This window comes from Physcomitrium patens, chromosome 15 (assembly GCF_059467195.1).
Source record: "Physcomitrium patens ecotype Gransden chromosome 15, ASM5946719v1, whole genome shotgun sequence".
NCBI lineage: Eukaryota > Viridiplantae > Streptophyta > Bryopsida > Funariales > Funariaceae > Physcomitrium > Physcomitrium patens.
In genome coordinates this window covers 1,479,758-1,550,167 of record NC_143424.1, presented here as the reverse complement: position 1 = coordinate 1,550,167, position 70,410 = coordinate 1,479,758, and the positions used below count along the sequence as shown (strand labels likewise).

The 70,410-nt window shown below is 37.8% G+C and overlaps 4 protein-coding genes, 2 long non-coding RNA genes, 1 other non-coding gene and 1 pseudogene across 22 annotated transcripts; 6 read left to right on the top strand and 2 right to left on the bottom strand.

The window, feature by feature from the left end:
• The first annotated feature begins 1,922 nt into the window (after positions 1 to 1,922).
• On the top strand, positions 1,923 to 2,815 carry LOC112292778 (uncharacterized). The gene is made up of 2 exons (XR_002972836.3): positions 1,923 to 2,245; positions 2,543 to 2,815. It is a non-coding gene; the product is annotated as an uncharacterized LOC112292778 (long non-coding RNA).
• A 6,749-nt stretch (positions 2,816 to 9,564) lies between these two features.
• On the bottom strand, positions 9,565 to 12,303 carry LOC112292222 (uncharacterized). 2 transcript variants are annotated; one of them, XR_002972648.3, is made up of 2 exons: positions 11,738 to 12,303; positions 9,565 to 11,545 (listed from the first exon to the last, which is right to left on the bottom strand). It is a non-coding gene; the product is annotated as an uncharacterized LOC112292222 (long non-coding RNA). The 2 variants fall into 2 exon arrangements; XR_002972647.3 differs by having other exon boundaries at positions 9,565 to 11,503.
• Positions 12,304 to 12,380: 77 nt separating this feature from the next.
• On the top strand, positions 12,381 to 12,454 carry TRNAN-GUU (transfer RNA asparagine (anticodon GUU)). The gene has a single exon. It is a non-coding gene; the product is annotated as a tRNA-Asn (tRNA).
• A 6,518-nt stretch (positions 12,455 to 18,972) lies between these two features.
• LOC112292615 (aldehyde dehydrogenase family 3 member H1-like) lies at positions 18,973 to 23,443 on the top strand (annotated as a pseudogene). The gene is made up of 9 exons (XR_016506826.1): positions 18,973 to 19,053; positions 20,450 to 20,810; positions 20,946 to 21,014; positions 21,242 to 21,338; positions 21,498 to 21,717; positions 21,838 to 22,057; positions 22,172 to 22,344; positions 22,459 to 22,553; positions 22,660 to 23,443. The product of XR_016506826.1 is annotated as an aldehyde dehydrogenase family 3 member H1-like (transcript).
• Positions 23,444 to 23,560: 117 nt separating this feature from the next.
• On the bottom strand, positions 23,561 to 27,665 carry LOC112292384 (E3 ubiquitin-protein ligase SDIR1). 6 transcript variants are annotated; one of them, XM_024540794.3, is made up of 9 exons: positions 27,229 to 27,665; positions 26,139 to 26,614; positions 25,739 to 25,805; positions 25,517 to 25,569; positions 25,043 to 25,277; positions 24,633 to 24,771; positions 24,458 to 24,518; positions 24,096 to 24,209; positions 23,561 to 23,919 (listed from the first exon to the last, which is right to left on the bottom strand). In XM_024540794.3, exons 2-9 carry the CDS (start codon positions 26,214 to 26,216, stop codon positions 23,803 to 23,805), a joined length of 864 nt encoding a protein of 287 aa, XP_024396562.1. In that variant the 5' UTR covers positions 26,217 to 26,614; positions 27,229 to 27,665; the 3' UTR covers positions 23,561 to 23,802. The 6 variants fall into 6 exon arrangements, with proteins under 6 accessions (XP_024396562.1, XP_090112305.1, XP_024396563.1 ...); XM_090256179.1 differs by having other exon boundaries at positions 24,458 to 24,515; positions 25,136 to 25,277; positions 27,229 to 27,656; XM_024540795.3 differs by having other exon boundaries at positions 24,458 to 24,515; positions 27,229 to 27,655.
• A 1,278-nt stretch (positions 27,666 to 28,943) lies between these two features.
• LOC112292682 (U-box domain-containing protein 44) lies at positions 28,944 to 35,328 on the top strand. The gene is made up of 6 exons (XM_024541420.3): positions 28,944 to 30,232; positions 31,099 to 32,311; positions 32,417 to 32,723; positions 32,929 to 33,368; positions 33,504 to 34,364; positions 34,657 to 35,328. Exons 1-6 carry the CDS (start codon positions 30,213 to 30,215, stop codon positions 34,924 to 34,926), a joined length of 3,111 nt encoding a protein of 1,036 aa, XP_024397188.1. The 5' UTR covers positions 28,944 to 30,212; the 3' UTR covers positions 34,927 to 35,328.
• A 3,994-nt stretch (positions 35,329 to 39,322) lies between these two features.
• Positions 39,323 to 44,376, top strand: LOC112292514 (uncharacterized). 7 transcript variants are annotated; one of them, XM_024541075.3, is made up of 10 exons: positions 39,323 to 39,447; positions 39,749 to 39,977; positions 40,102 to 40,218; positions 40,434 to 40,542; positions 41,165 to 41,410; positions 41,781 to 41,896; positions 42,148 to 42,212; positions 42,490 to 42,767; positions 43,143 to 43,610; positions 43,837 to 44,376. In XM_024541075.3, exons 2-10 carry the CDS (start codon positions 39,873 to 39,875, stop codon positions 43,989 to 43,991), a joined length of 1,659 nt encoding a protein of 552 aa, XP_024396843.1. In that variant the 5' UTR covers positions 39,323 to 39,447; positions 39,749 to 39,872; the 3' UTR covers positions 43,992 to 44,376. The 7 variants fall into 7 exon arrangements, with proteins under 7 accessions (XP_024396843.1, XP_090112299.1, XP_090112298.1 ...); XM_090256173.1 differs by having other exon boundaries at positions 39,337 to 39,434; XM_024541074.3 differs by having other exon boundaries at positions 39,374 to 39,507.
• A 1,100-nt stretch (positions 44,377 to 45,476) lies between these two features.
• LOC112292516 (uncharacterized) lies at positions 45,477 to 49,496 on the top strand. 3 transcript variants are annotated; one of them, XM_090256176.1, is made up of 6 exons: positions 45,477 to 45,617; positions 46,943 to 47,081; positions 47,379 to 47,988; positions 48,291 to 48,531; positions 48,698 to 48,762; positions 49,000 to 49,496. In XM_090256176.1, exons 3-6 carry the CDS (start codon positions 47,625 to 47,627, stop codon positions 49,104 to 49,106), a joined length of 777 nt encoding a protein of 258 aa, XP_090112302.1. In that variant the 5' UTR covers positions 45,477 to 45,617; positions 46,943 to 47,081; positions 47,379 to 47,624; the 3' UTR covers positions 49,107 to 49,496. The 3 variants fall into 3 exon arrangements, with proteins under 3 accessions (XP_090112302.1, XP_024396846.1, XP_024396848.1); XM_024541078.3 differs by having other exon boundaries at positions 45,533 to 45,807; XM_024541080.3 differs by lacking the exon at positions 45,477 to 45,617 and having other exon boundaries at positions 46,945 to 47,081; positions 47,528 to 47,988.
• The last annotated feature ends 20,914 nt before the right edge of the window (positions 49,497 to 70,410 follow it).

Here is a 70,410-nt window from a genome sequence, read left to right as displayed (position 1 = left end):
AAAACCAAATCAAACTGAAAAAATTACAACCACTGCTCTTGCAATTTTGTAGTAGTCGTTTATATTTTATCATCAGTATGGATATTGATATCTCTCTATGTATGTTCACATACTCACAGACACATGTGTGACACTTGTTTCTACAATATATTTGTATATACACATATCTATTGTGTGCTGGGCTGTCTGATTGTGTGCCACTCACTACCTTTCCCTCTAATATATATATATATATATATATATATATTTTAATTTTATATGAAAAGATTGTTGTGGAAGCAACTACAGAATGGATGACACACTGTATACATGAAAATATTAGAGTGTTTCTGTGCAGGAGTTCTGCCTAATCTAACATACCTTGTTTAAACTTAGGACTCAAATATCATTGTGAGGGATGGATAGATTAGATGTGATTATTGATTCTACTTCTTGTATATGTGTGTATATATATTATCTATTTTTGAAATTATATAAATATATATATATATATATATATACACAGAGATACTTACATTTAATTTTTCACACATGGTACATGAACAGTGCTGGATATCCCAATTCAACCTACCACAAATCCTTTCAAATCTTTGCAGCAACCCACCATCCCAAAGAGGGTACCACAATTGTTCCTTTCCAACATTGTGGGTTTTTTAATAAATGGAGAAGATTAATGAATCAATTTTCTGCACCTAACAATTTTTTTTTAAAAAACATCTTTCCTCTGTTCTCTTTTTTCTTGACAACATAAGGAAGAAGAAGCAAAAGAAGAAACTAAGTGTACACCCTGGCATCCAAGTCATGGCATTGGACTGTAATGAACTCTCATTCCATTGTGTTTATCAAAACCATGAACTCACTCACTCAAGTTCTCTTGATCCCATTTTTCAGTTTCTGAACATCCAAGCCTTAGGTGTGGTGTACACTCACACTCACACTCACTAAGTACAGGTATGGTAGGCAGGGATAGCAATACTGGCAGGGGCAGGCAAGCAGGTGGGCAGGGTAGTGCCCATACAAAACAGTTAACCAGATGGGGAAAAAAAAAAAAAAAAAAAAAAAGGAAAAAAAAGGGAGGGTAAAAAAAAGGTTTAAAAAAGGTTAAAAAAGTCGCACCCTCCAGCTATTGTGTGATGAAAAATAAAAGTAATAAAAAGGAAATAATAATAATAATAAAAATACAGGGAAGAAGCTAATGAAATGAGGTTGTGGTCCTTTTCTGGGGTGTGCATTTGAGCTGTGGGGGGTGGTGGCATCACAAGTCAGCCTGCAATGAAACAGAAAGGGGCAAGAAAAAGGGCACTACTACTCCAATAATGGACTCCAATGAAGAGGACACCAGAACTCAACACCCATCCACCCATCCACTATTTCACCCACCCAACATCCACTCAGCCATCCATCCACTCAGCCATCCATCCACTCAGCCATCCATCCACTCAGCCATCCATCCACTCAGCCATCCATCCACTCAGCCATCCATCCACTCAGCCATCCATCCACTCAGCCATCCATCCACTCAGCCATCCATCCACTCAGCCATCCATCCACTCAGCCATCCATCCACTCAGCCATCCATCCACTCAGCCATCCATCCACTCAGCCATCCATCCACTCAGCCATCCATCCACTCAGCCATCCATCCACTCAGCCATCCATCCACTCAGCCATCCATCCACTCAGCCATCCATCCACTCAGCCATCCATCCACTCAGCCATCCATCCACTCAGCCATCCATCCACTCAGCCATCCATCCACTCAGCCATCCATCCACTCAGCCATCCATCCACTCAGCCATCTATCCATCCACCTACTCATCCATCCATCCACCTACTCATCCATCCATCCATCCACCTACTCATCCATCCATCTGTGTGTGTGTGTGTTTGATTTTGAATGGACATGGTGCAGTGGCGACATAACATGAGGGAGGGAGTGAGGGAGTGATCCACCCCAGCAATGAGTGAGTGGTAGAAGGAAGGGTGTGGAGTCTCCATCTCCAGACCCCCCCTTCTTGTCTCTTGAGGTACCATGAAGAGTCACACACACACACACACAGAGACACACATAGAGACACACTCTCTCACTCACTCTCACACTCTCTCAGACCATTGAGAGTGTGGGTTGTTGTTGTCTTCCTCTGCTTCCCTTCCCTCCTTCTCCTTCCTCTGTCCCTTCTTTTTCCTTTCTGAAGGGGACATGCTTTTGTTTTTTGCAGTTCCACTGCCATGGGGCGGTGTACAGGTGGCACTAGTAACTATTCCTTCATCACTGCCATTAAGCAGTGGATGATTATCTATCTTTTTATACATCTATGTTTGGTAGCTTCCCTGGAATGTTGTATGAATTGTTGAAGAGGCGAATTTGTAATTAAATGCAGAATATATATATATATATATATGTATATATCAAAGCTATTAATTTTTAAATTTTCCTTCTCCTGATTATTATTCTTTTTTGTTTGAACATGGTGGTGGTTTTTATTACACATTGTTTACTGCTTCATGTGGATGGTTGACATTGTTGGTAATTGGTTGGCAGGTAGTGGTTGCAGTTAGTATATGAAGCATAGGTGTCATAACTTACAAGGTAATTGTGTGGATTGGCAAAACTTGTGTTCTAATGGTATGTGAATCTTGTTAAATAGGGTGGTTATTAGTGTGTATGTCATGAATTTGCAAAACTTGAAGTCATTTAAACTCAAAGATTGAGGCTCCAACATTCTGATTAAGTTTTTGTAAATTTGATGCTTAAATGTAATTAACTCATATGTGTGTGCACAATTAACATCTAATTCAATAATGCACTTTTTTACATGGTTTGACAAACTTGTATGAGTAAAAATACTTGCACAAAAAATGTATTATATATATATATATATATATATAGTATAATGGACCATAGTACTTGTATTGAAAAACTAAAATAATCAAACAATTTTCGAATATAATGTACAATATGGCATCAAAAAACTAATATTATGTATATATAATATGAAGTTACAAACAAAACCAATGAATACCTTCATTGAAATTATGTAACATGATAAAATAGTTACTTCAACATAGAGAAAAAATTAATTTTAATAATTGACTTGATTTTGTGGGAAAATGAACAGTTTTAAATGTCCCCACACAATCTCCACATAAAACTCCAATTGTAGACGTTCAAGGAAACAAACATACGAATTAAAAATTAAAAACTTACTCCATTGACGGTTGTATTTGTTTATCATGATTCATAGATTTAATTTACTAAATAGTTTTGTGATTCATTCATCTATCAAGTGTGTGTGTTTACATGTATATAAAAAAATAAAAAAATATATATACACACACATCTACACACAAATATGCAGTCCTCACACAAACCTGCCCTAACCCAGACTTGTATGAAAGTTTTGGCCTACTGAACCTTCATAACCTAATCTAGGGTAACTGTTTATCTTGTACTTGTGTAAACTTTATAGTTTTAGGAAATTGTCAGACTTCTCTGAGTTTTCAGACATTGAAGCTTAGCTCTAATTTTAATGGAGACAGTTTGAAACTTTGGTTCTAAACCTATATTGTGTAATTATAACATTAGAAAATGTATAATAAATCAATTCTATGCAAAAGGAATCTTTCATTACCATTTTGGATTGAGAATGAACTTGAAGCAATGTATACATTCAATAAATGGCTTATCGCAGTTGGATAGACACTTAAGCCATTAAAATAAGTAAATTATAGTCATTGTTTCAAGTTCTTTATTATACCCAACTGATTTTGCATCAAACTCCAATCAATAATTTAACATAAAAGCTAGATTTGCATAACATCCATTTCAAAGAATTGCCTTGTAAACGGAAGCACAAATTCTTCAGCTGTTGGAATAATGAACATGAATACTGCATTCAATGAGAAAGTGAACATCCATGGCATGCAACATGACCACAATGGGATATTCTCACACAAGTCTCTCAACTCGTTAATCTCAGATGGGATGTTCAAACCTAGACAATCTTTGACAAAGGGTGGAATCACAAACAACAAAGATAATCACACAACGAGTCAAGTAATAATGCCTACAATAAGGTTATTGACCAAACATAGTTAAGCTGAAAAAAAAAATGAAGCAACTCCAGATTGTTGAGCAGGCAGTGTGTTAAGCTCCGATGTCGATCATACGAGCCTTGTGTCTGCATTCCTGAGCTGGATCGCCGCCACAACCACCACTGGCGCAGCATCTAGCTACAGATCACACACTCCTTGAAGCTCAAAGAGTGCTTGGATGGAGGAAAGCCGACGATCGATTAGTTTGCCACTGAAAAAGGCGCCGAAGTGAACTCCAGTAGACGTCCAGTTTCGGTTCCGAGGTTCTGCGCAGGGGCCGTTTGATGGCGTCTTGTGCAACAGAACAAAGTGCTGCGACTTCCAACGGATCTGGACCGTGAAGGAAGAGCTGGTCGGAATCGTAGACCGGGCTTGTAATTTTCATTCTGGGACCTAGGCTGTCTATGTCTCCGATTAAAAGGAGGATCTGTGGTGGTATTCTTGCGCTGAGTCTGAGACTCGACGAAGAAGAACTTGAGTTAAGATGATTACTCGAAAAACTAGCGAGTCCCAGGTTTCAGGATTGAAGAAATACACTCGCTTTCATGCTTGAGACGAACTGAAGATGCCGAGGGTACATGGGTTTGGGCATGGCCGAACAAAACGTTCAAACGTCTTCCATACGTGAATACTTGTTGTGCAATTGACAATGTGCATGAGAAATGCTTCTTAGAGTTGGCGGAATGTCGTATCGATGGAGAGCAGGTTTGAAGTGAGGTCTGTTGCATTTCCATAACATGGTATCATATTTGTTCACAAGGCATTGGAGTGATTCGCAATGACTGCTGTTCCTGGGCGTCTCTGAACAAAAGTTAGACTCCTGTGAGCTTGTTCTAACGCTGGATGGACCCATCAACAACCGAAGCGTGCTGCCAAAGAAGAGAATATAATTAGCAACCATGTAGCAGTCCTACTCATCGTGTCGTCATCGAAATCAATTGTCTTCTGCCTCTTCATTGCAAAACATACCCAAATGTGTTAAGACTGCTTCAATTCAAACCAATGTCTAAGAGTTTTGTCGACAGCTGCAGGTTTCCTAGTTCTAGCTTGTCTGTAAGACACCTTGAAAGCCGAACAATGTAATTGCAGTATTTAATGTGTTATTGGACAGGAACATAAAATAGAAGTGACACAACTCAGGCATAAAGCTGCAAAAAAGCTTTTTCAGATGATACCATGAATGGAGTTTCTCATCTCAATTTATTGGTAACTAGTTAGGAATTCTCTCATTGTCTGAAATGGAATATAATAGTTCGCTAGCTTTTGGGCTGTAAGTAGGTATTTTGAGGTGTAAGGAATTGCGACTGAAATCTCTCACATCGCTTAGTATTGCACTGATCATGTGGAGGTCAGCCTCATTGGAGTTGGATTATGAATCCGAATTATGCAACGTCCTTCTCAAACTGTGAAGCTGTTACGGATGTTTCCGATCTATATCGTTGCAATCAATGCACACCACTCAAGCTACTGTCGAAATAAAGGGGCTGCAACTTCAACTCATATTATCCAACCAGGAAACTGCTAACTGTAGGAGCGACATCGGGTAACTAACCAACCGCAAAGGTCGTGAACTGCAATGTGATCTATTTTTCTACGTTCTTCAGAATGACCATCCAAATTCTCAGAATTTCGTCGAAGTTTTGATGATGATGTGTGTGTGTGTGTGTGAGTATGTTTTTTTGTTTGTTTGTTTTGTTTTGTTTTGTTTTTTTTTCTTTTCTTTTCTTTTCTTCTTCTATAGAATAGCTCTAGGTGATGGATGGCATGTTGCATCCAAGTTTGTAGAATATTAGATTATGTACAAAAATGAAGGTAATCTTTTTTGTTAGAATGAAAGAAACAAGCAGAGAAGGAGCAGATTTCTCGTCAGTTGCTTTAGAACCAAGATTTAGAAAGTATATATAATAATAGCCAATATAGTTCTTTTTTTTTACAATTTTTTTTCTTTGTTTAATTTTCTTTCTTTCAATAATACAAGGATACATTGATTTTTTTGAAATAATATCATGATTAAATAATAATGCTTAACATCTTTTCATATTTTTAAAAAAACTTTTATGCTTTAAGTAGAAGAACCTAGAAAATATGGTCCATGATTTTAAAACAAATTGAAATTAAAATTTGACTTATAAAAGAAAATAAAAGAAAAAAATCTATTTAGAAAAAAATAAAAATATATATGTATATATATATATATATATATATATATATTCTATAAATTCAAAAAAATTAAAAAGAAGAAACAAAAAAGTTCTATTAAGTCAAAAATAAATAATTTAATGCAATATATTTCAAATTCTTATAATATTAATTTTATATTATAAAAATAGATATAGAAAAGAAAAAATATACTAAATTTATATTAAGATTCTTATGTTTTTTGTTTATATAATATCTAAATACCTTTACTACCTTAATAATTTATTCATTTATTTATTCATTCCATAAAGAAATTGATGACTTTAAAATGGTATGTATTTTTGCTTTTTATTTTTTTTTGATGTAAAAAAGAACTTAAAAATTTAAAATTATTATATCTTTTAGAATATTCAAATATGTATAATTTGACTAAACTTTTGACATACATATTGATGTCATTAATTTTATAATAATAGAAGTCTAAATATAGGATGGAACATCATTGGCCTTTAAAAATATAAAACTTAATAGGAGTTGATTGAAGTAGCCAATACATAAATAAAAAACTACATTTAATGATTTATCATTTGAAAATATAGAAACACTATTTTACTTGTAAACAATATTTTATTCAAGTTCTTTTAATTAAAAGTAAGAGCATTTCCAAAAAGTCTAAGATGATATAATGTGCTTGTCTTTATGGATATGAAACTAACTTACAAATTCACAAAAAATAAAAATAAAAATTCTAGATGCACTAAATATTGTTAAGAAAAAATTATACCACATTAATTGAATGATATATTATTCTTAAAAAAATTACATATATATATATATATACATATATTTGAAGAAATAAAGAATGAATATAAAAGAAATAAAGACACTTGTGAAATAAGAGAAACCATTATCCAAAATAAAGAAAAACATTTAAAGAGAAAGATTTTTGATTGTATTTGGTATTATTTTACCAAAGCACTTTAGATGTCACCATGTGATTTTGAACTTGTCAAATATGACAAATTGAGTCACATTAATTTAGTGGAACATACCAAACCACATCCTCATGTTACATGAGTAGCTGGGCAATAAAGTTTCAACCTGTGAATGGCATAATAAGCACAGACACAATGATTTCCGGTGCACAGTTATTATACTTGACAGAAAAAGTTTTGAGTGATTCTATGTGATGCATTTTGGTGCAAAAATTCAGAAAAGAAATAAATTTCTAAAATCACAAAATCGAATGCTTCACAGGCTTTGCAATGCCTTGTGTAACGACTTTGAATTGGATGTGTCATGGATTATTTATTTATTTATTCTATTTTTTAAAAAACAAACGAAGTGTATCTTCATTGCCATGAGGTTAGAAATATAACCAACCCAGCCGCATGCGGCCTGGGTGGAAACATTGACTACTGCTGCGTTTTTTACGACTCTTGACAGATTGTAAAAATCTTCCAAAACCACCTTATGACTACACTGACTTCGAAGGCCGCTGTTATGGGCTTATGCCTCAATTGCGGTATTGGGTCAATCATGGGAGCAGACCAAAATTTTCTATGGAGGTTGGAATATAAAGCCTGCGATGGGACCAGAAAAACCATTAACTATTGATGCGAACAAGTCTTGACTGCACTACCTGTTTTCAAAACGTTGGGCGAGCTTGACACCATAAGCCTCACGACCTTTTTGTATGGCAGACTTTGGACCATTCTAAACGTCCGTAGTCCACGATACCTAGCGAACAGATTGAAGTAGCTTGGTTCGAGACCATATAACGTCATTGAACACAACATCATTGCATTCCTTCCACATTGCCCAGAGGATTATAGTTCTGATCTGGGACCAAATCAAGTTAAAGTGATTAAACTTGCGGGGGATGCGGTCTGAAAATAGACCCTGCCTCCATGAGAGGGGCTGCCACGGCCGATTAGCGTTCACCCCATGCACAAGGAGATTTAATAGATGAATGTCCCACTGCCACGCTTGTTGGGCGGAGGGACATACCCAATTCATCAGCTCTTCGCGGACACATTCAACATTGGATGGCAAAGGGTGTGGTTTATACGCCCCCTCCACATGTTTACGGCAATGGCACGATGCCACAGCAGCCACAGGAGGGCTGCTTCCTTGTAGATTCTAGCTTTCACTCACGAGGTCTTCCAATGCAATCGGTACTCACTCCGGAGAACGCCTGACCACTTCCTTACAATATGGCTAGAAATCTCGTGGCTGTTCCGAAGGAAAGTTCTGCCTAGCTTGGCTGAGTACGGCATGAGGGGAATCGCCTTGGTTGAAGTCACCCATTGAAACCTGTTTGGGTCCCACGTTAAGGTGGCAATCTTCTCATAAAATAGAAAAACCTCTATTCGTTTAGGGCCGCGTGTGATGCGCACTACTCATACACGGTGGTAAGTGCCGCAAACTGTTGTGGGTTCAGTAGTCACCTGACTGTAAACGGTGGGAGGGAGACAACACAGAATATCACAGGGTGGAAAGCTGGAGGATGATTGTGGAGCCAGCCACGTCTCAAATAACGTGGGTACCAAATGGGATTTTTCAGACCACTGTCGGCAGGGTGTCGTTGGTGGCGTTGTAATAGCCTATCCACTCTCCCTCTCTCGCTGGGAATACTGAGCTTGAAAGTAGCAAGCCCCAGTGTCGCTCTAATCCCACCATTGCTGATTCCTATGCAAAGTTTTCACCGAGGTGGAGACCATTTTCTGTTGCAGCTTCCTAGGCCAAGAGAGAGCACCCTCCTCTCCTCGTGTATCTCTCACATATCGGAGTCCTGCCTTATGCAGTCGAGCCGCTCTCCCTTTGGAGAATCTTGCCCCTATTAATGAAAAGGAAGGAGACCACCACAGGGGTTCCCAATTCACTTCTTCTACAGTTTGGGGCTAAACCATACGAAGATCCTTCACCAAGCTTTTCCATGAGGTTCTAGTGTGAGGCTATACTTTGGACTATTTTTTGACTTGAAACTGAGGAAGTGTGAAAAATTCCAAACTGGGTTTCCACCTCCCTTTTGAGTATGGCTGACAATTGCTAAGTCTGAATCTTAGCAAGGAGTGGAGGTTGGACTTGCCCGTTTCGCAGGCTTTCAGGATCCATTTTGCCATTAGTGAGACCAATGCATCTGTGGGATTGATCATATTGATGCCACCACTCTCCTTAGGTTGGCAGCATTGGAGCCATGCTACATTCGTCCGAGCTCGTTGAATGCTACCCGGCCACATGTAGTTTTGAATATGTGATCGAACTTTTGCCACCCCAGCTTTTGTGCCCCCCATATGGCCACAAAGATGAAAATAGAGGAGAGAAGAATGCTATTAGCAATCACTGCAAGCCGCATAGTGTTTACCTTTGTGGTGCTCCAGTATTTAAACTTCTTGTCAATTCTGGCTTTCAAAAAGTCATATCTATTGATCTAGAAGACATGTGGAGGCCAAAAGGGGTGCTAAGCAATTTACTAATGCCTCCACTATCTACCTACAATATTTCTAAGTTGTTTGTCCAAGTTGGTCTAGGGATCTCAGCTTGCCAATATCCACAAGACTTCATTTAATTATGAACTAGTCCAAAGCTAAGACAAAGTTATTTAAAATACAAAACGAGGCTTGGACAAGATTCTCCTTAAAAGAGGTGTCATCCACAAACTGTGCAATGTCTTGTTGCCTATTCTCCACTGGAAGAGTTATCTCTTGAATTGAGCCAGACTCCACTCATGTTTGCACCATGCAGTTGAGTACTTCTGCAACAATGAGGAAGAGGTATGGAGCAAGGGGGCATCCTTGACGTACTCTCCTAACAATTTTGAAGGACGGGGCTTGAGATCCATTAACTTTGTCACATGCTTCTGCATCATAGAATAGCATTTTGGTCATGTCTATATATTCCACTAGAAATCCAAATTTCAGCATAACTTGAAACAAAAAGGACCAATCCACCATATCATAAGCTTTCAAAAAATCTAGTTTAAGAAAGATGAGAGATTGCTTGGAGTGTTTAGCCCAATCCATAGTCTCATGGATGAAGAAGATGTTGTCTAAGATGAATTGCATTGGGAGGAATGCTGATTGATGAAAAGATATCACTTCCATGAGTACTGATTGCATCCGCATTTACAATACTTTGGCAAATAGTTTGTAAACCACATTAAGAAGAGTGATAGGACTCCAGTTTGTCAATTGGATCCTTGCATCATTTTAAAATAACAGAGATATGATGCCACTTGTGACCCCTTTGGGCAGCCTCTTTCCTTGAACAACTTCAGTAATCATAAATAAGTACTCCTCTTTGATGATATCCCAGTAGAGTTTTAAAAACTCAGTTATAACCCCATCTGGTCCTGGAGCCTTTCCGAGAGCCATCTACTTCAGGGCTTGTTCAAACTCAGCCAAAGAGAATGGAGCCCGTAGGAAGGATTGCATTCGCGGGGTCAATCTACTCTCCACATGACCCAAAGCTTGTTCGGCTGCAGCTTAAGATTCCCTCGATAGTGGGGCAGCAGAGTACAAATTCGTATAGAATCTGGAGCAGATTTGCTCGAGTTCCTACGGTTTAGAATACAACACCCCACTGGCGTCTTTCAACGAGGAGATTACGACAGCCTCGGAACGTTCGCGGGTTGCATGAAAAAAATCCTTCAATGAGGAGTCATCCACCCGCATCCATTTGATGTGGCTGCGTACTCTACGGCCTTCTGCTTCTGCTTTCTGCTATTTATAACCCAATAGTTTCTTCGCCGCCTCGCCCGATCCCCCTTGAACTTCTGAGTTGACTCGATCGGAGTGTAGCTCCCCTAAGACATCCCTTAGTTGCTGTCAAAGCCAGACTTCTTCCACATGGTGCTGTTGTGTCTTCTAGAGACATTAGCCTCTGTAGAACTTCACGACTCTTCTCAATTTGCGAAGAAAACCTGCTTTGGGATGAGCGGCCCAGATGAGTGCCACTCTCCTTCAAACCGCGGGGTCCGCTAGGTAGGCTGAACTCATTTTATATGATGAGATTCAACGGGGTGGAGTATCCAACTGCACCACACACTACACCAGCATGTGGTCCTCTACCGCATAGTCCCCTCTGATCACATATTCACGTACTGGATGAAGCCCAACCTCATCTTACTTGAATGTATAGAACCTATTTAGGCGGGCCATAACGCGGGCCTCATCCATCATCATCATCACCACTCCTGCTGCTCCCCGCTGTTCCCGCTGCCCGTGTCGCGTGCAAGCGCCTTCTCTTGCACTTTGCCGAACTCCCACTGCCGCATGCTTTCTAATCGTCAAGGACTAAACTAATACCCCTTTGAGACATGAACAGCGAGCAGGGAAGTTCTCAAATCAGCTTGCAGTTAATGCAGGGAACCGGCATTAAGGGTAGCACACTTGCGAGCACAGAACGGCTCCTCACCAAGCAACGCAGTAGCATAACAAGTAGGAGAGTATCCGGAAGACAACGACGGTGTAGAAGTTGTTCCTTCGATCGTCGAACTTACCAGAAGAGGTATGACGGCAGTTGGGGTTCACGACGTCGCGGGAAAGAACAGTGCAGTTGTCGCAGTAGGAGATGGGCGTGCGCGAGAAGTCCTGAAAAGCTGGTCCGGGCGAGGAGGAGGAGGAGTACCAAGGTGAGCAGTGGCGAAAACGTGGGGGGGGGGGGTGAAGTTGTCCCGAGCATGACCCATCGCGAACTTGCTTGCTTCTGCGCTGGGAGGTGGGGTGAGGTGAGGTGAGGAAGCCAGCAATTACTGGCCCTAGGAATAACCAGAGGCATCTCGGAAGCACATCGAACACACTCACTCCACTCACTCACTCCATGCATGCATGCTGTCACGAGAAAATAACGGATCGGGTGCAGTAAGCGTGCGGATGCGAAGTTTTGTAATGCATTGGATTCAGCGCACCCTGATAGATTCCAGCAGCACGGGGGGACCCAGAAGCGTGCGATACCCAAGAGCTAAGACTCGGAAGGATCGACATTGCCGTTGGGTCTACCTACAAACTGAAGGTTTTGGCTTCATCACGACCCCTCGCTTTCAGCAGGTCGAATCTGCATCTCTCTCACACCGGGATAAGTGTTCCATTATATTTTGAATTTAAAGATGCAACTTTGATGGCAAGTTGCCAGCTAGATATCCAGCTGGAATAGCTCAGTTGGTTAGAGCGTGTGGCTGTTAACCACAAGGTCGGAGGTTAGACCCCTCCTTCTAGCGAATTACAGTCCAGAATGCTCATGAGTTCTCCTGAGGGAGGCGAAGAATTTCAATGAATGGTGGACTTTGGAGATTCAATGGTGTCTATTTCGAACTTGTACACTAACTTTCTGAATCCTGATTTTTTTATAGTAGAGCTGTAATATCTTGACGGGAGAAGAGGATACTGGATTTAGTTATAAAAATTTAGGACTAAAATTACGATTAAAGCAGCAATTCTTATTACGTACACTTCTTGTTCACATGCAATGCTTTAATGTGGTGTACATTGGTTGCTATATTAATGTTGGGGACTCAAAACAATCGCAAATAATTGTAGATTGAAGATTTCACTTGTTTAAGAGTTTAAATGTTGTTGAGTTTTACATATTTGTTCTAAAAAATATCATTTAGTCAACTTGGAAGAAAATAAGAGTGGAGAAGTGAAAAAATCTAATATATATAATTTCTAACTTCAAGTAAAAATAAATATGCAATAAAATGAGAGAGACGGTAATATCTATAGATATTTGTGACCAATGCAACCTTAGAGGCATTTTATACTTAGGAGTCAAGTTGAGAGGCCTTACTTATTTTGACTAGTTGAAATAGAGAGCCCTCTTTAATTTGGTTATATATTTAAAAAAACAAGTCTAAAATCCCAAGAGAAAAAAGTAGTATTGAATGTATTTTTTTTTTTTTTATACATGATATGCGTAGTATTGTCTCTTGGAATTTTTGTTGGGCCTATCTCACAAAAAGTGGATTTTGAAAAAATTAAAGAAGCCATGTTAGAAAATGCTTATTATAAGTATTAAAAAATAAAAATAAAGTTTTTTATACTTTTCATAATTGTTTGAATCAAGATATAATGTAACATATTAAGACTTGTAATATAAGAATGACTTGGACCTATTCTTACTTTATACCAAATACCAAACAAAAGATCTTCATCAGCCTTTTGAATTGTGGCCTTTTAAAGTGGACTTCTAGATATAAAGTGCCTTCTAATATGGTGCATATCTACTTCTAAAAACATTTATAGCACCAAAAAGTCTTCTATATATATGATAAACTTAAGTGATTTAAAATTAATCTTTGTATTTTAACAAGATTGTTTCTATCATAATAAGTTATGAAATAGTGAAGATATGTATACATTTTAATAAACAACCTTCAGTGAATGATAAAGTATCCTAAATTATTCCACATGAATTCCAAATATGTGTTTATTAGTTGTTGAATATTACAAAGATTAGATATAAATAAAATACATAAACATTCAATGTATTAATTGTAAATATGTATTTTAAATGAATTAACTATTAAATATGATATTATATACACACACATTTATTTATATATATATATATACTTCTTGTATTTCAAGCATAATAAATCTTAATAAAAGCTATACAAATATATTGTGTTATTAAAGATTAAAAAATGCTATCATAGATTTTATTTTGCAACTTCCTCCTATCACCCAAGAAAGTCATAATTTGTCTTCTCCAATTGACAAACCAGCCACTAGAATACTTCAAAGTTGTTTTTCCTCTAAACTCCGCTCTGAGTAACAAACTTGTGGATAGAACAATTGACTGCCATCTTACAAAACTACGTGAGCACTATTTTGAACACCAAACTATGGCACTTCACACGGATTCATCGTGTTCCGTGACTTCGTTGTCGGCCAAGCGTGCATCCAAAACCGGTTTACACACACACATACAGACCCACTCGCACACATCCAAGCTGCTGCAAGAAGGAGATGCCACCAGGCCACCATATTTGCTCAAGAATTCGACCAATATGTGCACACACAAAAGGGTACAAATGTGTGCAGTCTTTGTCTATGCAGCATGTGTTTGGGAATATGCTAGGGGTTTCAGTGAAAGCTGATCAGCATTGCATTTTTCACGCAGTAGAACCACCTAGTTTGTGCCTAGTTCTCCTGGTGGAGATTATAGAAATCAATGGAAACTTTACAAAATGTATCCGACCACACAGGTAGGTGGTTTTGTTTGTATTAGCAAATTTATAGGTGATCACATGAGGTAGATACGAGTTACGGTACTTAACAAGATTGTAGAGTGGTAACATGACTGGATCATATTACCGCTCCCAACACTTCTCCTCAAGCCTATTGTTCTTTGATTGTGATACGTTGTGATTGATGATTTTTTTTAACGTTGGCTAGTTTGAACAAATAGCGTTCGGAGTTTAACCACTCACAGATGGTGCTCCTCTTGTATGTGGAAAATCCCCGTAGTCTACTGCTAACCTAGTTGACCAACTGGTTTAGAGCTTTGGCTGACTGCTACGGTGTCTGAGGTCTTCCAACGTTGTGAGTTGTAAGGCATCGCGTATTTCCAGGAAGCGGGGTTTTGGACGTGCTTCAGTGTTGATGTCCGCCAATTAATGCTGCGATCGAACAAACACCAGTTTGATTGGTTCTTCCTTGGCTTGATGTCAAATGAAATGGCATTCTCGATCTAAGTATTTGGTTCAAGCATGTTGGACTGGGTTCTTGGCTATAGCGATGCAGCTCTGGTTGTCACAGTACATGACCACAGGAGTTGTGAGTGGCATACCGATGTCATCAAAGGGATTGCGTAGCCGCAGGGCTTCTTTGGCTGCTTCAGCACACGCGTAGTATTCTATTTCGAAGCTCGATTGTGCTATTTCAACCTGCAGTTTGCTGCGCCAGGACGTGGGTCCACTGCCAATGCTGAAGATGTAGCCCAAATTCGATCTTCGTGCATCGAGTTCACCGTGAAAATCACTATTGGAGTAACCAAATAGAATCACCTTCTCTCCCTTTCAATAGAGAATTGCAAGGTCGGCTGTGCCTTTGAGGTAGGGGAAGACATGAATGGCTGCTTCGAGGTGAGCTTCTCGGGGTGTCTGGGTGAAACGAGTGAGAACTCCGATAGCAAAGATGATGTCAGGGCGGGTGTTGTTCATGTGGAGCAATTTTCTGACAACGACCTAATAGTAGATGGGATCGGGTAGAAAAGGGGAGGCCATGTCGAGAGATAGCTTGACTGTGGGATCCCAAGGAAATACGGTGATCAAGCTGGTGAGTAAGCCGAAGTCGTCAAGGTAGCAATGAATGTAGCGGGAGTGAGACATGAGTATGCCAGTCGATTCGTAGTGAAAAGTAACGCCGAGGTATATAGCCAAGAGCCCAAGCATGGACATCTGAAACTTGGATTGGAGGTGCGTAGCTAGCCACTGGAGCTTGGTGGGGTGACTACCAGTAAATAGAGGGTCGTCAACATAGATGATGAAGAGGACCATGCCGTCGGGGTTGATGCTACACATAGAGGTTAGGATCAGCACATAATTGGGTGGGGCCGAGAGTGTAGAGGAATGTGTCCAGCTGAGCTTTCCAGGCCTGAGGTGATTGTCGATGGCCATACAGGGCCTTTCGAAGTTGGCAAACATAATGCTCGGAGCCGGCATCAGTTTTCAGTTTGTAAATCCACTTAACCGCGATCAACTCAATGTTTGGTGGGGGTGGGACAAGATCCCAAGTGTGGTTGGCGGAGATGGACGTCATTTTGTCGCGCATAGCAGCAAGCCATGCTGGATCCTGAATCGCTTCAGTGTAAGAGCGGGGTTCTGCCATGGATTTGACGCAAGCGAGGGCTTCGGTAACACAAGTGACGGAGGCCACATAATCGTGGAGACGAGTACTAGGGATTGGAATGCGTGAAAAGCGGCGATGAACAGAAGGTAGAGACGGGATCGCAATCGGGGGCTCAACAGGATGGGTAGAGCGTCTATGGTAGGTAATGAGAGATGGTGGAAAGGCGGGAGTGGATTCATTTAGACTCGAGGACTCAGCAGGAGGAATGGGGAGCTATTTGGCCGGAAGGAGGGCCGGTGTGTGAGAGGGAGTGTCTGAAGGGGTAAGGATGGAATCAAAGACCTCGATGACGGCAGAGTGATCTAAGAGGGATTCCAATGCTAAAGAGGGACGAGGGACAGTAGAAGCAAAGGAAGTGTGCCAGAAACGACTTTCAGCAAAGTGAACATCTCGACTAATGTAAATGAGGCGAGTTCCGGGTTCATAGCACTTGTAAGCCTTGATTTCTTTAGAGTAGCCAACAAGAATGCATTTGATTGTTTTGGAATCAAGTTTGGAGCGACGTTCATCTGGCTTGTGTACAAAAACTAAACAACCAACGACATGAAGATGATGGAGGTCAGGTGGTTTCTTGAACAACCTCTGGTATGGAGAGAAGCCAGAGTTGGCATGTGTTGGAGACCAGTTGGTTAGGTAATTAGCCATTCCAACAGCCTCCACCCACAAGTATCGAGGGATACGAGACTCCAAGAACATGGAGTGCGTCTTTTTCAAGAAGGGTGCAATTCTTCCGCTCACTTACGCCGTTCTGGCTTGGGGTGAGAGCCTGAGTGAGCTCCCGGTGAATTCTAATTTCTTGAAAGAAGACAGTGAAAGAGCTGGAGAGAAACTCTCCACCCCTATTGCTGCGGAAGCTGCCAATGGATTAATGCAGTGCTAGCTCGGCTTGTGATTTGAAAATTTTAAAGCTCGTAAGGGTGTCGGATTTGCATCTCAAAAAATAAATCCATGTGTATTGGGAGAAATTGTCAGTGAGTGTAACGAAGTACTGCGCTTCGCCTAGTGATGGTGGAAAGAGAGAGCCGCAAAGATCCGAATGGATCAATTGGAGAGGATGCTTAGATCTTCGAGTGGCAGTTTTAGGATTTTGGTGGCGAGCTTGTTTGCCTTCAAGACAGCTATCAGAGAGGGGTGGGATGCCAGAGGTCAAAGAAACTCTGACGGCTGCCCTTTTTGGTGGCCATGGAACGCAGGCTATGTTGTTTGATGTGGTCCAACCTTCTATGCCACAATTGGCCCACTTGGACTGCACAACACAGATGGGGAAGAGAGGGTCATTCATGATGTAATGATACAAGCCAGTGCTCTTATCTCCAATCCCTTTGCCGTCAATTTCTTGTGGCTCATTGTTAATTAAACATTGTTCTTTATCAAACACGAGTATGAAACCTTTATTAGCCAAGCAAGCAATGGAAAGGAGATTGCTTGTAAGCCCCGATACGTAATAAATGTTAGCTTAATTCCACCTGAATCGAAGCAGTGTACAGTGTCAGTCCCTTTTACGGGTATGACATGACCAGAAGCAGTTTGCATGGCATGAATTCCTCTGCCCGTGCCGTGTTCTAAGGTGTTAAACAACTCGCGACTGCTAGCGACATGTTTGGCAGCGCCATTATCGACTAACAGATCTTTTCCTGTTTTAGATCCATGTGGCAAAGAGCAACATCAAAGAGATTTGATGCTTTGGGTTGGGACGTTAGTGTCAGTTCTGCAAAATTCGTCAATCACAAGATTGGAGTGGAAAGTTGAGGAGTTGTTGTGATTGTTGGAAACCCGTCCATCGTGCCTACCTTGATTGCGACGATCTCTAGCTCATCTCGCCATTTCGCAGGCTAACTCAGGGTAGTTTTACATGAAGTGATTCTCTTCTCTACAGAAGTTGCATCAAAGAGGCTCATGGCTTCGTTTGGGACGGGGATTGTAAGGCCGTCGGTGTAGACCACCAGCATGATGATCAACGTGATGTCCGTCGTCAGGGAGGGAAAGATTCTGCATTTGGACTATGAGAGCATCTTCCCTAGTGATGGTCGTGCCCCGAAGTTGGGCACGAGATTCTACTTGCAGAAGCTGAGCTGTAAGGTCGGCAAAAGACGGCATGGTGTTTAGTCCAAGAACGTTTTGATACACACTATCCATACTGGGAGGAAGTGTATTCATGATCCTTTCTACAAGTTCCACGTCTAGAACCACGTCGCCGATTCCTCTGAGTTCAGATTTAATCTCGTGGATTTGACGAATGAAGTCACGAACCGAGGCTCCCTCCGATAGACGCATGGATCGAAGTTTGTCTTTGAGAATCAGTTTACCAACATTGCTATGTTGCTGATAAAGTTGAGCAAGTAAGGTCCAAGCTACGATGGAATCTGTACACTCAGAGATGTTTGAGAAAATATTTTCTTTAACCGACATGAAGATTGAGTGGAGACCCTTGACCCTTTCGACAACTACGTTTGGGGCTTCTCGCAACTGGAGAGGATTTCCTCCATTGAAATCGACGTATCTCCACGTTCCCTCTCTCATGAGTAGAAGCTTCATTCAGACCTCCCATGTTTGGTAGTTCGTTCTATCGAGCTTGAATGGCTCGGGAAGAGAATTTGTTGCCATAGAAGTTTACACTGCTAGCACTCTGAGAATCGACTTCACGGCGTCGTGACCTCGTCTGAAACGTGCCTGGTGGAGCCAGACTTTGTGGGAGAGTAGAGTACAGGCTGCACGTTGTAGGTGTGGAGAAGGAGACGCGGAGATTGCGTAGAACGTGGAGTTGGGTTTACGTTATGTCGCGGAGCATTGAATGTGTGGACACTAGCTTGCTTTTGAGATGGTTACAGTTGTTTTTCCTTTTATTTTGTAAGGGGTGGGAACCGGGAGCTGGGAAGGTACCTACAAAATATTTGTGTGGATAAAGTGGGCGGAAGTGGGGGGGTTGATTCGGGGACAAAAGTAAATTGTCCGCAAGCATGGCAAGGTAGATCTTTCACAGATATTGACGAGAAGGGAAGACCTAGGATCTTCTAGACCATTGCGATGCCTTTCGCTCATTAAAGTGTGATGTTGATGTTTCTGACCTCCCATTTATTGACCTATTCTTCCGATAGAGCACAGCGATGTTCTCTGGCACTCGTCCTCAAGGATATTGAGCTCCAGGTTCGCGTCGACGTGCTCCGTGCCTTTGTCGGATTGTTTTGTTGCGGTGGGATCGGGGCTTGAGCTTAGTATCAGGCCTGTTTGACCCTTGCGTTATGTCAGCTTTTGAGACTCACAGTTGTAATGTTTCTTAGTTGTTGACACGGAACTCGGCAACTGGTTACTGTGGGGGGCACACCGGTTTTTCCATCCTTAGAGTTCTTTTTCATGCTTTCATTCTAGGACACAGCTTCTTAGTAGAAAGCATAGACGCGAACAAGTATAATGTCCTCCGTGGTGTTTCGTGGTGAGCGCTGTGAGATGATCTTCATAGAGTTCGCAGTTTAATGAGGTCATATCCACTGAATCGAACTATGATTCCATGCAGAGTTGTTGAAGCTTGATTGAGAAGCCGTATGGTAATCATCCGCCTTGTCGCGTAGCTTAAATGATCGGTTCACACACTCGATCCATCCGCAAATTATAAATGCAGAATGCATCGTAGAGCTGTGACGGGTTTCTAAAACACCACTTTGATTAATCCTGCGTAGAAGATTGTAGAAGAATTTTGATTGTCTACCTGCAGCAATACGCAAAATTGATGCGATTTTATGATAAGTCCCTCGATCACTTCGCCAGTATTCGGCAACGCTTGATGTCCTGTGAACTCACTTCTACATAGAATGAATCACATCTTTTGCTTCAATGACTAGGACTCTGACCGCCTACGATTTACCCACACTGGTATATTTCTTAAGAAAGAAATAACCATCAAGTTAACTATGGGGGGAATGTGATTGTTGAAACGCACATTCGAAATTTTGATTATTTGATCTATAATGATATTTTCATCTCATTTTATTCACGCAAAATCTAGTTCTGAATACTGTGAAACAAACAGATCGATATCTCTGTTGTACCTTAAATGCTGCGACTTCTTATGCTTGCACACACAACCAATCAAACCGATTCTAAAATGAATCACAACGGCTTTTCGTTGTCATGGCGGCTCGCACCAAATCAAACAAATTTTGTACTTGAAAGTCGAAGATGTAGTTAACTCACCAAGGGAAGAACAAAGAACATTCTGTATGCAGCGGCAAGGTATCAGAGTTGTACAGTTAGTCACCAATGTTTTCCAGAGGCCGATATCAATAACAGGGTTTTCTAGGTTCACGAAGTGAGGTTTCTGAGACAATCCACTATTGACAAACTTCATCGTTTCCAACGTTTCGCAGATGGACAACTGGGTTGTATGGGAAACGTAAAGCCTTCTCAAATCCTCGAAGCTGAAGCCTTACCTCCAACTTCTGCACACGTGATGCAAGTGTAGTGTTAGCGCAGTTGGTTGCAGGAGCCCGAACTTGATTGAAAGAGGGTGGTTTGATGTCGACAATGAATCCAGTACCGAGACTAGATACTTCTCAAGTTGCGTCCAGTTTGCGTGCGGCTTTTCGAACGGGACGCACCAGATCGGTGAAGTGGAGGCTGGAGCAACTGCATGCCATCGTGAAGCTCTTGGAGGAGAACGAAGAGGACATCTACTGGGCCCTCGATGCGGATCTACGGAAGCCAAGGCACGAAGCTTTCCTCTCGGAGGTTCGCTCAACCTTCCTCCACATTCGTCACGAAATCCTCACTGTAATCTGCAGAGTCCATCGACCATCTTTCACAAAACACCAATATTGTAACATGGAGCTCATTCTTTTGTGAACTGTGTGCTGGTAATCGCAGATCTATACTATCACCGCATCTGCAAGATATTCGATCAAGAATCTGCACAAGTGGATGGCCCCCGCGAAAGTATTCAGTCTCTTTCATATAAGCAGTGGATAGAGGTTCCGTAGGCGTTGCTTCGATTTATTCACTTCACATCATCTGGGTGGTCTGTCTTTCTGTAAACCACGGCACCTTTCTACGGCCGCACAGTTTTCAGTTGATCGTATTTGTTGAATTCACTGGACAATTAAACAAAATGTAGCATCACAGATCAAACGTGGAGACTGATTTCCATATTTCAATGGCTGCAGAAAGGTGTTCCTCTCCTGGCTTGGCCAGCTTCTGCATCAATAGTACCAGAGCCTCTTGGAGTGGTGTTCATCATGTCTCCATGGAATTTTCCCTTCAGTAAGGACTCACTCTTTCGCTCTTCAATTTCCAAAAAGAAATCTCACATAATTCACGCCGCAACCATCGTCCAAAGTCGGCTACTGTTTAGCAGGTGGATGATTTTTTGTGCCCAACGCTGAGGTGATTCGACGTCGCCATGGATTGATCGCTTGGCAGTGTTGGCGGTAGATCCCCTGATTGGAGCAATCTCAGCCGGTTGCGCTGTTTGCCTGAAGGCGTCGGAGATTACACCAACCACCTCTGCTCTCCTAGCTAGACTGATTCCGAAGTACCTCGACACGAATGCCATCCAAGTGGTGGAAGGCTGAGTGCCAGAGGTTACGGCGTTGCTGGAACAGAAATGGGACAAGATCTTCTACACTGGTGAGCAATTCACGTTGTTACAACCAATTTTTAGGTTTTGTGAAAGCTCAGAGTGACTGTCTTTGGTGAGGAGGTGATGGAGAATTCATCAAATGTGGAGTTAAATTCTGTTTCCGTCTTGCTGAAACTGCAGGCAGTTCTATGGTGGAAGGATCACCATGAGGGCTGCTGCCAGACATTTAATCCCAGTGACTCTAGAGCTTGGGGGGAAGTGTCCGCTCTTCATCGACGACACAGTGGATCTCCAGGTGGCATCAAGACGGATCATGAGTGGAAAATTTTCAAGTAATAACGGCCAAGCATGCATTGCTCCGGATTATATCTTGGTTGAGGAACATCTTGCACCTAAACTGGTGCAAATTCTTCTCCTTCGCCCCCGCTAACCAAAATATATGTTGCAGTTCTTGTTCTAGTTGCTCATTTTTTCAAAATCAGGGTGCTGAAGGATAGCCCACCTGAGGTTGCAGATCAAGCAGCTCCAAAGCACTCTTGTGCAGTTCTACGGAGAAGATCCACGCTCAACCAAAGATTTGGCTAGAATTGTAAATAAAAACCACTTTCAACGGCTATCGAGGCTCCTAGACCATCCAAGCACAGCCGAAAACATTATACATGGGGGTGAACGAGACGAGGAGTCATTGTGTGCCCCTCCCCCCCCAGACGTTGCAATCTCTTTATCAGTCCATCCACGCATTAGTCATTAGGCTTTTAGTTTCAAGTAAAGTATTACTAACGATCGCATAATCCATTGTAGATACATCGCTCCGACATTGATCAAAGACCCTCCGCTGAGCTCCCCCATCATGGAAGAGGAAATCTTTGGCCCCTTGCTGCCCATCATCACAGTAAGTTCATTCTGAACTGAACTCTTTGGTAGAGCGTGGATCTTCTCCGTTCAGGATCGTGTGTAACTCTTACCAAATGGTTCCTATTGATTTGGTGGAGTAGGTTTGAGATGTTGATGCTGCTGTGGATCTGATCAACGACAAGCCGAAGGCATTAGAAATCTATTTATTCTCTACCAGGAAGGATTATGCCATGAAATTCGCCGAAGAAACATCCTCTGGCGGATTGGTGATGAACGACTGCATAGTGCAGTTCGCAGTCTCCGAGTTGCCCTTCGGCGGAGTGGGCGAGAGTGGCACAGGAGCATATCATGGCGTGGCCTCGTTCAATACTTTCAGCCACTACAAGAGCATCTTCAACAAAAGTCTTGGAGTGGATGTTGCCTTTCGGTATCCTCCCTTCACAACTCAGAAACAGGGTATGATGAGAGCATTTCTAGAGGGGAGGTTTGTGAATTTCATCCTGCTAGCTCTGGGCTTGCAAAAATAGCACTGATTTAATCACCGTAAGCCTGAACATATCAAATCCAAAATTTCCTCATTTCATCGTCACAACTTTCAAGCAGCGCATGCCTCCACATTAGTCTTCGTAGACTATGACGCAGATCGAGAACTTCAATGCTTGGGAAGCTTTAATGGTATTTGTCATTCTCCTTTCTAAAATTTTCAGTACATCAGTGTAAGTAGACAGACTGCTGTAAATGTGCATGAAAGAGCCCCTAAGCCTGGAAGCCTAGTGATCATACTCATTCCAACACAACTTCATTCAGGGAATAGGATACTACCAATAATTGAGAAAGTACATGCAGAGCCGAATGGAATTATCAACAAATAGCTGTACGTTAAGATTTCATCATAATTTTAATACAAAAGATTGTTTCGCACCTGCCTTAATTCTACGAGATGATCAATACCCAATTATTTTTTCAAATTCGCATGAATGTCAACTAGTTTCGAGTCGCACTTGAGGGCACGGGACCATTCCAATTGCAATTGATGAGAACTCTTGCATTTAATTCATGGAAACCTAACTATTTATTTAAGCGTTTTCGCAAAAGAACTCAGTCTTGCACACCAAACAATGTGTCTGAACTTACTGCCTCCAAAATTCTCAGCTCATTCCATGCTAACCGAATATCGTACTTACCGCCCAGTTTTCTCTCCAAGGTGCTTACTGTGCTCAAAATGTACACTTCTTTCTGAGATCACTGACAAAAATGTCGTGGACCCTAACTCCAGAATGGACAGACTAATCAACTTCGCATAACAAGTGCAGTCGCCGTGGGAGTTTCAGGTTCACGTATCCTAAATTTACACACGGGGCAAGTGGCTTGTTGCTTCAACCACTGGTCGATGCAAGCGGCATGGAACTGCAGGACCCCACCTCCATGTGTTAGTGAAGGCACCATTTCGGCACACTTACATTCAACTTTGTTAAAGCACATTTCCTCAACTTTGTTCAAGCACACCCAGATATTTATTTGAGTTTCTGGACCACACGTGATGCAAGGAAATTAACAACACTCAAAGAAGAGCTAATACGCACTTGGTGTACACATGGAAGTGTTCGAATTATTTCCCCATCCACCACTTGCTCCAAACACACGCTGCACGTCAACTCCTCCTCAACTACATTCTGCTTCCCTTCATCGACTGATTCCTGCATTATTTCAACCAGAGCGTTTAGAGCTATCCAGAAGGATGCCAACATATCCAAAGCACCTAGCGGAGTTCTTGAAGTCAGAAGAACAATATAATGCACAGGAACACAAATAGTACTATGAATAAAGATTAAAATAGTAAGCCAAAACTATGTTACGAGTGTGAAAAACCTCATCCACCACAAGGCTAAAGCGCTTTCAAAACAAAAATTGATTTAGAGATACGAGGTTGTCTTTGAGTACTTACCAAACTTGCATCGACAATGTCGACTACGACCTCCTCACAAGGTGGATCTTCCCCTTTGCTGCTGCATACAGGCGCTTCACAAGCATGAGGACAAAAATTTATATATATAAATTTCTCGCTAGTACGTAAGCAGATGCAAAAGTGAGTTGATGAAGATTGACAATGTTGAACTCACCTTGGCTGTGATTGATCAGCTGCCGGTTTCTGGACGGAACCTTTGTACATACGAACTGGCAATCTGCTGATATCTGTATCACTCATGCCTGCGACACCAGGAGGGTTGTCTCCATCCAATGCTCTCAGAGCATCGTAATCTGCATACGGTAACAAGCCCAATGTTAAGCTGATGAAGTTCGCACTTTCTGATAAATCTAAGACTAAAAAAAACCCAAGTTTTCTACCAAACAGAGATGAGTGTACCCTGACATGCATGCCAGATACATAACTGCGCAAATACTTATAAGTCAGAGTATTATCATGACCGGTAATAGAAAACAACCCTGAACTGCTCTATCCACGACTTGGGCTCCACCTACGCACTACTATATCGTGAATGCTAGAGCCACGACCAGAAATGGGAGTCACCTAGGTCATCAAATTCCCTGTCAAGTAGGGCAAGCTGCAAACGCAGACCGTGAAGCCGGCCTCTGGGGGCAAAAGATAGAGTGGGGATCATACGTAGGCGGAGCTCTGTGTGGCTTAGTAATCCACCCGTAGTCGCCGCTGCTGCAGCTGCTTGCGCCTGAGATTGAAGTTGGTGACATATAGAGTACATGCGTAAGCTTGAAGCCAATAAAAATACACCCATACCAATCCAAAGCTGCAAAAAAACACGTCAAGAGAAAGAGAAAGGGAAAGTCAGATCTATGATTCAAATCCCGAGTCAGTAAGTTCTATTCCTAATAGATGCATTGCCAAGCCATCCAGAGATGTCAGAAGCAGAGGACTCCCGTCCCAGAAAACACGATAAAGTAGAATCACGGTCAAGAAAGAAGATCAAAGAAAGAAAATGAAAAACAGTGTATAACCGCTGTATTTTACAGGGGTCACAAGACGCACCATTAGGTTTTGGGACATTTGTTGAGAATTGAGAATCATAAATAACAAAGCCACTGCATAACATGAAACACTGTAAGAATCAGCATGTCTTGAAAAAACTGTAAGGATAAATGACAATAATCCATCGCAAGGTTCAACATCACCAACCCAACAGAGTGTGGTGTTTGAAAATTTACAGCAATATTCTTGATACCAACTACTGATGGAGTGCTACTCAATCACCTGTAATTAGAAATGCCATCGGATTGGTATTGACAGGACGCCCAGTCGCATGAAATCTATGTCCAGCCTGCCAAAACATACGCAGAATTCTGATTAGTAAAGTACAGCTATGAAATGTCAACGAGGATCAGACATACTCTCTGCGCTTTCTGAGCAAATACGTTCCTAACATGTCAACCATGTTGTAGGCGTAATACACTATAGTACCTGCATGGTGGACTTTACGAGCAAATCAAAATCTAAAGCTGTAACGATAAGGAACTATGAGATGTATGCAAACCCTGCGTTCAAGTGACGCCAAAAGGCCAGATATTTTAGATAACTCAAAAGTTACAGGTTGCTTAATAAGAGAAAAAGAAACGAAAAGAAAAGAAAAGAGAAATTGGTAGGGAAAACATACCACAGAACGCCGCTCAGGCATAAAACCTGCCAGCCCTCCCTCCAGATCGGGCCGGGCTCCTCTAAATACAAAGCTCATATTGAAGCAGTATTAATTCCTCTCCTAGATTTCCTATCTTAACTTCCTACAGAGTCCTTCCAATCTCCTCAGAGGCAACTTCCAGACAACCTTGATCTATTCAGCAACGACTTTTCGATAATAAGTGTCGCTCCTCAAATATCGACAATGTTCCAAAATGCTGAGATATTGCGAACACTACTGCAATTTCCCACTACCACTTGGTGAAATTATAAGACTGCAACTGCTGCCGATGTCAATCTAAATTCCTCACACAGTGTCGTAGTTCTCGAAACTTCTTGACGTATCCTGAGCGCCTGTATCGAGGATGCCTGCTTTCGTATCAATCCCCAAATCCACTACCAGGTCTACTATCCAAGCATGACATCTTCAACTCTAAATACCAAGTTGAGAAACCCCTGCACATACGTTTGAACCATGAGAGACTGAAATTTCAGTTGTTGACATACTACAAGGAAATAGCTCTGGCTCGACAAAGAAGCGAAGTTAAATGGGCCATTGGTCGTCCTTAGGAATTTAACGGCTGCGTGACCAAATTACTCCATTTTACCCCAACACACTTCGAAATTGGGTTCCCGAGCTAGATGAGAAGTGTCAGTAATCTTCCAATGGACGCCACACCCCGTACCCCACATCACGGACTCGCTCACAGCCTCTCCAAACACAAACAATCCAAATCCTCTGCAAGAAGTGGAAGTAGTATGCAGGCCGGCAAGAACTGAGCTGTATTAGCCCTAGACTCAGCTTATCTCTGAGAAAGAATCGACAAGTCAGTGAAGAGAATACAAGCATCGGGCAAACATCGACCAAAGAACCTCCGAGCATCCCCAACATGTACATGACCCTGAAAAGAAAATGCTTCCTCTACTGTCCTCTCCGTTCAAACACAGACCCCATCTCTGCTAGATCATTAAATTCCAATCACACGATTCTCAGCTAACCCGTGGCTTCTGCAACCAAGCTTGAAAACCATAAGGACTATTACAAAACACCAGAGAAAAAAGCTCCTTACGACAAAAAGAAGCTTTCCGGCAGCCAATCTCTTCAAATCCAAAAGCTAATGCCAATCTCTCAACGACTGATCACCTCCTGCCCCTCCCCTACTACGGCTCCAATCTTCTTCTTCCTCTGCTTCACGAGAACAAATTCCACAATCACAACAACATCTCGAGGCTTGCCTCCACGATTTCCCTCTTCCAAAAGGGCACGCAACTAAAGAACGCGGCTCCCGTGAGACGAACTGGGCGAGCAACAACCTGGTGTTGTTCCCCGTTTCGACGCACCAGGGTTGTGTGAACCCTGAAGAAAAGAAAGGAACTTTGTCGAAGGGGACACGGGAGCTTCACGAAGCTTGCCGATGCGGTAGAGAAAACCGGCGCTTGAGAGTGGGCGTGTGTGCGCGATGCTTCGCCGATGATCTCTCGTTGCTACTCTCGCCAGGGAGAGTTGCCCTGCGGGGTCCGGCTCGCGGGCAGCGGGTGAGCTGCACTCGTCCCTCCTTCTTCCGCGTTCCCTTGTCCCCCGAACGTGTTCCCTTTGTTCCCCCTCTTCGATAACTCGTTTTTCATCCACTAAGCTATATTTGAATTATATTTTATATAGTGTGGGTGTTTTTTTAGAGGTATGGCTATTTTTGACATATGTTAACAATGACTTTGTTGGAGTTAGAGGGGTAATGGATGAGTCTTATTGTTCTTTTCTCTTTCTACATAATAAGGACCCAAATCTAATTTTGCGTTGGTTTTGTTTAGTTTATATATATATATATATATATATATATATATATATTCTCTCTCCCTATTTTTTGTTTTCCTTCCCCCAAAAAACTATGACTTTTTCCTTGTAATGCAATATATACCTAAGCATCCTGATCATTTCGTGCATGCTGTTAAAGAAGCATGCAAAACATTACCCCCTGTGTGGTAGCCATTCCCAAGGCCTTTGGTGGCAATCACAGCTTGTCAGGGCCACATGGTTTTGAACCCCATAGAGAGCATATATTTTTTTCTACTCAAAAATTGTCAGGCCATGCAGCAGCAGCATTTCCCATATGGTGTCTATGAGGACACCCTTTGCTGGGCCTGGTTGGTGATAGTTTGTATGGCAAGTATTCCAATTCCTACCCCCCCTTTTAATTCAAAGGCTTCCATCAAACACACATTCCTCGCTGTACCAGCTCTCATTATGCAACATCAAAAGCACACAATCTCACTAGGCATTGTATTCCATAATGCACCCCCCCCCCCCCCCCCCAAATAGCTTGGGTCCCTATTCTTTCTCATTATCTTTACCCTCTTTTTCTCCATTTCTATATACATATAGATATATTATTATCATCAAGGAAGGTGGGGACAGTTGAAGATAGATGGATGTGACTCACTCCTTTGATTTGTGGTCTAGTTTTCAACAAGCCTGGCAACACTGTCCTGGACCCCAGTCTGTGTGGCGGAGTTGAAACTTCAGAGGAGCTACGTTGTTCCTGAGCGGAAAAATCAAAGCAGGAATCTCCAAGTGAAACACCCATTTCCAGGTGAAACTCGTGGTCTTTTGACACAACTTGTTGCCCACATTATGAAACCAAATAACACAAAACAAAAAAACCAAAAAACCAGAAAACCAAAAAAATAATACAATAGTCAGAACAATGACAGTGATTTATGAGTTAAGAAATGACCAGACAAGTCTTGTTCTATACCATCCCTCTCACAAATCCACCATTTGCCGAATATGATGTGGGATGCTCTTGTGAACCATCACCCCATCGATGCAGAGGCACTTCATTGTCGACAGCATTGAAAATGTGTTGTGTAATTTCCAATGACTGATAAGCTATGGTACGTTGCGGTTTTAAGTGGGATGGGAGCAGGTGTCACTTTCTGTTACAAGGACGTGATCTCTAGACACCGAGTGCACGACCAGATTGTGGTTGCTGTTTAAGTCTGGCTCGGAATTTAAAGCGGTTCCGCAACTGGGTTGGATAGACTATTTCATGAGGCAATAAAATATGAAGGAATGGTGTTTGTGCGTTTATCTATGCGGAGTGGTGGTGGTGCTGAGGGTGTAAAAATGGTCTTAATCCTCATTGTCAAGCTCTCTTCATGTCTTGGTCAGTCTCTGTAAACAATCCCCGTGATGAGCCGTGCAAAATTAGCCGGGGAGTATCGGCATTAAGGGAAAGCTATTCCTTCACTGCTGTGTTGTGCTTCGTCTGAGGCAGGAATCAGCTCCAAGTTGTGCAGAATGAGAACCATTCCGGCAGCTGGATGGGGCGGCAGCAAAGAGCAACAAGCACGAGCTGGGACAAACAGCTCACTGATGAGCTGCAGCCGCATTAATACTGTTCGTAGTGTCCGGATTCTGTTCATTCCAGAGCAGAATCCACACTCCCCACAGCTTCTTCTTCTGCTTCTTCTTCCCACCCATCCGTTTCTCACTGCTCACAGGGGTCTGGAGGGTTTCAGGAGCTTGCTATGGTTAAGTGTCTTTAGCTCGCGCGCGCATGGTTTGTGGAGATCTTAAGCAAATAAAGTGTGGCATTTATAAGAGGGGAAAAGCTTGGGGTGCGTTCCAGCCTGCCAAGTGGGACCGACGGTTCATGCTGCAACGTCTCCTCGTCGATTCTCCAGTCTTCCGCCTCTCACATCTGCAGTCTTCGTCCTTCGATTGGCTTCCAGGGAAGCTACGATCATCTCATCAACATAGGAGTGCCTTGACGGCGTCACTAGTAGGATTTGTCGTGTGCAACAATCGACGCATTAGCAAAAACAAAAACAAAAAACAAAAAACAAACCAACAAACAAACTAGAAAAAAGACAAGGAATTAGAGACACGCCGGGATGAGCATGATTCTAGTTCCATCGATATGGTGCACGTTGATTTCTTCACGGTGACAGCGTGATAGCTTTGACCGGGTGGCGGGCACAATCGAGTTGAAGATGTGCTAGGGTTTCTTGTTGTGGTGGAGGAGGAGGAGGAGGAGCTGGTGCAGTCGGCGAGATGGACGATGGGTTGGACTTGTATGTTGTTCTAAACCGAGCTTTTGGTTGTTGTTCGTGGGTTTGTTGTTGGTGGGGTGATCTTTGCAAGTAGCGGTGGTGTCGGTATTCCGGGGTTGGTTAGTGAGTTTTCTAATGCATAGTTTCGTTCCGAGAAAGGTACGCGACGTTCTGCCATGTAGAGTTCTCCTTTTACCACCAGCCAATTGCACATTGTGGTAGAAACTATGAGTCACGAAACGAGTGAGCCTTCATGAAGCTGTGATGTTTATGGAAAGGTGAATACTCTGAGGGCTGATGTTTTCGACCCAGTCGCAGTCTTGAGGACGCCATTCGAGGTGAACGTATCATCGGTGGCGTCAGTGAGGGTGTTGTAATCGATTCCGGTGGCTGGCTTCTGCAGCCCTTGTTACCCTTGAACCAAATTTTGAATAACTGGGTATTGCTTATACGGAGCGTAGGACCGGCAGATTATACAACTTGATGCCTTGTTGGTCGTTGGAACATAAATCAGACAGTTTTTTTTTTTTTTTTTTTTTTTTTTTGGTTAAGAGAAACTATTCACTTGTAAGCAACAGTAGGAGGTCGGTAGGTTGCTAAAGATTTGGAGGGTACTTACTTGTGGAGCTGAAGCGCATTCTATTCTGCAGAAGTGAAGTCCTAGGACTAGAGAGGTTGTTTAAGGATTAGGCCGAGTGTCAATCATTCTGTGCTACTCACCAAGGCTATGTGTGATTATGTACATGATAGGTTCGATTGTTGTTTCTTTTTTCTTTTTTCTTTTTTAGCTTGTAAGGCTTTGCGGTGATATGGTGACGTATGAAATGATGCCTTGATTAGAATGCAGTGAGGGCGCTGAATATTACTCTTGTACCTTGTGATAACAGGTTGCAGCTGCCAATGGCGGAGGCTGCGACCCAATTTCTTGTGGACAAACTTGTGGAAGCAGTGAGTGCATCTGCCAAAGTGGTTGTGGAGCACGAAAACTTTCAAGTCTTAGTAGACATATTAGATAGTATCAAGCAAGTGCTCCTAGACTTGGAAGAAGGTGGAGACATCTTCCAGTTGGAAGCCCTAATGCGAGAACTAGAACAGGATATAGATGAGGCCCTGGAACTCATCGCATTCTGCACCATCAAATGCCGGATTTACCTGCTTCTGCACTGTCGTGCGATCTCGAAGCAGCTGGAAGATGTCACGCGTAGAATGGGACGCCGCTTGGCATCCATTCCATCCTCCTCTCTGCGTGGTGACGAACAATTAAAAGCAGTGGTTGATGACCTAAGTCTGGTAATGAAGGAGGCAATTTTCCCTTACAAGGACAACGAAGCCAAGCTATGCCAGACCTTGGAGCCAGAAAATAGCAGCATACTGAGTGACGTAGGTGTGCAGCAAGCCATTCTCATGGACATTGGTCGCACTGTGGGGATCGAGGATCTGTCACGAAACCCCGCTGCTTTTAGGATTGAACTGGATCTTTTGAGGAAAGACGTAGAGGACTCGAAAGATGCGAATGATATGCGGTTGTTCGGTGTAGTTAGTGGGATGTTTGACAAATGGCTGCAATCGAATGAGCAGCCTGGTCAATCTGATGAAGCAAATGCTGTGCACCCTTATCACAAGCGCTTGGAGCCACTGTATGAGGCGTTTGTGTGTCCCTTAACGAAGCAAGTGATGCAGGACCCTGCGACCTTAGAGAATGGACAAACATACGAGCGCGTAGCAATTGAGCGTTGGATCCAGAAATGCAAAGAAGACGGGCGGCGGTTATTATGTCCTATGACGGGTCAGGAGGTGAGCACGGCGGTGAAGCCTAGCTTGGCGCTGCGCAACACGATTGAAGAATGGACACAGAGGAACGAGCAAGCCCGCATTGAGATTGTGAGGCAGATTGTCACGTCCGGTAGCGATGATGCTGATATCGTGTTTGGGCTCTCGGACCTGCAGACTTTGTGTAGGAAGAATCGGATGAATAAGCACAAAGTGCGTAGTGAAGGGTTGATACCACTGATTGTTGATCTTCTGAAGAATGGTGAAGAAGTGCGGTATCTTGCCCTGAGCACTCTTCGCCTACTTGCTGAGAATGATGATGATTGTAAGGTAACGTTTTCCATATTCCAATCCTTCTTTCTATTTGTACAAGAATCTCGTGAAGGAATTTATCTAACGTGTTCCTTGAACTGCGGTGGTATAACCTTATTTCAGGATGCAATTGGTGTCACGAATCTTCAACGCGTGGTCAAGTGCTTGTCGCGAGAGCACACGAAAGAGCGAGAGGGAGCCGTGTCCCTACTTTACGAGCTATCGAAATCATACGCACTCTGCGAAAAGATTGGAGCTACTACTGGGGCAATTTTAATATTGGTAGGGATACTTAGCAGCAACTCTGAGGACTTGACAGCAGTTGGGCATGCGGAGCTGACGCTTGCCAATCTGGAGCGGTGTGATAACAATGTGAAGCAGATGGCGGAGAATGGACGTCTTCAGCCACTCCTTAAACGACTCGTGGAAGGTATTGAATCCAATCGCCAACTAGAAATTTTGCTGTTGAATCATTGAATTGCTTGGAATGCAATCTTACGCACTCGAAGGTGTTCTTTTATCTCTAACGTTTTTTACTGTAAATAAATCTATTACTGGATGAATTTTTTGTCAACAGCTGTTAAGATCTAGAATACTTTCCCTTCTCAATCCTGGGGTATCTCTGCTGTGTTCAGGACCAGAAGAAGTTCGCATTGGAATGGCGGAAGATCTGTCAGTAGTACCCATGACTTCTGAAGACAAGAGCCGAGCCGCACAGAGAGCAGCTTTTGCACTTGTGGAGATGCTTGGTAGCCACAACTCCATGGCGCGTGCAGCAGCGCTGAAAGCTCTTTGTAGTTTGTCTACTCTCCCGAGTAATGGAAATCTGCTGATCGAAGCAGGCGTGTTAGCCCCACTGATGCGAGATTTGTTTGTTTTGGGTGCTACTCAAGTCCCTACGAAACAGAAGGAGATATCGGCGAGTGTACTGGCCAACGTGGTTAGTTCAGGTGCAAATTGGGAGACTGTGTCTGTGGACAAAGATGGCAACACTCTGACTTCCGAGCATACTGTGCATAATTTCTTACAATTAATAGGTATCACAGGTCCAACCATTGAGGCGAAGGTTCTGCAGGTCAGTTCACCTTTTTGCTATGATCTTTTATTTACTTATCTATTTTTGTGTTATGTTTATCTCCACATGAAGACTGTATGAACGTACCCCCTTAATGAGTTTCAAGGTGTTGGACTAATCAAATTCACGGTGTAGGTGCTTGTTGGATTGGCCTCATCAAATAAAGCTGTTACCAAGGTAGTCCAACACATCAGAAGCGCGGCTGCAACTGTGAGTCTAATTCAGTTTCTGGAAGCTCCTCATTCAGATTTGCGAGTGACATCCGTAAGGCTCCTGATGCTCCTTTCTCCGCACATGGGTCAAGAGCTTGCAGACGGTCTTCGTGTTACGACTCGTCAGCTAGGGACGTTGATAAAACTACTGGCCTCAGACTGCTCCATGGAGGAGCAAGCAGTGGCTGCTGGCCTGCTCGCAAACTTGCCCATGAAGGACATTCACCTCACCCAGGCCATGTTGGACGAGGGTGCTCCTGCCTTATTGATCCAACGCTTGGAAGACCTCAAGAGAGGAGTTGCCCGAGTTGGCGACAGGAAACACATAACTCCCTTCCAAACGGGGATAGTTGGTATACTGGTTCGCTTCACATACGCTCTCGATGAGCAGGCGGTCCTAGACTTAGCTACCAACTACAACTTTACTGAGCTTTTCACGTCACTTTTGCAAAGTGGGGGATCGGACGAGTTGCAAATCTCAGCAGCCCTGGCGCTTGAGAACCTGTCAGTGAAGTCGAGCCAACTGTCTACATTTCCGGATCCTCCTCAACCAAAAGGAATTTATAGATTTGCCTGCTTCAAGCAGCCTTCTCCGTTGCTTGGTATTTGCCCCGTTCACACTGGAGTATGCACAGCCAAAGAGACGTTTTGTCTGGTGCACTCCAATGCTCTCTTGCCGTTGGTGTCTTGTCTAGACCACAGAAATCCGGACGTTGTGGAAGCAGCTATTGGAGCACTGTCGACGTTACTCATGGACACCGTGGACATTGAAAGAGGATCACAGGTGAAGATATACTTCAATTGTGTCAAGCATCAGCCTTTTCATTGAAATGAGCTTATGCGTTGCGCAGACTGAAATTATGGTCTCGACTAATTTTATTACTTGTATGATGCAGTAGCTGCTGAAATGCATGTATCATGCTTGGTTTTGCTTTATATATGTATCATTCTTGTTTAGGTACGCTTGTGTGAGGAGCCAACTTTTCAATTAGTTTCTCGCAAGCTCGATTATTAATTCCTCAAAGAACTGGGTTGAACAGTGAGGATTGTCCTCATACACATGCCTCGTTTTACAGGTGCTGCAGAATGCAGGAGGTATACCACCAATTCTGGTGATCATGCAAGAGCATCGAACTGAGGTACTGCGTCAGCGTGCAGTGTGGATGGTGGAGCGAGTTCTTCGCAACGCTGACTTGGCTAGTCAAATATCTGGTAACGCACATGTCAATACTGCTCTTGTTGACGCATTCCGGTATGGTAACAGTCAAGCCAAGCAGCTGGCTGAAAGGGCTTTGAAGCACTTGAACAAGATTCCTAACTTCTCTGGCGTATTTCCACAAGTGTAAAGTCTGTGCCTTAGTTCACTCAAAGAGTCTCATTGTGACTCGTGTACACAAAGTGTTGTTCTCTTCAGTTATAACTGTTCATTCTTTTAACGTAGTGTAGTCAGCACGTCACGGAAGGGTCACACTGTAAATCAGACAAGGATTTTTAATATTCTACATAGCTTTCGTAGGGAGGAACCTGTTGGGTTTATCACTCTGCATTTTCCGGGTATGCTAGATTGAGCGCTGCAATTGCCTCTGGAGGACACCATCTTTGTTTTAGATTTAGTGTTACAGGGTTGAGCAGTATCAAAATTTTCCCCTCTTTCAGTACCCTTTTGAGAGAGGCCATTTATGACTTTCCTGGCCAACTTACATTAGCAATTAAAATTAAGCCTGTTAAAGGCTTTTGCATTCAAACAAGCACACCGTAAGCCTCAATAGACATAAAAAGTACTAGGTTTCACAAAAATTAAGAGAGTGTTGATTTTATTGAACTCAGAAAATTAAATGAATTTTAGGTGGACGTCACAGTATGCAACAAAATTTAATAAAAAGTTACTTTGGTGGTACTTAGGTAGAATTAAAAATTCAGTTTGTGAGGTATTTTACCTTTGATGTGAAAGCATTTGCTTAGATTTGTCTTGTGTTTTTTCACATTGTACTGGTGTGATTTAAGGTAAATCAGTGTAATTTTTCAAAAATTGAATATATATATATATATATATATATATATATATATATAAACCATTTAATGCATTTATTATTTTTTTGGCTATGTGAGTTTTTTGGTTCAAATCATAATTACCCATCACAATTCTTGTCACAGTTCTTATCACTGCAAACTAGTATTTGGTTCTAGTTTTTTCATTGAAAACTTTCTTTTACTTTGATCAAAAGTGGTATTTGGTTCAGAGGTTTATTCATTTATTTATTATTTATTTATCATTACTATTACTATTTTTATATAAGTATAGATAGGGAGAGAATAATTCACCATCTAAAATACAATTTTTTAAAATCATATCTTTAGTTGTGTTAACATTTTGATGTTTTATACTGACATAGTATTTTGAGTTATTTTTTGAGATCAAAATTAACATAAATTTTATCATGCATTAATATTTAAAATTTCTTTAACATTTAGTTTAATAGAATAATTTATAATAAATACCTATAATTACTTCATTGATTGGTATATTTAAAAATATAATAAAATGGCAATAAAATAATATTTGTATGTATATATTAATTATATATTGATGATGTATTTATATATTTTAAAATATTCATATTATTTTAAATAAAAAGGTTCTTTTTTCAAAGCTAATCCATAGATTAAAGCTAATCCATAGATTAAAGCTAATCCATAGATTAAATAATGAGATTGAAAATTACTACACTAGTCACCACTTATGAGCTTGATGAATTCTATAGGTTTTGGAGCAATGACACAAAGATTAAGCAAACAATAATTGAATATGAAATATAGAGAAAATGTGCACTTGGTAAGCTAATCATTGAGCAAAGTTTGATACAAAAGAATTGCACTCCATACACTAGCTTGCCTAATTCTTCTTAATTGTCTCAACTTTCAAAGACACAACAAATAAAAGAATATAAAAATTAAGAAGATATAACAAGATATAAAAAATAACAAAGATATCTAAAAAAGAGAGAATGAACCAACGAAGGTTATGGTAGTTGAAACAAGAAAGAACAAGAACATAGAAACTTAAAGCAATCCATTATATGGAAATAAACATAAAAGAAATTTAAAATATTCAAGTCATCAAAACAGAATGATGAAAAAAGTAGCAATATTTAACAAGCAATTTAAAATGATTATGATATGGTGTTGGTCAAAATAAAAAATTAATTAGAATCATACTAGAAACAAAGTTTCTTAAAATTGTTGCATTGATATCCTAATAGGATTCTTAATACTACTTTAACAAATATATTACTTGCAAGAAAATATCTCTAAGATCAATCTTTATACTAACCAATTAGAACCAAGATAAAATATTACTAGCAATCATACAATGTTCTATAGAAGAACAACATTAATAAATGAGGGTAATATTAGAAGTCTACCATAGAAGATGACACAACTACCTTACAAAGGTAAAGTTTCAAACAATCATCTTAGAAGACTCTAACTTTGAGTCACCTATTGCAAACATTAGTAACAAGTTATTTTAACTAGTACTTAGAAAAGCCTTTCAAAACCCTCAATCTACGTAAGTAAATAAAACTAAAGGTAGAGAAAATTAAAAAAATAAAATAAAAGCTTATCAACATTTGAATTAAAGTGATTTAAGAACCAACAATGATATTAAAATTTTAATATTGTGGAAAAATAAAACTTGATGTAATAGTAAGCTAGAGATTTATATGTTTATGAAGAAAAGAAGTAAAAACTATAATTACAAGCAATTAGATTAGCTTAGTAAACAAGAACATTTTATTATATTCAAGTTGTGAAAGCTAGAATAGGATGGAAAGGTAAGCAAGCATATTATATATACACTTGACTACTTTTATTCAAATGTACAAAAATTGGCTCTTAGTTTCAATGCAAGCATAAAGACTAGCCCAAATGAAGACTTTTAATGTAATGACTCTTAATAACTAAAGATTGGATTGAACTCTATAATATAAATAGAAAACTTCTTTGATAACATGTTTTTTTAAAATAGAAAATTCATTTATAATTGTTACCATTTAATTACAGTTTGTAATACTTTCAAAAAAAAAAAAAAATTAAAGTATACATGATGGAGGCACAATCAAGGTTTGTTCATTATGACAATATTGTATTAAAATTGCTTTCTTTCATACTAGAGGGCTTAGATTTCTTGTATGTAATTTGTATACAAGGTTTTGTAAAAAATCGTTACAATGATCATTAAATCTAAATTCATAAAAAAAGATGATGAAGAAAATCTGATTTCTTTTGGTATTATTAATAGTAATATTTTTGACCCTAATATATACCATTAGGAATTTTTTTTTAATATAACAACCTACACAATCAAAATATGTTGCAAATTCCTACTTATACAAAAAATTCTATAGAATTTAATTCCATATATATATATAGTTTATATTAAATAAGATTAAATAAAGGAAAAATTCTTGTTTAGCAAATATATCATAAGTGCTTTGATGTAAATATATAAAAGATATAATCCAATAAGAATATTTCTTCACCAAGTCAATTATATGGATTTTATCTTCTAAAATGATTTTTATATAGCTTTTAGAAATGTCTTCATACTAAATGAGTTTGAAATTGAGCAACTTCAATTATCTATAAATTAGCTATAAATCCGAGACAATAAAGGCATTGGAATTTTTATTTATTTATTTTGCAACATAAATTCATCATTGATTTAAATGTTTTTAAACAATATGGTTACCTAGTAGGAGGTTTATTTAATTTTATTTTTATAGACAAAAAAGATGCAATACAATGCATCATCTTTTAATATAGAGACATGAAACAATAAACACAAAAAAAAGCTAATTTAGTAAAATCTCTAAGAATAAAATTAATTTTTTTTGAAAAGTAACCAAAGAAAAATAAAGTAACAAATGAACAATAGAAAAGGCTTCTTATATGGTTGGGATATATTGTGAATGGCTTATAAGTTGTTTTGGACCAAAACAAATAAAATAATATGTTAGAATTTTAAATATCTAAAATATATTTTAATTACTTATGCAATAATTGATAGTAACTAATAATATTAATACTTCATAGTCCACCTTTTATAAAGAATGTTAGGATTTTAAATGCATCAATTTCTAGCAACCCAACCTTTAATCTAAGTACTAAAAAGACTTGGTTTGTGTCATTATATACATATATACATATATATATATATATATATATATTTCAAAGATTTGACACTTTTTGAATTGCAATAGTTCATAAAAAGGTATTTGATGTTTTGACAAGGTTTAATTATAAATATAGAATTTTAAAAGAATAGACATTTATATGATTTCACAATTATATCTTGATTTTATTAATTAATTTTTTTTATCAATAGTTGAACATACATAGAATTATATATGTATATGTATATATATATATATATATATATAACTTAATTATGATAAATAAAATAACTTATAGTAAATCATTGGCCACAAGTTTGTATGGAATCCACCACCCATCAACTCTAGACAACTTTCATAAAACACTCTTATTCTATACTTTATAGAGCTGAAGTATACCATTCTATTCAAAATGACAATATAGCTCTCATCCAAGAAGGCAGTCAACTAGCATGCGACCAGGAATTCATCCATCCCGAGATGCTGCGGCGACGATGAAAAGTCGAAAGTAGACATGCAACTTTTAACTTTTTCAAAACTTTGTATGAACTGTGGTGCAGCCCATTTCCGAGGCCGAAATGGACGGAATTCGGAAACATGTTGACGGGATCGAAGACTGACTGGATCGAAGAGTCTTCGTTCTTTCCCTCCCTTTTTCGCCGCAATCGGTGTTCCAGTGTGTGTGTAACGCTTGTAATTCGCTTCATTCTGTTGGGTTCTTGCTAAATCGGTCCGACAAGCGGTGTTGCGATTGTGGGTCGGAAGCTCTTTGCAGTGATGGCTTCATTTGTTTGTTTGTTTGTTTGTCAGTGAATTCGATTTTTGGGTACTGCGGAGTGTATCCAGTTTGCTCGCCACCTCTAGAATTGAACTGGGTTACAAGGCAACAGGCAGGGAATGATTAGTTGAAGAGTGTTTGTGGCGGTTTAGTTACTGTAATTGTTGATGTTTGTTTTTGTTTCTGTAGTAATTTTCTTCTTGCCTTCGAATGCAGTGTTGGAACAATGTGGTGCTGTAGCTTGAATCAAGTGAGTGACTAGCTACTTGCTGCGTGGGCGCTCTTACGCGAATTTATGGAGATAGTTTAGGGTTAGGAAGGAGATTTGTTGGTGGAAGAAATGGAATGCATGTTGTCTGGAAACCAGATTAAGAGCCTCAACAGGGCTGTGAATTGTCTGTATCGCGTCGGTAGCGAGCTTCTCATCGAGGTTCTTCCTGACAAGGTGATCATTACCCACCAATTGCAATTGAATTTTGGAGTATCTATTAAGGACGTGATTTTTAGTAAATGATTTTGGATTCGGTTTTCTGGTTAAATGTGAACTAGTGTTTGGACATGGTTTGCAGCTGTCATTGCGCACGCTTAATTCAGCATGGTCCGCTTTTCTTTCGGTCAGTTTCAAGGGGCAATTCTTCGACGCATTCCATGTGCACACACCGGCTGCCTGCAGTGTTTTGCTGAAGGTGACCCCCCCCCCCCTTTTTTAAATTTTTTAAATTTTAATAATTTGTGGAACAAACCGTACCGGTTTTTGGCATCAGAGATTTTTGAGCAACCTTTTTTCAGCCTTCTGGAAGTTTTTTTATTTTATTTTTTCGAAGTATTCTTGATACGTTGGAAGTTTCTGAAATACAACGCACAGCACGGTAACATTATGGGGCAATTTTTTCTTTTGTAGTCTGTGTGCACGGTGTTCCGGACACCGCCTGGCGCCATGGAGAATTTGACAATTATCTTAGCAGATAAGGATGCTAACAAACTTCAATGGAATATCCAGTGTGCAAATGGTAATTTGTTTGCTTCTATCTTTACTCTTGGTCTGCGTTAGGCGTTTTGGCCAGCATTTTACGACGTTGGACTTACCTTCATGCTTATGTCGTCAATATTCGTGCATCATGAAGATGAGGTGTATCTCATTTTTCAACAACTCTATTAATCTGTAGCGGTCTTCTTAAAGTCCCATGTATCATCAAGGTGCACATTTTTCAGCATGAGTTAAACCACGATAGTGGAATGGATAATGAAACAGCCATTGTCGCTGGAGTGCACTTGGATGCAATGTGTAATAATTGCTCTAAAAGTTTCTTTCTTTATTTTGAAAATTTGAGTTCATTATTATTCTATTAATTTATGATTTTTCAAAAAGAATTCGCACCACCAATACAGGATTATCCGTTGGATTATAGGCAATCTAGCTGCAAGATATTCGCTTAAAGATTGTGACGAGGGAACTTGATCCTTCACATGCATTGAGTGGCTTCAAAATGTGTGCATGAAATTTGTAGCTGCTAATGTGGACAACTGTGGAGTTATGATGCAGTTGTACTGCATACGCTTGGCAATTATGTTTCGGCTTTTTTGTGTTTATGGAGCATCTAATTTATCGCGTATTGTACTGGTGATGTGCAGGAATTAGGAAAACATACTGGATCACCTGTAATAATAACACTGAAATGCAAAATGTGTTGGTGGAGAGGAACTCGTTCCCTAGCCACCTGGTCATTAAACCCAGAGACCTCAGCAGACTTTTGGGTCATTTTCAATCTTCTCTCCACGAGATTACGTTGATTGCAACGGAGCCCATATCCACTGACATGGATCTCGACAGTGAAGCGAAAGCTATTGAATTGAAGAGCTACATTGATCCCGCAAGAGGTGCAGTTACTTCATTCTATCTCTCTCCTTCCTACACAGGGTGATCACTCAACGTCTTGAAATTCCGTTCATTTTACTCGCATAATCTGGTAATTTTAGTGTATTGTTATCATCCGTCAATCGGGCATAGAGAGCTGCTAACGTTTTATATTTGAGTAATTGAAGTTTGACTTAGAAAGTACTTGTCATATGACAGCAACATCCGTCATATTTGAGTACACCTATTTCATACAGGATATGATATGTTGATGTTTGAGGAAGATTATGTCATGAGGTTTGTTAAAATGTGGCGTTGTGTACTGAATGTCTTATTTCTGTTATGATCATCATGAACAGAGTCTTACATATATGGCTTGTTCTGGAAGTGCAGACGTGACAGATGGAGCTCTTCATACTCAGCTTTGGATTGACCCCTCTGAGGAATTGTCAGCTTATACCCATAAAGGACCACCGGTGGATGTGACTTTCAGCGTTAAAGAACTGAAGGCAAAAGTCGATATTTTCAATTTCTTTTGAGTTCATATTAGGGTTTTTTTCATTTTCAACATCTAGTTTCATTCTTAGGAAGTATCTGTTCAATCCGCTCACAGTTGCTTGTTCGAGTGTTGCTGAAGTGTAACATTCATTTGCAATCTTGATGGAAGTACCACATCCAAGTTTCCTTCTTGATATCTCGGTTTGATCGATCGAGTAATATCGAGTTTTGCTCATTGGATAGATCTTATTTGCTCCTGCAGGCGTTCATGGCGTTCTGTGAAGGAGCAGAAGCAGATATGCACATGTACTTTGACAAGGCTGGCAAGTATGACTGCTATGACTCATGCATTGTATCCCTGATGCTTAACTGGTTATTAGTTACACAATTAACCTCCATTATTAAGCTTTTTACACGATCTAACGCGAATATTGTTATATAACTTTCAATTTTCACAAGAAATGAAGTATTGAACTTTTAAATTTATATTGGCCTAACGTATTTTCCATATTATGCCAATTTATATGTTGCTTGCGGAAACTTTATAGGTGATTTTCCTGCTATATTATATTGTGTCTGAGCTTTTGTTGGTGTCATTGAACAGACCTGTGCTCCTTGCACCAAGATTTGGCTTGGACGATTCAGCACATAGCGATTTTGATGCAACTTTAGTTCTTGCTACGATGATGAGTTCGCAGTTACATGGGGGAGATGAGAGCACTGGTCAAGCTCTTGATGCAGCTAATCAGAATAGTGCAGGTCCTAGTCCAAGAGAAGGATCTCAAGGCGGCGCCATATCAAATGATTCCGCTCGAAGAGGCACTATGACACCAGGATCTGCTCATAGGTCAGATGAGACAGCCATCTGGTCTGACTTATCAGGTTTGTAAATTATTCCTCTTAAGTTGCATTATCATGTAATTCAATCCGTAGGAAATAAAAGCATTGATTCCTTCCACTTGATTGTATGGAGACGTCATAAGTATGATCACATTTTTCTTCTATATGCAGGTATTGTGTGTGAACAAGATCTGTGAACAAACTCTCTGTTTACATTTTTTCCGGTCCGCAAATCCTCTTAACTTTTACCGCAATGGCTCGAGATGACATGTACCGGCCCAGTGTTATTTTCGCAATTTTATCATCTCTGCAGATACAGGGAGATGCCGAATTTAATGCTTTGTTTTATTATAAATTCATTGTTCCACGTGGAAAATATTCCAGCATGACTAACATAAATGTATTGAATACCTGCAGGCAGTGAAAGAAGAGCAAGTGTTTCTGAGCGAAGAACAAGCATCAATCAGCCCACACCAGCACCTCATGCACCGCAGAATTTCCAGGACAGCGAAGATGCACGTCAAAATCCACAGGACAGTGAGGATGCTCGACATAACCTACTAGACAGTGAGGATGAACATCGTAATCTACCGGATAGTGAGGATGCTCGACATAACCTACTGGACAGTGAGGATGAACGTCGAAATCTACCAGACACCGGGGATGCCAGTGAAGAAATTCCCACTTTGCATAGACACGAGCCTGCAAGCGCAAGAAGAAAAAGACTCAGAAAACTTTTAGAGCGTGATTCGTCACCTGATGCATCGCCTATTCAAGTGTTTCCTGAAGCAGGTCTAAGGCCCTTGAGGGAACCGGAGGTTTTAGGCCGCGGGGGTGCAAGTTGGCAGGAGCCTCCAAGACACACGTTCCAACGGAATGTGCCAGGTGTGTAAGCTAAGCTTGGCATGGGGCTCCCACATGAATAGAGCAGTATATTCAGCCTGGGACCCGACGTAAATACCATTGTCTGTATTTGCAATGTGTAAAAATGACTGGGTGTTTGGTGTTAAATCTGCTTTGAATTCTTCTGTTAGTAATGAGGGTTAGCGTCTTTTTCTTCTACGTGATATTTAAGTATTAGTGAGCACTTGTTACTTTCATGTTCTTACAGGAGGTCAGTCTGAGGATGAAGTTCCACATCCGAGAGGAACAACAACTTGGGAGGATAATTCAAGTGACGTTGATTACGATGACGACACAGGAGACGCTGATGATGATTTCTGCGTTCCTACCACTCCTCCCGAAAGAAGGAGCCTTATTGACTAGTAATCCAGTCTGTACATTAAATGAACCTACTGTAGAAGTGAGCTGTCCATAGCCCAGCAAGAACTCATGTACAGAACAGGTACAAATAGAGTGATGTGGAAGGTAGATATGGCTACATCAGGTCGAGTATGGCTTCATGGTAACCATATTACACTTAAGTAGATACACAAGTTGAAAGGCACCTGCTCATTAGATATTTTCAACTTCAAACAGGTGGACTAAAGATGGATTTTGCAAAATCTTGCAAAACGGTCAGTTGGCCCATCTTAAAGGTTCATCAACGTCTTCTTGTAGCTCTTAATGCATGGAAGCATGGAAGTATTGCAACTGCGGGGTAATGAAGATGAATGATGCTCACAGTTGAAGGTTTGAGCAACTTGTTGAATTGGCTTTAGAGGGTTCACAATTTTTTGGATGTGATTGTTGTTTCAGCCTCCCTAAAATCACGAAAAATCAGTGGTTAGTTAGAACCAGGGATTAGTACTTCAGCTCTGGGTCTGGGTGTTACTTCTCTAAATTTAGACGATCACAACTTCTCTTGCCTGGCACATATGGATTGGATATTTATAGGTGTAGGATGTATTCAGCTCTATTCACCGATGTCTACCCACTGGTTGTAACCGTTTTGGGACTTAATGCAGCCCAAGGATATTGCCGTGGCTTTTGTCCTTAGCGTGCGAGCTTATCTTCGAGATTCGTGTACTCATGATCATTTTGAGGTGTACAGGGGGTCCTTACAATGAGGACTTCAAGGCTCCATATTGCTTGTTCAAATTACCATCCCAACCGTGTTTGTCCTTGCGCAATGGTACTTCTGGCTTGACAACTTGTGTGAAGGAGTGCAAGCCTCCCACACTCTGACTCAACAATCATCGGCGTTGCACTTGTCATTTCAATAACGTCACACAAGACTTATGGCTATTGGGAGTAGTCATTAAACACGCTACCATACATGCTTGGCTTGCTCTCCAGACGACCCACTTCTAACCCTCAAGTGCCTACAGAAACCCCATATGAGTGAGAGGAAGCATCGAGAAACATGTTGAAAGTGCCTATCCAGAAATCCAGCGCATGCTTCAAAATATCTCTTCACCTCGTGTTACTCCGTTATCAAAAACACCGAAATCCCACGTTTACGATACCCAACATGACAAAAGTAACGATCACAATGTTGCGAATCGTGGCGTCATTCGCACCCAATTGCGAATGACGCCACAATCGCCGAAGCCTGGACCTCAGGCTCTAGGTCTCGCCATCGTCTCCAGAGCCCTCGATACCGGATTCGAAAACTACTTTTTGCAGATTTCAACTCTAAAGAAAAGTTACTGATTCATCTTCGCAGTGAATCAAGGGACGCGGGGAAAATCCACAGCAGAAGAATGGTCGTCCTGAGACGTTGCTTTTAATGCACCTTGACGTCACCAGGTGAAGCACCGGGCGGTAGACTCTGCCCCCCGCCGCTCATGTGCAGACTTTGAGGAAGAAGAAGAAGCAGAAGAAGATGAAGAATATGAAGCAGGTAATGGAAGCGACATGATCCTTCCAAGCTGCACGGGAACCGGTCTACAATGCCACACGTCCAGCTTCATTTGCACACGTATACCGCCAAAATATCTTCAGTTTGAGGTATTGGTTGTGGTGGATTCAGCAACTCAATACTCATTTCAGCACGCTTGACGAAACTGTCTCGCTCGAATTGGACCCAGCTGTTGCTATGTCCACGCTTTTGAGGATTGCGCTAGGTTTCGCGTGTTGGCCTGAGTTCATGTCGACCTGGGTCCATGCTGGTTGCTAGATTTGGGCGGCCAATTGCAATGTACACAAGCTTGACTCTTAGTGCAGGTTGCATAGTCATGGATTTGATTTGTGGATATGCAGCTCAAAGGAGTCTTCCGGTGCAATAGTTGATGCTTTGTATTGTGTGTTATCGGAATGATTTTCCTCCACGAGTTCTTCCGCTATGCTTCAAAATTTTGCATCTGGAGACCAGGGTACTGAGAGAGAAGCAGCAAAGCTTTGTGTTGTTGACACACGGTTTGTCAGCATTTAAGGAATCTGTCACCTATTATGCTGTGAGTGGGTCGCTCCGCAGATATGTTGGTTGAGGGCAAGTCACCTTCGTAGTTCGCATTTCATTGCATGGAATTCTAAGAATGTGGGATTCTGCGATAATTTGCAGTGACTCGGAGCTGATGATTTGTGAATGAAAGGTTCAATTTAGTTTCTTCTGTGAGAGGTTCCGAAAATTCGCATTTCATTGCAAACATTAGCTTCATGAGAACATTGCAAATACCTGAAATAGAAAAATTAAACGAGTACTTGATCGAGTCATTTGTTTCTTGATTCGACTAGTAGTTGGGTGATTATTCACCGCTACTAGAAATATTTGGCACGTTCAGTAGGTTGTATGCAATTTTGTCCCACATCTGCAGGTCTCTTGAGTGGGGATTGGAGATGTTGGGTCACACAGTAGACGAGTCCACTACTAATTGCTTGTTGCGTTTTTGTTCTTTAGTGCACTCTGTGTTTGGTTTGGTGTGGTTTGATACTTCGGTGATTTGTTTTGCCATCGTCTGTACTATGTCGTCGGGAAAGTAGCAAATTCTGGGGGAAATCTTTTCCAGGTTCTCTTGTCACTGCGAACCACAGGACATTCTGTTCATCTTTGCTATTAGAAGCGGAAGCAAGTGACACATGCGGTTGAGAAGGATTCAATTCCAGGATTGCCTGAAGCTTGGTTTCACTGATTTGCTTGAAACCAAGCATCTATGGAACACCTGGTTTCAGAGCACAAGTGTGGCTATTGAGATTGTGTTGTCATGTCTACCTTTTAGGTTCATTTCGCAAGTGATCTGTTGTTGAATTCAGTTGTGCTCAGGTGTTTGAATCTGGACCTTTTGCTTTCAACACTTGCTCGGTGAAGTAACGGGTAGAGCTTGTTGTGTTTATAGCCAATTTGGGAGTGATGCATTGCGAGATCATTTGTGTGATTTAAGCAAGGAGGTCTTCAGCGTGGTTAGTTGATGCATCAACTGCAATAGCTGCATCATCATGGTATCTGTGTGCCAGAGAGTGTCGCCGATCGTCGTGGTAAGCAGGACTATTTCATCTTTTCCAAGTATTATCAATCACTCGAGCCGAAAATCTTTAGTTTTTTCTATTTTTCATACATTTGAATGAACGTTTAGAGTTTTGGTTGTCATGTTGAGTCATTACCCAGCAATGGCTCACAAGTGACAATGAACGTTTGCGTTTTCTTTTCCTGATATATTTGGATTTTAGGCTCAATTTAAAAAACACCTAGAACCTGAACTATCGATTGTCACATCAGCACATGAATGCATAATCATATTTGACTCCCGTCTGATTGTTGCTATTTATTCGCAGGCATATGATTGATCTGATTATCAGTTTTTGTGGCATATATGATCGTTTGTATCCAACGACCTGTAATGGCCACATATCACAGGACGGCTGGATCTTTCCTGTATGATTGGATTTTCCAATAGCCTGAACTTTTTGAATTGTTTTATCAGAAACACCTGATAATAACAGTTCAAAACCTGGACTTCGATATTCCCAAGCTTGTGCAATTTCCAAATATCATTGGGGTGGCCCAGAAGGTCCGAATCTATGGCGCAACATGTTGGTGCTTTTTGGTGCCAAAGCAGCCAATTGTGTTTCCAGCTTTCTCGGTCGAAGGCAAAAGTTTTCTCTAGTTCTGCAATCTCTCCCTTTTTGCCACGAACAGCATGGGAAGATATGTTGGTGCCTCGCCTTTCCACTGAGTGGACCACGGATACCTTGACGATGGCCACAACTTATCCGGTAGTCTGCTTTAGAGATGACGACGCTCCGTTACCAGAGTACTTGGTGGAGCGGAATTGGAGTGATATGAATGTGCGCACTAATCTTGAGATACGATATAGCCCATGGGCTGTAGAGATGATGAATGGTTTTGGAAACAAGAACGAGGCAAAAACAAAAGAGAGCACAGGTAAAGATACGGTTTCGACATCTTTTTGGTGGAGTTTTTATTTCTGATTTCTGTAGCCAAGTTCATAGAGAGATGTTTTTATGATTGGTTTATATTTCAACCTCTGACCCTTCAATGCGCAGTCTGTAAATAGCTAGCGATGCGGATGCCTTCTTATATTAAGCATCAGTATTGCACAAAATCCATCCACATTTCAAGCTTCTGGCTTCCCCTTCTGTTTCTCTGGATGACTTGTTGGACTCGAACGCATGACAAACCTATTGTTACAGTAATGCTGACTTATAGCTAATTGCATTGCACAGGCGGACCTCCCGGAAATGGGAACGGAGGTGACGATGGTGGCAACGGTGGTGGTGGTGGAGGTGATGACGATGGCGATTATCACGTATTTTTGCTGCCAATGCTGACCCTTGCATTTGCAGCTTTTCATTTAGGCTATTGTATTGCTGTCTGGGTAAAAGATGACAATCTGGACTTCGAGTTTTTGCGAACAGGTCTTGGACTTTTTGGTCTTCTGGCTGTTTCAGCATTCCGCCTCAATACGTAAGTCTCTCTCCCTTTGTCTGTGACTCAATACTTAGTGCCTCAAATATTTGCTCTTTTGCTTCTTAATTTATGAACCATTTTTTGCAGACCACCACAAGAAAACTGCATTTAATTACCAGTAGCTTAAGTATCTTAGACAGCGATTGTGGTGCTTTGCATGCAGGCGGACAGGCATAGATGCCTACATTCTCGGGCTCGGGGCATCTTTAGGAGTAATGGTCTGGACAGGTCAGCTCTCTACACTTGCTCAATACTTGAAAGTTGTTTACAATATGCTTGTGAAAGGAAACACCGGGTGTGTTGTTTGCAACTGTTGGAAATGCTGCATAGATGGTCATTACATTTTGGCTGTTTCGAGTGCTCCAGATCTGTAACTATCATACAAGAAATCTCTATGGTTTCCAATTGTGGGTGTCGTCGTCCTCTACCGCTTACCACATTTCCTCTCATGTAATTTGTTGCCAGGTGAAAGATGTCTAGTGAAAAAAGAGGGAAACCCAGCTGGTGTTGTGGCTCTTTTTGCAGCGTCAATGGCGGTGATGCTTACTGCAGCTCTTTACCACACATTTTGAACTTGAATCAGCTAAGCTGTTCAACACAATTACATGCCACATGAATTATGTTGAGCGGCAAATGACGCTGTTGCATCTTAATATCAAGTCCTCAAGGTTCTTCTCTCCATGAAGATCTACTTTTTTTTTTAATATTTTTTCGATTATAGATTAGGGGTTATAAAATTCAGTTTAAATATCTGTCTCATACAGAACGATTCATAGTTGAAGTATTTTGGTGCGTTAATCTTGGGTAGTGCCTACAAATTGGATGGTGCCGTTACATCAGAATCTGTGGGGTATGAACATGATACTCCAAGAAAAAGCTTCATATCACACATAAAACGTACGTGCAAAATTATGTAGTAGAATCATTAGCTCTATTTGTACAACTGATTTCAGTTTTTTCTATTTCCTTTACTTCCCTTCTTTTCCGATTGTAAATTTTCATGTCAAATACAAACGTAAAAAGGGAAAAATGTTGACTAATTTCTTGGGATAATGCATTAATAACTTAAGGATATGGTCAACAAGACTTCATGAAATGTAGATTGTCGCTCTAAAAATATTATGAACATTAAAGGTTTAACATAATCTTAAAGAGTTTTGATTAAAAAAATCTATTTAATGTCTATATTAAAAATTATTGAACAAACTATGGATTATATATGTAAAAAGAACACAATATTCCCATTAGTGTTTTATAAGCACATTTATTTGGTCCTAATCCAATACCTTCGTTTTTCTAATCTGTTGGTTTTACTGATGTTTCATTTCACATTTGATTCTTAGATTTGATTTAAACATGTTTTCCCTTCATCTATTTTTTTATAAAAGCATAAAAACTGTGTAATATCTTCAAACATAAGAAACCGGTCTAAAAAGGATTTAACACGTTCCGAATAAATCTATGCTAAATAATAAGAAAATCTCTTGGAAATTTACTGCTTCTAAGATATCAAATTTAATTATTGTGACCGATATGTCTTTTGAACCATTACCATAATACCTACAAAAATCTAAATGAGACAGTTTTGTACTTAAGTAAATACTGCACATCAGTTGTTACAATTAAATAACATAGAACAGATTAAAATGATAATAACTTACAAACCACGAGTTAAAATGACTTCCTTTCATTTCAATATCCAGCTAGAAGTTCCTTAGTTTTGTTTTGAAGATGTTGAAAAAAAAAAGAAAAAGAAAAAGTCAACATTTGTGTGTATGTAAATGTATGTATAAAAGAAGAGTACTTATCACTTATTCTTTTTGAATGTAAAATGAAATTTAGAAACACTAAAGCTTCTAATATTTGTAAATACAACGACTTTTCAAAAATAAATATGATTTTTTAAATTTTTTTATTTATTTTTTTTTTCTCAAAGGTTTTCGAAAATTCCTTCAATACTATGAAAAATTTGTTACGTTATGTTTTTATGAGTTTATTTTCCCATAATTATACATACAGATTATTTGTCGCACAAATATATACTAATTTCATCAATCTACATTCATGTTTATGTTAAATTGTAAATACCCATTATAAACTTTCTTTTGAATTGAATGATCAAAGTCCTCTAAAATTTACTTCTATTGTGATAATATTAACAAAATATGGCTTAACAAAATTCTCAACCTTGAAAAAATCTACATTTAATAAATCACCATGACACAGAATATATCCAGCCAAAAATAATAAAATATAATGCATAACTTAATATTGATGTTCTTTCCTAATATGATTCTGAGAAAGATTTATTTTGTAGATCTTTTTATAAATAAATAAATAATAATAAAAGAAATAAGATCTCATACTTTTTTTTATTTAATACATAAAATTAAAATATTAAAACTAATAATAGGTATTTTAGTAAATCAAATATAAAATCACACCATAAAATATTTATGCTTTTTGATTTTTAACTTTTTATTAAATTAGAAAAATATTATAAATTTAGATATTTTAAAATAGAATTTAAAATTATTTTACTATAAAAAAGAATATATAAGTATAATTACATCAAAAAATGATTTGCAATAGTAATTTTAATAAAATAAATAAAATTAATATTCTATTAATAAAAACTTAAAACTTATTTAAATTAAAATATTATTTTAGTTTTTAGTATAATTATTATTTTAATTATATATATATTTATTTATAATCTAATTTTTTTTAATATAAAATATGATTTATTTATATATCATTTGAATATAATTAAATATATTCAAATGATATAATTTAACTATAATTAAATATGATATGTATGTATATATGTAAATTTTTGATTATACTTTAAGTTATAAAAAATTATTTAATTTTTTATTTTCATTAGAAGAAAATTAATCTAAGCAAGAGTTATTCTTTTTGCATATTAAAATGCTTATTCTTTATAAAATTTAATATTGTTTGTTGTTTTTTTTATATTTTTTCAAAATTTTATGGTCCTTTATCTATAAGATGCGGGAGATGGAGGTGAGTCAACAATGAGTGATGTGATACAACATAGGGTAGATAAAATAAGCACAAGAGATAGAGTTTTGAGACCAAAAGTGAAGAGGGAAGAAATAGAAAAGAGAGAAGAAAGGGAGGGAAGGGGGAGAAGTAGGCATGTATAAAACAACATTGATTTTGGAGCTTGTGAGCTTTATCGTGGCTATAACACCATAAAATATCAATGATTTATTATTATCATAGAAGAAGCTCAATAATATTGACAATGCCAATGACAACAATAATAATGACAATATCAATTTAGTAGCATTTCTTTAAGCTATAAAAGTTTAATAAATGAGTCATTTGTAGGATGCTCCAATAATACCCTATTTAAAGAATAAGGAGCAATGATATGATGTTGTGTATTTTTTGCTATAATTTTGATCCCTCTTTCTTTTCCTAGAATAAAGTTATAATACTCTTGCATACTACAACTTGCTGCTGCTAAGAATTTATGTTAGATGTGTATCATTTTTTAATGCAATTTATAAGTTATTATCAAGAATATAAACCTCAAAGAACTAAAAAGTCAATACACTCTTGTATCACTCAAAAAGACTAGATAATTATGCAAAGATGATATAATATTAAATAAAATGGTTATTGCAAAATATAAGAAGATTAGAAAGTCTTCAAACAAAACTAAGGACTAAAAAGACATTAATAACAATGAAGAAGGCTTCACTCTTGCCTCCATATATACTATCTAATTAAGACCTACATAGTGATATTCTATAAGACCTCTAATACTTATTAACTTTGCTAGACATATGTCTTAACTTGTAAGGTAAGTTTTTTATATGTATACTATCAAGAAGACAAGCCCTTTCAAGAAAACATGGGATCTTTGATGACAAGTAGGTTACAAAAAGGCATAATGTTGTCTCAAATGAATCAAATATAAAGGACAGCCCAATGGCAAGGTACAATTAATAGATTAATTTATTTCTTGTACTAGGATGTATCCAATTCCTAACTCTAATCTCAAATCTAAATCTCCTTTCACTAAATAGGATTTCTTGGATACTTGTAAAACACAACCTTACCTTCCACAATTATATGCCCGATACATTTTTAAAGAAGACAACACATAATATGACACTAGGTAGATTCAAATATGTGGTAGAAGCTCAAGGCAGTATGCAACATCAAAAATCATTACAAAAATATAAAAAGATCTAAGCCACCAAAGTGTCAGCTTACAAATTTGGGTTGATGTAATAAGTGGCAAGTTGGCATTTGATAGTAATACTTGATTATCTTCCCAAAAGGATTGTATTATTGGTGGTTATCCACATATTATTTTTGTCTATTTTGAATAATAAAGAAGCTATGCCATGCTTCTTATAAGGCCATTATAAGCCATTGTATAAATTCTTTTGTTGTCAAATTATTGGTACCAATAAAATGATAGAGAGTTGTTGGCATAATTGGATACTGATTAATATTAAAGAAGAATGATAAATGATTGGTACTTGCTTAAATACTATCATTGTAAGCAAATTCTAAGAGCCTTAAACATTCATTCTAATCATCATGATGTATTTTCATAATTACACATAGTATATCTTCTAAGTTTTGATTTACATGTTGTATTTGTCTATTTATTTGGAGATAGAAGGCGGTGGATATGGCAACTCATGTCCCTAATAGCTTAAACAAAGTCTGTCAAAAACTTCTCATAAAGTGTGGATCTTGATCTGAAATGATTACACAAGGTAATTTATGGTGACAAAAAATAATGTCAAAGAAGATCCCTGCAAATGTTAAAGCATCAATATTTGAGTGCATCACAACTAAATGAATTTTCTTCAAAAGTTAGTCCACAAAGATAGCAACTACAGTATAATTATGAGGTGCCTCAACAAACACATAATAAGATTTATAGTCACCTACTCCTAATGTGCCTTAGGTAGTGGAATTAGCTACAATAATTCTAGAGATGCTATGTTTTATGCTTTGTTACATTAGTATGACTCACAAGAGCATACAAAAGCTTAAATATTATGATTTGGACTTGTCCAAAACCATATTCTTGACATCTATTCTAGAGTCTTCTCATGCCTTAGATATCCAAATATTGGAATGTTATATCCCTCTTGAAATATGTGTATCTGGAATATAACATTATTAGGTATATAAATCTACTTCTTGAAGTAGAACAATACATCACTAAGATAGTAATCTTGATATTATACATCATCTGCTTTTATCTGATTAGTAATGATTTTCAAATAAACATTCCAATGCGTACTTTCTTTCTATTTTGCTCCTTTGATTAGATTTGAATTGATACTACTAATGGTAGTAACTTCTATCTTGTGCTTTGATTTGGGTTTTAAGTTTGATCTGTAGAATAAGATGTCTAACATAGTATATTGTTGTCCTAGCTTGTATTTAAGTTGAATGTCAAAAGACTACAATTATTCCTCCTAATGATGATATTAAGATTTTATATTTTTTAGATACAAATCATATAGCAAAGGCTGATGGTTAGTCTAAACAATCACTTGTTTTTTCAATAGATAATATTGCCATATCTTTGTTGTATGTATAATTGCTAGTTGCTCTAGATCATGTATAGAGTAATTGTGCTCTATCTTTTTTAGCTTACACAATTCATATGCCACAGATTGAAGGTTCCCACCTAAGTCTTGTTGAAAGACCATATTAATAGCAAAGTCACAAGCATCAATGTTAAGTGTATAAGAAAGGTTAGGATCATGTAATTGTAATATTGAGGTAATAATGAGTATCTCTTTTAACTTATTAAAAGTACTTTTCTACTCTAATTCTATTCAAATAGGGAATTTTTTTTCAATAGACTTGTTAGTGAGGCAACAATGTGTATAAATTATCAAACAAAAAGGAAATAATATCTAGCAAGGCCTAAAAATGAATAAATTTTAGAAGCAACTTTGGAGGTTGGCCAATCCTCCATTGCTTTCATTTTATCCTGCTCCATATACATGCTTTGGAAAGACACGACATGCTCCAAAAAGATAACCTCCAACTTCCAAAGTTCATACTTTGATTATTTATAATAGAAGTAATTGTCTTGTAGCTGGAACAATACTTCTCATTGTCATATTACGTGCTTTCTTGCTCGAGAACGTGTCGAACGTCTGGCTGTAGAAGGTAGTATGGAGATTCGCTAATATTCAAACAGTCTATCGGTTTTTGACTGTTGGAATATAAACAACTGCAAGAATACACCGTAAATCTATACGGATGCCCTTCGACTGCTCACCGAAGTCCTTTTTGTCCCAGCCGGTAGGTCTCTAGACATTATAGAGAACCTCGAACAACCCAAACTGCTAATCTTCGATACCGCTTTATACTCACGATCTTGTATCCACTGACTGTCTTGTTAGATTAACCCAATAAATTTCATTCACTCCGCATACTCAATCCTATAGACACCCTTTTAATTCTTCATCACAGACGTAACTCGATTTCATAAAATAGTCAAGAGTAATCACACCCACTTCATTAAAAATCCCGATTCACCATTACAACACTGACTTCAGTAACGATTGCCTCAGTCTTTTCAAAACCCTATGAAGAAAAAAAACCCAATTCTCTGTCTTTTTTTTTCCTTCCCGAAGCATGAAGCTAGCTCTCTGATCCTTCTAAAAACCTTCCTCCCTCCTCAAAAAACCTCCAAAAAAACTTATTCTCTCTCCTTCCATTTCTTAACCTATCCTCCCCTTTAACCCTAATTCTCTCCTCTCTCAAACCCTAGCCTCTGAATTTTCTTCAATCTTCCGTCTTGGATCCGAAATTGGCTCCCCGTCAGAGTTTTCTCCTCCGTTTTTACCTTTAAGAGATCCTTTTACCGAAAACAATGTTCCCTGAAATGGCACAGAGAATAGGACAGCCTGAAACAGAATCGAAACCCCGTAATCAAGACCACATTGAGTCGCCCGACCAATTCAGGTCTCATATTGGCTAAGAGGCCCGTAGTAAGACCTGGATTGGATGTCTTGAAATTGGATCCAATTGGCTCTTCGAACCAGGTTCATCCGTCGTTGAATTGGTCCTTTTCCTTCCTATTGACTCCCGTTATTGGAATCGAACGGAGCATTTCAGTATGCCCCGACTGACTGTAACAAGGTGGCTGACCCTGGCCTCTCAGTATTTGTACTGGAATTGGTCGTAGCTCCCAATATTCGAGGTAACTGAATATTAATAAAAGTCCCCTTTCTTTATATTTTCACAGTATACTCGTGTTACAACACGACATCCACCCCCTCTGAACCTGTGCATCCTCCGGTATGTACCAATTTACCCAATTGTTGTTTGATTTAGAATATATTCTCTACGTCTTTGTCCAGTTCGTCTTCATCACCTTCATTATCCAAATCACTTTCATCTTCTTGCTGCATACATAACTTGTGTAATTCTCCTTCAATATCATACAATCTTTTTCTTTTTTTTCTTTTAAAATCATCAACTTTCTTATACATAATATTTCCATTCTCCAAAATACCAATAAAACTCGCATCAAAGGCACCTTCATCTCGCAAGAGTACCTCCTCTTTTGTACCTCCATAATCTCACTTTATAGTGGTACCTCCCCAAAATCCTTAAATCTTTCAACAATCTTTGGCAATGGTTTCTCCCTCAACCTATCTCGATTCCGTTTATAGTTAGGAGGTACTGTTAGAAATTGTACAACTTTCCTTCCATCTTCGCTACGTATCCTTGCATAAGCAGAACCATCATCAAGTACTTTTGTTTCCATCCGTGTTGCCGTAATATAAGGTTGTCCTAAAATCAACGGATAAGACGTTGTATCTTGAATAAAGAAATGTTGCTCCGTCGCAACATCCCCAATCCAAATTTTGACATCTAGACAAGTTCCATATAATTTGCCCCGTGTGTTATTAGCTGCTCGTATTGCCCATCCATGTTCCATATCAATTGGCCATTTTTGCTTCTTATAAAGATCTTTAGACATGAGATTTATTTCAGAACCATGGTCGACTAAAGCAACAATTGGTTCTTCTATATCTCTTACTTTCACCAATACCTCAGTAGTTGCCCTTGCCCAATGCTTTCGAGTATAATGGCTCAAAGTTTCCATTTTCTTATCACTATAATCTTCAAAATGTACTCGTTGATTATACCCATTCTTTTCATTTGTTGGTTGCTTGTAACCAATATCAACCTCTTCTTCATCTTTATATATTCTTGCATCAATAGCATGACTCATTCCAGTTTTGCCCATTAATTGCCTCTTTCACTTAATGCTGTCAATGATAACATCATGAAACTCCTTCTTTGCAATTCTCAAGACTTCTTTCAATGTGAATTCCACCTTAGCGTTTAATATACGTTCTTCCAACACCCCTTTCAAATTTGTTGCCGCTTCAATGTCAGAAAGTAGCTTATAAGCAATTGATTTGCCCTTATCTTTTGTCTCCCTTGTTTTTTCTTCCAATGATGCTGAGGTATCCTTTACATGCAATTCTTGTGAAGCTGCCTCCTGAGCCTTGTCTCCTCGAGTTTGCCTCTTAGAAGAATTTCCTTCTCTAGTATCATCAAAATTTCCTCGTCTCTTTTCTTCCATCAAAGCTTCATGTTGGCTCTTGGCAATATATGCATGAACTGAAAGAGACTCAACAGGATCCTCCCAACCTGTTGCACCTCGTATTGTAGCTGCAGTCCGCAATAACGCTTCTCGAGGTAATTTCCCTTCTTGCATTGTAGAAACGGCAAAAGCCCAAAACTCACTAGTTTTCGTACTTCCACCAAGGTCATCATCTACTCTAGTACCATAACTTGTACTTTCTCGTGCTGCTGTTTCATGCTCTTTTAAGTAATCTTGAACCAATGCTCTCATTCCTCCCTTGCCAAAATTGGTTTGAAGAAGATCCTCCCTATCTTTTAATGCTATCTTCCCACCTTTCCACCAAATAATTCCTTGCCGTATCATATTATTAAATTCATTGCAATCTTTTCTAGTGTGTGAAGCATCATCACACCAAATGCATCTTTGTACATATCCTTGTTTTGAAACATTCTTCGAATTATTTGTAGAAGTATTCTCTTCAAGTCTTGCCAATTTGATTTGAAGATCTGGCATTCCTCGTATAATTTCTTCCATCCCCATATTTGCTTTCTTTAATAAGGATGTCGAAGGTTGAACTGTAGGCATTGTTGGTGGTGTTGTACGTACTGGAGCTTTGGGTGCTTGTACTGTTTTCGGAATATTGCTCCTATCCTTCCTCCTTTCTCTTTTTGTAAGCAACCCCATCGCATCTTCAACGTTCTTCCACTTTGTTGTCAATCCTTCATCTTCTTCTTTGTCTTCAAGAAGGAGTTCTAATTTCCCTTGCAATTCTCCATCAGCAGCTTGAAGAAATAGATCAACTTTGTTCGGCTCCAATGTCAATTTTTCTACCTTCGATAATTGAGATTACTGCCTCTCAAATTCCCTTAGTAGCTCTGTTGCTTATAAATTCTTATTGGGCCGTTCAATCCATTCCAGAAACAACTTCTTAGTAATGCAATCAGCATCTTCCAAGAAATATTCGTCTTTCAATGCATGTGAAAAAACCTCCCATGAATTCCCATAACGATCTGTAATCGATGTAATATAGTCTCTTATCTCCGGTATCATGGCAAGTCCAAATAATTCAACCATTTTCTTCTCGGAAATCCAATTTAATTCCATTTCACGAACATAACATCTTAAATACCTTGAAATATTCCTCCCATCAAATTGATCAATTTTATTCACCATTGCTTGCAATGCTTTGGTTGCCAAAGCTTCCTTTCGATCATTGCTTTGCTGTTGCTGTATTGATAATGAAAAGGCTTAAAACATACTAGCAATAGACGGATCCATGTGCATACCTTGTCCTTTAGAAGAACCCCCACCAAAAACTCCTCCCAAAAATCCTTCAAAATTTTTATTTTCGTTTTTCATAAAATAAAAATAAAAATAAAATCAAACAAAATCCAATACCTTCCACCTCAAGCTTTCACGTCGGGTTCACCACTTTTGTCATATTACGTGCTTTCCTGCTCGAGAACGCGTCGGACGTCTGGCTGTAGAAGATAGTATGGAGATTCGCTAATATTCAAACAGTCTATCGGTTTTTGACTGTTGGAATATGAACAACTGTAAGAATACACCATAAATCTATACGGATGCCCTTCGACTGCTCGTCGAAGTCCTTTTTGTCCCAGCCGGTAGGTCTCTAGACATTATAGAGAACCCCGAACAACCCAAACTGCTAATCTTCGATACCGCTTTATACTCACGATCTTGTATTCATTGACTGTCTTGTTAGATTAACCCAATAAATTTCATTCACTCCGCATACTCAATCCTATAGACACCCTTTTAATTCTTCATCAGAGACGTAACTCGATTTCACAAAACAGTCAAGAGTAATCACACCCACTTCATTAAAAATCCCGATTCACCATTACAACACTGACTTCAGTAACGATTGCCTCAGTCTTTTCAAAACCCTATGAAGAAAAAAAACCCAATTCTCTGTCTTATTTTCCCTTCCCAAAGCATGAAGCTAGCTCTCCGATCCTTCTAAAAACCTTCTTCCCTCCTCAAAAAACCCCCAAAAAAACTTATTCTCTCTCCTTCCATTTCTTAACCTATCCTCCCCTTTAACCCTAATTCTCCCCTCTCTCAAATCCTAGCCTCTGAATTTTCTTCAATCTTCCGTCTTGGATCCGGAATTGGCTCCCCGTCAGAGTTTTCTCCTCCGTTTTTACCTTTAAGAGATCCTTTTACCGAAAACTACGTTCCCTAAAACGGCACAGAGAACAGGACAGCCTGAAACAGAATCGAAACCCCGTAATCGGGACCACATTGAGTCGCCCAACCAATTCAGGTTTCATATTGGCTAAGAGGCCCGTAGTAAGACCTGGATGTTCCCGTAAGTGGGTCAAATTGGTCCTTTGCGTCAGATTGGCTAAGAGGCCTGTAGTAAGACCTGGATTGGATGTCTTGAAATTGGATCCAATTGGCTCTTCGAACCAGGTTCACCCGTCGTTGAATTGGTCCTTTTCCTTCCTGCTGACTCCTGTTATTGGAATCGAACGGAGTATTTCAGTATGCCCCGACTGACTGTAACAAGGTGACTGACCCTGGCCTCTCAGTATTTGCACTGGAATTGGTCATAGCTCCCAATATTCGAGGTAATTGAATATTAATAAAAGTCCCCTTTCTTTATATTTTCACAGTATACTCGTGTTACAACACGACACCGTAGATCTTGCTCATGCTCTTCAAAGATTTTACTATATATTAGGGTATCATTGATAAAGACATACTTATCTAAAAGGTCTTGAAACAATTTGTTCATGTGACCTATAAAAGAAATTGAAGCATTTATGAAGCCAAAAGGTAAACAAGCCATTCAAAATGTCCATAGCACATACAAAATGCCATCTTTTCTATATCTTCTTTTAGAATAGGTATCTATCAATAGCCACTCCAAAGGTCCAATTACTAAAAATGGTTGCACCTCAAAATTGGTCAATAAGATCATCCACATGTAGAAGTGGATATGTATTTTTAATAGTTTGCTTATTGAAGTATCAATAGTTGATACAAAGCCAAAGTCTACCATCTTTCTTGGATACAAAAAGTATAAGAGCTTCCCATCATGACATGCTTTCTTGAATGAGGTCCTTCTCCAAAAGTATGTCCAATGTTTTTTTGTAGTTCTTCAAGTTCAATTGATGCTAGGCAATAAATTGGCCGACTTATCAATTTAACCTCACATAATAGTTCTATTTAGAAGGTAGCACCTCGATAAGGAGGCATCCCACGAGATATGTTGGTTGGAAAGATATCCCAATATTTTTATTGTCATCTAATAATATGCTTATATGGTAAAAAATAAAAACACAGATGTTATTATAAAAGAGCCTTATAAGAAGATGTGGTAGAAAAATAAGGATAAATGATAGGAAGGTAATAAAAAGTTTAGTCTTAATGTTGTCTTTTAGAGAAAGGACTTCTATTTACTTTGTAGGAACATAAATGCATCAAATCAAAATAAATGAGATAATTAATAGATATAGATATGTTTAGAAGGAAGTCACCAATAGGTTCAAGGAAAAATTACCTCAAATTATCAAATATTGATATTTGGAGAGGACCAATTGTCAACCTCAATTGAAATCAAACTCTGAGGTATAAAATTGTGTACCTACAATGACTTTGGAGTTTTTTGGTAGATAAGAGAGTGGAATTTGAGAATAAACTTATAAAGAAATTTTTGAGCATTAGATTTATGTCAATCAAATTAATATTCAATTTTTGGAAGATTTCCAAAGTTAGTGATGTTCTTGGTTTGATTAGATTTTGAAAAATAAAATTAAGTTTATAAAATAGAGAATTTCCTAAGTTCTATGGTGTATGTACAAATGAATTTTGGGCAATTTTTTGATGTTTTAGTCATTAATGTATGTGCATATTTTGGGATCAATGAGACAGTTAGATTGAAGTAGATGAAGGTTTTTGTGGGTAAAGGTCTTAGAAATTGGAATTTTTTAATTATTGAGTATTTTTAAGATCTTTAGCAATCTATTAATTGAATTGAAGTAATTTTTTTTGGTATAAAGACCAGACTTGATTTTTCACAATTTAAGTGTATTTTGGAGGCAAATCAATAGTTCAAGAATGAAATACTAGAAGTTTGACATTTAGATTGGAATAAGAGGCCCTCCAATACCTGAGTGGAATTTAGGATTGATCTTCTATTTGGTAGGTTTGAACTTCTTCAAATTTTGTGTGCTTATTGCCAATTTAGTTATTGAAAGGTGTGCAAAATCTTAAGCAAGATCAATGAGGTAATTAATAGATATTGAGATTCTAAATTGTTCTATTAGGTTAATTTGATTAGAATTGATTTAGGATTTAAAAATTGGTTAGGATTTAGGATTTTTTTAGGATTCATTTAAGATTTGATTTAGGATTTTAGTAAGAAATAGAAGGATTTTAATTAGGATTAAAGTGAAATTTGATTAGAATTTATTTAAGATATATTTTGGATTTTATTTTAATACTTCTTTTGAATTTCTTTAGGATTTCTTCATGCTTCTTTTGTAATTTCTTTGAGATTTGATTAAAGCTTGATTAATATTTTAAAGATTTAATTGAAGTTATTTAAGATTCTATTAAAATTAAAATCTTATTATTACAATACTCTTCTACCTTTCATAGCAAAGTGCTTGGTGCATTCTCAAGTAAAGCTTTACGTAATACGACACCATGTGAGTTGCTCTATCCATTCTATTCCTTCAAATATCTTTTCTACCATTGATATTGTCATATTACATGTTGTCTTGTTTAGAAATGCACTGGGCATGTGAGTGTCAAAGGTGAAGTTGTATTTTATAAGTATCCAAAAATCCTAATATGTTTCATCCTTATAAAAAAAATGTAATTTGAATTTCAATTCAAAAGTGCTTAAATCTAATATAAAGTGCTCAATAACACTCTTCTTAATAATTTTAAGTATACATAAACTCTAATTGCCTTATTTCTTTCATAATTAGGTAATTTTAAATTTTCTTTGCAAGCTTTAATTCTAATCAATAAGCTTTAGCGAACTGTAGCTCCTAATTTAATTGTCCACTTGAAGCAAATTTTTACATACAAATGCCATTTTTAAGTCTTTTATATGTTCATAAAGAATTTACTCCAATCCAACTTATAGATTGTGAGAAAATATCTATAAACCATACTAATGTTACTTGGCCACTAACTTAAAAGTTGATACAAATGTCTTAGTAGTAATTTTTTATTTTTTAATTGTGAATTTCAACTCAAAATTGGTGTGTAGCTTTATCTTTAAGTCTTCTAATACCATGCCAAATTTTAACCTTCATCTGACAAATAGATCTTTAGATATTATAGAAATCCTACTCAATCTCAAACTGCCACCTTTTAATGCCTTCTTATAACAAAACCTAGATATTTCTCAATTGCATCATTAAATTAACATAAAATTTTACATACATTTAGTACACTTAATCAATTAAGTTCTATCAAATTTTGAATCATAGATGTATAATCAATTGCATAAACTAGTTGAAAGTGTTAGTCCTAATTGTATTGCATAAATCCCAAATCACCAATCAAACCCTCATTTTAAATATTAATTACAAAATCATTCCAAATCCCACTAAGAATCATCAAATTAATTTTCTAGTTGTTTTAAAACAAAAGAATGCATGTAAAGTGCAAAAATTATAATTTTTAGGTGAAGATGTGCTTAGAAGATGTTAAATGAAGAAGAATAGTATTAGTGGAGAAGAAATGGAATCTTAGTAAGTCTTAGAGGCAATTAACTTAGTTGGTTTAGTATTTTTTATTTATTATTGAGTATTGAAGAATATTTATTAGGATCAATATTTCTATTGGCCTTCTATCTGTTCATATTACTTATAAGCAAAACTATAAATATTAATTGGTAGTTAGAAGAAGCATGAGAAAGAACCTCATGTCTTTTTAGTTAGTTATATAAAAAATAGGATTTATAGTAGATTTAAATTGATTTTATTACTATAAAAATCATCAAGGTAGGAAATTATAGCCTTCAACTGATATTAGTATTATATAACTATTATAAGATTTTTTAGAATTTATTTAGAATTTATTTTTAAAAAATTAAGAATTTTTAGAGTAATGTTGAAGATTTTGGTAAAAATGAGTTTTATCACTTCAAAATCCATTATGAAGAAATGGAGCAAGATTTGAAGGCCATAAAAAGTTTTTAGGTTAATTGGATGTTTTGAAATACCATGATAAAGTCAAAATTATAAAATCATGGATTTTACTAGAAGAAAATAGGAAGACCAACAGTTAGTGTAGTCCTTGAAAGAAGGGAGGTGCACAAGTTCCATATGGTTGTAGCACCTTGAAGGTAGTTAGGAAGATAAGACTAAGGCCTCATAGCCTCTCTTAGGAATCTATATACACTACTTGTGAGCCTTGGTGAGGCTCGAATTCCTAATCTCTTAAGTAAGTTATCTTTGAAGGTAAAAACTATTTACTTAATTTTTTATTTACTTATTTATTATTTTTCAAACCTTCATATCTTATTCATAGTAACTTGGATTTACATGTTTCTTACACCATTGAAAAGATAAAAAAAATATATTTTTTAATTTTAATTTTTACTTTTATTTTTTACTTTTTACTAGGTAAAAACTTAGTGAATAGACTATAACTAGTTTTGTAGTGTACAATTGCTTGATTGCACTTGTTCTACTTGTTTTGTGTTTTGCTTCTTTTGTTTTTGTTCTTGCTACTTTCACTTCACACCACCCATTATAAGAAAATTTTAATTGATGCCATCTTATAATTGGGTTAAGGAGTGAATTTTACACTCACATTTTGATGCATTTGTCGGGAGATGGTGCTTCTAATGGTGTGTGTGAATGTAAAGTTGCTTGTTGTCATTGATCTTTCTTGGTTTTGTTGAGTAAGTAATTCAAATAGGTCTCCATCATTGGTAAGTATCCTACATCTCTTCCTTGTGTGTAAAAACAAAGCATTTCAAATTTTCACTTTATAAGATAGTCAAGGATTTCAATGTTGAATTCAATGTGAATTGCTCTCGGATATTTATCAATCAGTTTTTATGTATTGCATCTTTTAGGTTGAAACTTCTGGAGGTTGTGTATCTTGATGTTATCTTTCCAAAAAGCTATAAAACTTTTAAATTGGAATTGATTTAATTTTTAGTGACTTTTAGATTAAGAAGAGGTTCACTGCCTAGGTAGTTTCATGTACCCATTGTTTGGAAAGGCATTTCTTAGTGCTTGGTGATTATTCTATTGTGGAAATTTTTTAGGACAAGCATCTTAAAGTTGAATTTGTAGTGGTAAAAATTAAATGCTATTAAATCAAAATCGAATTTGTGGCGATTTTTGGAGTTGAGAGAGGTTGTTGCAATAATCGGAATACAACTAAGGTTAGTGCTTTCTATTTCTTCTATCATTTATATTTTGGATTTTATGTTAAATTTTAAAATTTTGTCTTAAAAATCTCCTTCTAAATTGTATCAAGTTATAATTAAAAAATATATATATAAAAATAAAAAAAGAAAAAAAGAAAAAATAAAATAAATATTAAATTAATAATAATAATAAATTAAAGATAAATAGAAATAATAATAATAATATTTTAAAATAATTATTTAATTAATTCAAAAACTAAAATAAATTAGTAGTTTTAATTTACTTTATCTTTTATTTTTATTTTCTTTTTATTTTTTATTTTTATTTTTATTTTTCTTTTTTATTTTTATTTAATTTTTATTCTTACTTTTATTTATTAATATTATTTTTTCTTTTGCATGCATGATAAGTTTTATATATTGAAATAAATTCAATATATTTTTTTTCTTTTCTCACTAATTGATTTTTTTAAGGCAATATTATTATTCCTAACCTTAAGTAGTATTTGATTAGTTTATTGTTAGTGTTAGCATTACTTGGTGGTTTTCTTAAGTTGGTTGTTACTTCCAAAATCATAAGAAGTGGAGCTTACCTTCAAGGTTTCATCACTCCCCTTCTTTGTAATTTTTTTTGTTGAAGATATTTCTGTAGTAGTAGGAGGATTTAATCACCTCCTCTATCCCTCATACCATCTCTTTTCATCTTATAAAATTCCAGTAGAGGATCTTTTTCTAGTGGTAGGGAGATTTAAGCACCCTCTCCACCCCTCATATCCTCTCTATTCACAAAAGTAGTGTAAAAGGAGCTTAACAAGAATCTCAAGAGAATTCTTCATCAATAAGAAAAGAAGAAGAAAATTTAAGAAGAAAAAATAGATAGAAAAGCTAGATAGAAGGAATAACAGAAAAAAAAAAAAAAAAAAAAAAAAAAAATTCAAATCACAATCTAAAGTGACTATTTTTTGACAAAATTCATTGGATTCTACTTTATTTTGCTAATACAAATTGTGGTTTGAGGAGAAGGAGCATAAGAAGAAGAAGAGAGTGGCACTAATAGCTTGCAAATAAAGAAGTACCTAAACTTTGATCAATTATTTCTCCTTTTGAAATTTTAACAAACTGCTTGAATGCAAGGAGCAAAAGGAAGAAATTGGAGGATAGAATCTAGAAAGAAGATGCAAGAGAGATAAGTCTCAAATCTCTCTTGAAGATTTGGATGGAAGAAGGTAGATAGAATCATTAATCTAATATCCTTAAACCTTAAATTTCTACTTAAAACGATTAGTTTGAGATTGATTAGGCAAAAAGTCATGTATTTTGGAAGTTTGTTGACAAGTATCAGGTTGGCTGGAGATGCAACTAGGTGAGTTCCTCTTCAATGTGGTATGAATTTTTTGCAAAGAATCATTTTTGTAACATAACAATTATTATTAACTAGTATAGTAAATAATTTCTTAACTGCCTTATTATAAAAAAGCAAGAAAAAAGGAAAACTTGGGCTCCTTGCCATCTTGATATGGAATTCTTTTTCACAATTAAGATTACTTAGGATCACTCATATACAATAGTAGTTCTATATAACAATTAAAATTAAGACTTATCTTACTTAGGGTGATACTTAAGTAAACATTCTTCTTTAAGTTTTTTTTGTTTTATTTTTCTTCCCTATTGGAAGATACTTAAGTGAGTTGCAAGTGGAGGAGCCAAACATTTAAATTGTCAGAGAATTGAGTAGATTAAAAAGTGAGCTAAATTGAAGGGTATGTCTATAGTCATGTAGATGCATTGTTCTATTAGATCTAAGCAACTCAACCTATCTTCATCCATAGAAAATCCTAAATCTGTTGGCAAGAAAAACAAACAAAGTTCAAAAAAATAAAGATTCAATCATTGGACAAACAATCCTCACTTCCAACATTAGAAAACATTTTTGTTTTAAATCTAATTAAATTAATTTTGGATGAAGGAATAATAGAGAAAGGATTGGATTTTAAATCTCCTAACTTGATTGTAGAAGTAAATTAAGAGAAAGAAAGGTCAATATCCCATTCTCTTCTAATGGAACGTAAAAGAAAATCTTCACCTATTCTTATATCCATTAATCTCTTAGTTCAATCAAGAGGCTTGCCAATAGTAATTCCTAAGGATTTACAAGCAGCTCCTATGCTCCATAATCTCTCTATATTTAAAGGGACTAGAGATGATGATCCATCAACATACATGGAGAGATTTATAGAACTTCTCATAATGTGTTTAATAACCAATCTAGGTTATTATCTTGTATGGTATTCAAGTATCCTAAGATATGGAGCTTATGAATGGTATAAAAACCACCTCCCCTCCCCCCTCAAACCTTTAAGAACTGGGATATGCTCATAAGAGTATTTTTAAAAAAGTTTAGAGCAAAAGTAGGACAAAATAATACCCTCATAGCCCTTTCTTCTTTGAGATAAGATAAAAGAGAAGAAATCATTGAATACATTGACAAATTTCAACTTATAGTAACTATGAGTGGTTTTTTTATTTAATTAGATTATAACTTAGATTAGAGCCCAATATTAATTGATGCGGAGATGCAAATCATATATAAGATAGAAAAAAATAAAATAATATAATAATCAAAATTAATCCAATAATAAAAACTAATTAGTTACACATTTTTATGATTTCATTTTTAGCATTTGTAGTTCATTTAATTAAGTACCTTCCAAGACTTATCCCATCAAACTTAAACTCTGAAAATTACGAATTAATATTAAAGAAAGAGAGAAAAAAAACTAACACCATGTTAAAGTACTAACCTAGGACTTTCAATAAGAATATTAAACAATGTGAATCGGAGATATATATATATATATATAGGAAGTTATCCATGGATGAAGTTTTGATGACCAAATTTCATCTAGAATTAAAAATCCTATAGTAAATAGCCTTAAATATTTAAATTCAGCACTAACATGAAGTTAAATTTTTTAAAATAAAAGATAACAGTTAGAAGATTGTAAAATAAAAAATTAAAAAAATAAATTAAAATTAAAATTAATAACTGAAAGTTAAGTAAAAAGTTTAAAAGTAACAGAAGTAAAAGTTGAAGATTAAAAGTAAAAGTTTAGAGATTAAGATTGAAAAGAATAGGAAAAAATTAAAAGATCAAATTGATTTTTATATATATTTTTTATTTTATCCTTAAAGGATATAAATGGATGGAAAGATAAGAATTTAAGATTAATTTCCAGAATGAGGTAAAAATTTCTTTAAAATTATTAAATAAAATTAATTAATGATAATAAGATGAATGAGTGATAATATAGCAATTTAGGTGCTAAACGATGTGATTAGAAGGTGATCAGGGAAGGAAAACTTACTTAGAGTATGTAAAGTTGAGGTAGCAGACCTCTTGTTCAAAAATTTGCCAAGATTCCTCCACAACTCTTATGCACTTAAAACTTTTGTGGTTGAACTCGACTTAGGATTTTTTCTATCTTCTAAATTTTGTGGTGATCCAATACTTGACGGTTGAGATATGAATTTTCAAACTAATGGGACTTGAGCTGCCTACGCAACATACCTCCTTCTACTTAAATATTTATTAGAAATTGGTTAATGATTAAAAATTAACAACTATATTTTTTTTCCTAGAACTATACTTTGTAGTGCTTCTTTCTTAATAAAATTCAGCACAAAGACATAAATAAATACTGAGGTATGATTTTTCAAAGACAATTGTTCTAACTGCTGAGGCAGCATATCCCTTCTCACTTAACAGTTCATTACAAATTTATTATAGCTCAAAAGTCAGTGATTGAAATTTTTTAGTATAATAGACTTCAAAGCACACTTATTCCAGTAATTCACATCAAATTTGAGGTAGGGATCACTAAGTTATGGTTTTTTGAACTTGACACTTTTACACTACCAAGGGTAGTAGACTCCTGCCATTTTAAAAAATTTCCAAAAATCTGTCACAACTCCAAATTAACTATGCTTTATTCCGTTATAAAGCTAAAATTGAGTAAAATTTGGCTACAAAATTTCATGAAAAGAAAATGAAAATAGATAGATTGAGCAAAATAAACCAAGGCAGTATAAGGTTAAGGGATAAGATTTGTATTCACAAAATGGGGAAAAATATTTTGCCATGGCTTTGCTACAAGAAAAAAATGGAGAAAAAGGGAACTTGGCCACCCAAGCCCTCTTAACCAAGTAGGAGGAGGCCGAGAAGTGGTGGACACATCTCCACCATCTAGATCAAAAATTCCTAATCAAGATCAAAGGTCCATAGTGATCCTAAGCCTAAATCCGATTTCAAGTCTAGAAATGCCTATATCTCAAAAAACAATGCCTCTTCATGATCACCATTCTTAAATTTTAACTCCCTTAAGTACAAACTTGTGGCAAATCACAACCCCTAATTTTAATTTAGCCTTGAATTAATATACTTTTGATTTTTTGATTTTTTGATTTTTTATTTCATCAATTCTTCAACTCTAAATAGTGATAAAAATCACTATGACAAGAAACTCCACCATGAAAATTAGCTCACCTCCATTTTCTAGAAATCATCATTATTTGAACAATTAAAATTTATATTTTTAATCCATTTAAATTATGGTATGAAATTTAATCTTAAAAAATCTTAAAAATTAAATAAGAAGATAGAGCAATTAGAATTAAGAGATTTTCTAATCATCATCAAATTAGAAATTAGCTTTGGATTGAAAATTAAGATTGTGGATAAATTCAAGATATAATTAATAGAATTTAGAAGAGAAATGCTATTAAAATCCTAATTTTAATACCAAAAGAGGATTTAAACAAAATCAAGAAAAAGAAATCATAGACCTTCTAAACTTATTATTTTAGAGTTTTTAACAATCACTCAATCTAATAATTAAAAATATCTTCTTAATTAATAACCTAAAACTATAATTTAAATCATAATTAACTAAAAAAATTAATTTGGATCCATAAATTCATTATATTAGTATTAAAATTAATAAAAATATGTTAAAAAATGATTATAACTAACCATTAGAGTTATTAATTGTGCTCACACATGGTGACCATCTAGGACAACTTGAAGAAGAAATGAACTCAGAATTTCCTATTGCTAGAAGTACTAGTTGTTTTACTTATTGGGCCACAAGGTCCATTAAATTAATTTTTTTTTTTGCATCCATAAATTAACTTAACTCAACCATTAAATTAATTAAATGTAAAAAATTCTAAGTTCCTTATGGTCATGGTGAATATTTAAATGGAGAAATTCTAACATTTAAATTTAGTAAATATTTGATAAATACAAGGTGGTGGTAACAATCTAATTCTTAAACTTTTTATTCTTTGTATCTATTCCTAAAAGTGTGAGTTGAGAAGTCTTCTCTATTTAAGGTTTGTAGTTGAACAGAATTTTTAGAAAAGACTTCCTTTACCACATAAAGACCTAGCCAAAGTGAATCAAAGTTTCCTAGAAAGTCAAGTTTCTTAGCATCCTGAAGTAGAATCAACATGCCAAGTTGAAGAATTTGATTTTTATATCTTTTATCGAAGGTAATTTTGCGCCTCCTTTGAATAGCTTGTATATGTTGAGTACTCATCCTACATATTTCATTCAAGTGTTCTAATTTTTCTTAGTGATTCTTCAAAGATTTGTTGTAGGAGAGTCTCTCATTGATAGCAATCTAAAGAAATGGGATTTCCAATTCAATTAGTAGAATGGCTTCTAACTCGTAGACTAAGAAAATAGATGTAGTTTAGGTAGTAACCTTGAAGATGGTTCTATAAGCCTACAAGACAACAAAGAATTTGATATTCTAATCTTGTATTGAATCCACTATGGTTTTTTGTAAGATATTCACAAGAATTTGATTTACTC

What these genes read in the sequence shown, in the direction of transcription:
- LOC112292516 (XM_090256176.1), top strand. Translation starts at nt 47,625, where the DNA reads ATGGCGCAACATGTTGGTGCTTTTTGGTGCCAAAGCAGCCAATTGTGT. An exon ending in AAAAACAAAAGAGAGCACAG is followed by an intron (nt 47,989 to 48,290) that starts GTAAAGATACGG and finishes TGCATTGCACAG; the next exon opens with GCGGACCTCCCGGAAATGGG. An exon ending in AGGAGTAATGGTCTGGACAG is followed by an intron (nt 48,763 to 48,999) that starts GTCAGCTCTCTA and finishes ATTTGTTGCCAG; the next exon opens with GTGAAAGATGTCTAGTGAAA.
- LOC112292514 (XM_024541075.3), top strand. Translation starts at nt 39,873, where the DNA reads ATGGAATGCATGTTGTCTGGAAACCAGATTAAGAGCCTCAACAGGGCT. An exon ending in TACTTTGACAAGGCTGGCAA is followed by an intron (nt 42,213 to 42,489) that starts GTATGACTGCTA and finishes GTCATTGAACAG; the next exon opens with ACCTGTGCTCCTTGCACCAA. An exon ending in GTTCCAACGGAATGTGCCAG is followed by an intron (nt 43,611 to 43,836) that starts GTGTGTAAGCTA and finishes ATGTTCTTACAG; the next exon opens with GAGGTCAGTCTGAGGATGAA.
- LOC112292384 (XM_024540794.3), bottom strand. Translation starts at nt 26,216, where the DNA reads ATGAGCTTTGTATTTAGAGGAGCCCGGCCCGATCTGGAGGGAGGGCTG. An exon ending in TGCCTGAGCGGCGTTCTGTG is followed by an intron (nt 25,806 to 26,138) that starts GTATGTTTTCCC and finishes ATGTTTTGGCAG; the next exon opens with GCTGGACATAGATTTCATGC. An exon ending in GCTGATCAATCACAGCCAAG is followed by an intron (nt 24,519 to 24,632) that starts GTGAGTTCAACA and finishes GCCTGTATGCAG; the next exon opens with CAGCAAAGGGGAAGATCCAC.
- LOC112292682 (XM_024541420.3), top strand. Translation starts at nt 30,213, where the DNA reads ATGGACGATGGGTTGGACTT. An exon ending in AGAATGATGATGATTGTAAG is followed by an intron (nt 32,312 to 32,416) that starts GTAACGTTTTCC and finishes ACCTTATTTCAG; the next exon opens with GATGCAATTGGTGTCACGAA. An exon ending in ACATTGAAAGAGGATCACAG is followed by an intron (nt 34,365 to 34,656) that starts GTGAAGATATAC and finishes CTCGTTTTACAG; the next exon opens with GTGCTGCAGAATGCAGGAGG.